This window comes from Telopea speciosissima, chromosome 10, assembly GCF_018873765.1.
Source record: "Telopea speciosissima isolate NSW1024214 ecotype Mountain lineage chromosome 10, Tspe_v1, whole genome shotgun sequence".
Lineage (NCBI taxonomy): Eukaryota > Viridiplantae > Streptophyta > Magnoliopsida > Proteales > Proteaceae > Telopea > Telopea speciosissima.
In genome coordinates this window covers 53,026,421-53,098,509 of record NC_057925.1, presented here as the reverse complement: position 1 = coordinate 53,098,509, position 72,089 = coordinate 53,026,421, and the positions used below count along the sequence as shown (strand labels likewise).

General features: G+C 40.1%; 3 protein-coding genes across 5 annotated transcripts; 2 read left to right on the top strand and 1 right to left on the bottom strand.

Annotated features, from left to right (window-relative positions):
• Positions 1-29,689: 29,689 nt before the first annotated feature.
• LOC122641318 (ubiquitin-like protein 5) lies at positions 29,690-46,130 on the top strand. Of its 3 annotated transcripts, none has more exons than XM_043834521.1 (2): positions 29,690-30,013; positions 46,115-46,130. In XM_043834521.1, the coding sequence occupies exon 1, from the start codon at positions 29,774-29,776 to the stop codon at positions 29,993-29,995; it is 222 nt and encodes a 73-aa protein (XP_043690456.1). In that variant the 5' UTR covers positions 29,690-29,773; the 3' UTR covers positions 29,996-30,013; positions 46,115-46,130. The 3 variants fall into 3 exon arrangements, with proteins under 3 accessions (XP_043690456.1, XP_043690453.1, XP_043690455.1); XM_043834518.1 differs by lacking the exon at positions 46,115-46,130 and adding an exon at positions 36,304-36,377; XM_043834520.1 differs by lacking the exon at positions 46,115-46,130 and adding an exon at positions 36,319-36,372.
• Positions 35,787-49,034, top strand: LOC122643730 (glu S.griseus protease inhibitor-like). Its single transcript, XM_043837318.1, has 5 exons — positions 35,787-35,842; positions 36,304-36,311; positions 36,426-36,484; positions 48,681-48,717; positions 48,813-49,034. The coding sequence occupies exons 1-5, from the start codon at positions 35,787-35,789 to the stop codon at positions 49,004-49,006; spliced, it is 354 nt and encodes a 117-aa protein (XP_043693253.1). The 3' UTR covers positions 49,007-49,034.
• Positions 49,035-55,566: 6,532 nt separating this feature from the next.
• Positions 55,567-56,001, bottom strand: LOC122643729. Its single transcript, XM_043837317.1, has one exon. The coding sequence runs from the start codon at positions 55,999-56,001 to the stop codon at positions 55,567-55,569; it is 435 nt and encodes a 144-aa protein (XP_043693252.1).
• Positions 56,002-72,089: the final 16,088 nt, after the last annotated feature.

Here is a 72,089-nt window from a genome sequence, read left to right as displayed (position 1 = left end):
TAGTGGATAAAATCCCTGAGTAGTAGGGCTTATCCCTTATAGGTTGTCCTCCGTGAGGGGTGGTGTCATGGTAGACCTGATAGTTGTCTTGCTAAGAGACATAGTGTCCTGCTGGACTTGGTGTCCTTGGTGGATAGACCTCATCTACCTGGTAGAGGGGATTTCTGGTGCATGAGTCCGCTTAGACTACATGACTCGATAGGCGGTGGCCTAGAGTCCTTAATGCTATTGTCTTGTTGATGGCAATCCGAGGGAGCTTCTGCTTGGAGATGACATGTTTGGAGGAGCCGTGTCCGGGGTCTTTGTTCAAGGGGTTGGCTCCCAAGGACATCCGCGCCCCCAAGGGGTTAGCGCCCAAGGAGGTCCGCGCTCCCCAGGGGTTGGCGCCCAAGGATGGCGATGGATGGTGCTTCCCTAACTCTGTGATGCCCACTCTTCTGGGTCATGCCACATGGCGATCTTCGATTAGTTGGTGTGAATTTGGGTTCATCATTTGCCCCCACTCTCTTGGAACGAAGTGCCCCAGAGAGTAGACTTCCATTGCCTTGTATCAACCAGGGAGCTCTCTGTGAATAATTTTTTCTTTGAGGATGTGCTTGTGAATAACTTGGTGAGGGAGAGGTCATAGGTTCAAACCCCTCCTTCCCCATCTTTTTGTCACTTTCTTCTTTTTTCCTTTCTTTTGTAGAAATATGTACTCTTGTCCTCTTTTTACTTTTCACTTTTTGCTTTCCACCTTCTCTTCACCTTTTGCTTTCCACCTTCTCTCTCTCTTTCTAACTTTTTTTCCTTCTCCTTTGTATTTGAGTTTTGGATCTTGTGTCTCTTTTGTGTGCCCCTCATGTGTTTGATATTATGCCATCATAGGTTGCATTTGGCTTTGGCTTGACTTCCTTTAGGCATCATCCTTGCCTATGGTGGCTTGCTTGAAGGGGTGCCCCTAGCCTTACTTATGCTTTGCATTGCTCGATTGCGCCCGAGTCATTCATGTACCTGGAGGGTGAGCTTAGCTATTATTCTCAAGGTTATCCGCGCCTTTAGTTGATCGACGCCTTGCTCGGTTTTGTGCCCCTCTCTTGGTCGACATCCTTGGCTCTCACCCCTTGGTCGACGCCTGCGGTCCGTGCCCACTCTTGGTCAACGTCCGTGGTCCGCGCCCCTTGGTTGACATCCACGATCGCACCCTTGGTCGGCGTCCCGGGTCTACGTCCCTTGGTCGATGTCCTTGGTCAGTGCCCTTTGGTTGACGTCCTCGGTTCGTGCCCCTTGGTCGACGTCTATGGTCCGTGCCCCTTAGTCGACGTCTATTGGTCCGCGTCCCTTGGTCAACGCTTGTGGTCCACGCCCCTTGGTTGACGTCCGCGGTCCGCACCCTTCTTTTCTTGCTCTTTCCATATAGCATCTATATTTATCATTTCTTCCTTCCCCTTTTTTTTTTTTTGACTGGCTTCGCATTGATGGTTGCAGGTTATCTCCTCTTCTTTCCTTGGTTGCTTGGCTTTGGGAGATCTTCATTTTGAGTAAGTGGTCGGTTCACTTCCTTGTCCTTTCATGTCTTCATCTGACAACTCTGATCCATCCTCCGTCGAGGTTGGATTTGTTGAGGAGTCTTCTACGGGGTCATCCTCCCCTGGTACTTCTTCTCCTCTGCCTTCCCCTGGTGATAGAGATGGGGAAGAGGTCTCTAGGGCTACTGCCCCTAGCAGAGGTCGCCGGGCCTCTCGAGCTTTCGATTCTACGGGTGTCCCTAGGAGTAAGCTAGCTGATATTGGTAGTGTCTGGTCTTCTTCAAACTTGGCATCACTTTGCCGGGAGTTCTATATCCTCCGTGAGATCGTACTTCGAGTCCCTGGACCGGGTGACCGTGCTTACTCCCCTTAAGGGGGTGAAATTTATTTTTACCACATCTTCTTTGTTCATGGTCTTCGCTTTCCTATCCCCCGCTTTATGGAGTTGGTACTGGAGCACTGGTGTCTTACCCCTGGGCAGGTGTTTCCCAACTCTTGGCGGATTATCTTGGGCTTCTACGTGTTCTTCGTCCGGTTGGGGCATGCTGCGACCATTCCATTGTTCTCTTACTTCTATGTGCTGAAGAAGGGGGAAGGGGGTGTTATCACTTCGCCCGTCGTCTTCCTAGAGGGTCTCTCGCCACCTTGGACCCTCTAGTGGGGATCACGGACTCGGTGAAGTGTTGGAAGGATCTCTTCTTTTTTGCCACGGTCCCTCGATGTGCCTTGCAGACCACTTGGGAGGTTGTTGATATCAGGAGGGTGAACCACCCTCTTGAGCTGGGCAATTTTGAGCACGACTCCCTTCGTCAGTGTCAGGGATGCGATTCATTCGACGTCCGCCAGTTGGATTCTGAGGCCTTCTTGTGCCTTTGGAAGTTGAGTCCTAGTAAGATATTTGATTTTTGGGTGTTCGTTCATATGTTGTCTTTTCATGCCCTCATGGCTTGACCTACTCTTTGTTGTTGGTTGTTGTGTAGTGGATGTCAGGCCGGATCTTAGTCTCTTCTGCTCCACCTTGCAGAAGAGGAGTGCTCCAGCTGCTTCTCCTAGGAGTAGTTCTTCTGGTGCCACACCCCGACTTCTTCCTCTCCTCCTACTGTTGCTGGGTCCAAGAGGAAGGGTGGTCCTGATCTCCCCAGCTCGACGAGGACGTGACCCCATGTTATCCTTCCCCAGACGTCCCCTCCTGTCTTCCCTCCTGGATCTGCTGTTCTACCCCTGCTAAGGGGAAGGGGGCGGCTTCTGCTCCTGTCAGCTTAGCCATCAATCTGCCGACCTCTTCCTCCCTGGTGCTGGCCTGGGACCTTATTGAGGGAGCTACTTTGGACTCCCCTGGTGTGAGCCGAGAGTGGTTAGACCAGGGTAGGCTCCCTATGGAGCGTTCAGCCCTTCGCCAGCTTAATGACGCCATGCTCGCTCAGGATCTCTATCATGACCTGGCTTCAGTGGGTTATTTTTCCCTTTCCTTTCATGTTGTTGTTTCCTTCATACCTGGGTACTTATGGCCCCTTTTGTGGATTGTAGGTCCAACACCATACTACTAAGGCGGTACTCCAATTGGAAAGCCATGCCCATCATGAGCATCAGATATGGCGTGCCTTACAAAATGTGGAGAAGGAGGTCCAGGGACTCAAGGCTGCACTCGAGGATGCAATGGCCCGTGAACGGAAGGTGTTGAAAGGGTTCGAGGTGGCCACTGCCGCTGCTGCTCAGAGCTCTTCAGGGTTCTGGAGTTAGAGGAGGAGCTTCATATGTTGAGGGAGAGGCATGAGGCAGAGCTGTCTACGACTGAGGAGCGAGCCATATCAACCTATCAGTGTTCTCCGGCGATCATTGGGTACTTCCACCAGTTCAACCAGGAGATATACGAGGGTGGTATGAGGGACTTGGCGGTTAGCGTCTTAGAGAGGACCCCGGACTATGATTTCTCAGGGTTCCCCGAGGTCACCACTTTTCTATCAGAGACTGCTACCGTCGCTCGTATCTCCCAGGAGGAGGATCCGGTGACGACAGAGGAGGGTGGCATCGCCCTAGAGGAGAGGGTTGCTCCTTCTATCGATGCTGATTTGATCTCTCCTTCGAGATCGGAGGTTGTTCCTCCCCTAGATGCTCCTTGATTTTGTGCTCTTGAATGATGGTGTTTATTTAGCTTTTTGGGCGTTTCTTTTTGGATTGTGATGCTTGCTCTTTATCTTTTGTATGTACTTGACTTTTTCTTCTGGTGATGTTGATATGACATGCATTTGATCCCTATTGCTTTGATGGTTCTCGTATCTATGCCACCCCATATAGTTGGTGGTCCCTAGGGATGTCTTATCATGGTGGTATATAGTCTCGGGTGTGGCATGGTGCCTTAGGCATATGGCCTCGCTGGTGGCGGACTGCCTTATGCATAAAGCCTCGATGGTGGTGAACTGCCTTAGGCTTAGAGCCTCGATGGTGGCAGACTACCTTAGGCATAAAGCCTCGATGGTGGCAGACTGTCTTAGGCGTAAAGCCTCGATGGTGGTATTCTACCTTAGGCTTAAAGCCTCGATGGTGGCGGACTGCCTTATGCTTAGAGCCTCAATGGTGGCGGACTACCTTAGGCGTAGAGCCTTGATGGTGGCGTTCTGCCTTAGGCATAAAGCCTCGGTAGGTAGTGGCTCAATTGCGCAGTAGAGGAAGACAGGTATTCTTGAAGCAACTCTTTATTTTGAATGAAAATTTGCAAATTGTCTTTGAAACAATGCCAACTACTACCACTACTACTGCTACTTTACTGCTACTATTGATGATGTTGTTACTTCTACTGCTTTTGTTGCTTCTACTGGTAATACTTCTTCAAGTGCTCTGAGTTCCAAGTACGGTCCACCTTCTTACACCCCGGAGTTTTCAAGCGGTATGTCCCTGGACATATCTGCTTGGAAACTATGTAAGGTCCCTCCCAATTTTTTGAGAGCTTACCTTCACTCCTTGGCTGGGATGCGCTTGCCCTTCGTAGGACTAGGTCTCCTTGATGGAATAGCCGTTCGCGCACCCTGGCATTGTAGTATTTTGCTATTCGTTGCTGGTAGGCTACATTCCTTAGGAGTGCCTTCTCATGTACCTCATCCAGGAAGTCTAGGTTTGCTCTGAGTCCATCTATGTAGGTCCTTTCGTTAAAGTGTAGCACCCTGTGTGACATGGCAAGGACTTCTACTGGTGCTAATGCTTCTGTACCATATGCCAGGCGGAATAGGCTTTCCCCTGTAGGTGTCCTGACTGTGGTGCGGTATGCCCACAAGATGCTCAGTAGTTCTTCAACCCACTTCCCTTTGGCTCCTTCCAATCTTTTCTTTATTCCGTCGAGTAGGGTTCTGTTCGTCACCTCCACTTGTCCATTGGCCTGTGGGTATGCTACCGAAACAGGTCGGTAGTCAATGTTGTATCTCTGATAGAAGTCTCTGAACTTGGGGTTGTTGAATTGTTTGCCATTGTCTGAGACTATGACTTTTGGTACGCTGAACCTGTAGATAATATCATCATGGATGAACTTCTCCATCTCGTTCTCTATGATTTTGGCTAGTGGCTTGGCTGCCACCCACTTAGTGAGGTAGTCTATGGCGACCACCAAGTACTTGAGGTTGCCTAATGCCACCGTGATGTCCCCTAAGATGTCCACCCCCCACATGGCCAAGGGAATGGGATTGAGTATTGACGTCAGCTTGGTGGCAGGTAGATGGGGTACTGGAGCGAACAATTGGCATTGCTCACATGCCTTGACATATTGGATGGCCTCCTCTTGCATTCTTGGCCAGTATAGTCCCTGACGAAAGATTTTATAGGCTAGGGCCCTTCCTCCCATATGGCTTCCACAGATCCCTTCGTGTACCTCTGCCAGGGCATATTGGGTTCCTTTAGGTCCTAAGCACCGAAGTAGTGGTGTTGTGGCTTCCCTCTTGTACAATACTCCGTCTAGGACAGTGTACTTTGCTGCTCTCATCCTTATCTTTCTTGCTTCAACCTTGCCTTCCGGTAAGGCGTCATTCTGAAGGTAATGGAGTATGGGATCCATCCAACTAGGCCCTTCCTCAATTTCATTGATTTGCTTCTCTTGGTATGTTGGTTCATGTAAGATCTCTATGTATACTGCACCGGTCAGATTTTTGAGTTCATCATTGGCTAGCATAGATAGTGCATCAGCAGTCTCGTTCTCGATCCTTAAAACCCGGACCATCTCGAACTTTGTGAACACCCCTATCAATTATCGAGCGCGCGCTAGGTATGATGCCATACGCTCATCCTTCACCTCATACTCTCCGTTCACCTGGTTCACTACCAGCTGTGAGTCACCCTGGATGGAGAGGTGTGTGACTTAAATGGCTTTGGCCACCCAAAGTCCGGCTAGTAGTGCTTCGTACTCTGCTTCATTGTTAGATGTTGGGAAGGTGAACCGAAGAGCATATTGTACTCGGAATCCTTTGGGGCTGGTAAGTATGAAACCAGCTCCACTTCTTGTGGCGTTGCTCGAACCATCCACGAACATCTCCCACGACCACCGATCCTGTTCCTCTGGTTCCTGTGCTTCTATCTCTGGTAGGGTGCACTCAGCAACAAAGTCTACTAGAGCTTGGCCTTTGATGGCTGTCCTGGGTTGGAATCTGATGTCATGCTCACTCAACTCAACTGCCCAGGCGATCAGTCTTCCAGAGACGTCCGACTTGTGCAGCACCTTCTTTAGTGGTAGGTCGGTGAGGACCGTGATGGTATGAGCCTAGAAATATGGCCTGAGCTTCCTTGCCGCAATTACCAGTGCGTATGCGACCTTCTCTATTCTGGTGTACCCGGTCTCTGCATCAATCCAGACATGGCTCACATAGTAGATGGGTCTCTGTACTTTACCCTTTTCCTTTAGTAGTACTGTGCTTACTACAACGGAGGTTGTTGCTAGGTAGACCTGTAATTCTTCATTGGGCTCTGGGTGCCCGAGCAATGGCGGGTTCTCCAGGTATAACTTCAACTCTTCAAATGCCTTCTGGCACTCCTCTGTCCAGGCAAAGTCTTTTGGACTTTGGAGGTTCTTCAGCGTCTTGAAGAATGGTAAACACTTGTCTCCGGATCGTGACACGAACCTTGATAGAGCGGCGATCCTTTCGTTCAACCTCTGTACTTCTCTGACCGTCCTTGGGGGTGCCATCCCTTGGATGGCTTTGATCTTTGATGGGTTGGCTTCTATTCCCAGTACTGAGACCATGAACCCTAGGAATTTTTTGGACGTCACGCCGAAAGCATAATTTACAGGATTGAGTTTCATCTGGTTCCTTCTCAGTACGACGAACACCTCTTCCAGGTCAGTCAGGTGTTGATGAGCTTGGACGCTTTTCACCAGCATGTCATCCACGTATACCTCCATGTTACGCCCGATCTACTTCTCGAACATCCTGTTGACCATTCTCTGGTAGGTGGCCCCAGCATTCTTTAGTCCGAATGGCATGACACGGTAACAGTAATTCTCCTTGTCTATTCATGAGGATTTGGTTATACCTAGAGTAGGCATCCATGAAACTCAGTATTTCATGTTCGACCGTGGCGTCGATCAGCAGATCAATCCTAGGGAGTGAGTACTCATCTTTTGGGCATGCCTTATTCAAGTCAGTGTAGTCGACGCACATCCTCTACTTCCCATTGGGCTTGGGCACCATGACCACGTTTGCGAGCCAGGTAGGAAACTTTTTCTCTCTGATGAATCCTGCTCGGCTCAACTTCTCGACTTCCTCTTTGATGGCTGCCTGTCGATCGAGGGCAAAACTCCTTCTCTTCTACTGGACGGGCTTCCTGGTCGGGTCAAGATGTAGCCTGTGCTCTGCTATAGATCTGGGTATGCCTGGCATGTCTGTAGTCGACCACGCGAAGACATCCATATTTGCCTGCAGGAGGTGTCCCAATTCTTCTTTCTGCTTGTTACTCAACAGTGAGCCAACCTGTACGACCTTGGAAGGGTCATCCTTGTTGAGTGGCCATGGAACTAGGTCCTCGACCGGTCTTCCTCTATTCTCTGTCAATTCATCTCTCTGGTCACTGACCAGATTCTCTATGCACATTGCCATCCCTCGTGTGTTGCCATTGTTCTTCTTTACGAAGGTAGCATAGCATTCTCTGGCTTTCTTCTGATCGCCTCATACTTCACCCACTCCATTGTCAGTGGGGAACTTCATCTTCAGGTAGATGGGAAATACGACGCCCCTAAGGGCTCTCAGGGATGGTCGTCCTAGGAGGCCATTGAATGACACCATGGACCTGACGACCATGAAGTTTACCATGATGGTCACCTGTCGAGGGTGTTCCCCAAAGGTGACGGGTAGCTCTATAATGCATCTGATGGAGGCCGTGGCGTCCAAGAATCCATGGAGGTAGGTGGGCTCTGGTTTGAGTTAATCGTCTCCAAATCCAAATTGGCAGTAGGCTTCTAGTGAGAGTACGTCCACGGACGCCCCTGTGTCAATCAACACCCTGTGCACTGGTCGATTGGCTATCTCCACCTGTACTACCAGGGTGTCCTCGTGCGGGAAGCTTACGCTTTCCAAGTCTGCATCCGAGAAGGAGATCACCATCTCGGTCTTTGCTATTTTGCTTGGCTTCTCCGTTACTCCCACGAACCTAGCATGGGCTTTGGCTTTTCTGGTTGAATCTTACCCCGGTCCTCCAAGTATGGTGAGGATAGGGACTCCCTTGGTGCCACTTGGCTCTGCTGCATCTCTTCTCTCGTCAGCGCGGTCTCTTTCTCTATCTTGGTTCGTTCTCCTTTCTTCCCTCCTTGGTTCTCTTTCTCGGTCAAGCCCTCGATCTCCTTGGCCCGAATGACCATCATGTCTCCCCTTCACGTATTTGTTCAGGCTCCCTGCTCTTACGAGATTTTTTATCTCTCTCTTTAGTTGATAGCATTCCTCTATGTTATGCCCATTATCCTTGTGGACGAGGCAGTACTTGTCAGGATTTCGCTTCTCAGGTCCTGCCAGCATGGGTCGTGGCCATTTGATTAGGTCACGGTCTTGGATCTGCATGAGGATCTGTGACCTGGTAGTGTTGAGGGGTGTGAACTCTGGGCTGCTTGCCCTCTCGCTTCTCTCTGATCGGCGATCACTTCTTCCAGACGATTGATCGCCTTTCTCCTATCGACGCTCAGTCCTCGACCTTTGATTATCTTTACGGTCATCTGGTGCTGACCTCTTGTTGTCTTAGGCCTTGCCTTCAATTGCCTTCTTCCGTGCTTGCACTATCTCGGCCATGTTGGCAAACTCATTACATCACTCCAGGAGCTCTTTCATGGTCTTGATCTCATGACGTGCCAAGTCCTTGATAAGTTCCATGTCTCTGATGCCCCCTGCTAGGGCTGCATGTTGGGTTTGGTCATCCAAGTCTCTAACTTCCAAGGATTCCTTGGTGAACCTGCTGACATACTCCCTGAGGGACTCCCCAGGGTTTTGGATCACGTTCAGTAGGTTGACTATGGTCTTCTTCTGCTTGACGCTGCTCTGGAAGCGGGTCACAAACTGTTCGCATAGCTCTACAAACGATCCAATCGACCGTGGTCGTAGTCGGGAGAACCATGAAGTTGTTGCACCCTTGAGGGATGCAGGGAATGCTCGACAGGATACCACGTTCGATCCACCATATAGAGTCATCATGCCATTAAAGTAGTTGATATGGTCATTACGGTCGGTGGTTCCACTGTAGAGTTCGAAGGTGGGTAACCTGAACCTGGATGGCAGTGCGGCGGTCATGATCTCTTCTGAGAAGGGGTGTTGTGTAGGTACCGAATGTGTCTCTCCCTTGGTCTGCTTCTTCAACCCTTCCAATTTCTCATCTAGCTCGCAGAGTCTCTGGTCTAGCTCTTCATCTCGCGTTTCCCGCTTGGCGGGTTGTTCGTCCCGACCTCGTTCGCTCCTTCTCCTGGAAGTCCCTTCCCATCTCGACTGTTGGTGAGATGGGAAGGAATCATGTCGTGATGACTCTTGTCGTGAAGGCGAGGGACTCTCTTCACAGTAAGTCCGGCTTCGTCCTGGTGCATGTCTTCCTTCTAGTCGACCATCAAACACCGACCTTCGAATGGACCCTTCAGGGTTAGGTACCACGGATCGGTGTGATGGTGTTTTCCCCCGGTCCAACCGTGCTGGGAGGTCTGCCATTCTCCTTGGATGTTGGGAGAGTTCTCCCTGTTGCCTAGTGTGCCTCTCGGACTTGTCACCCCTGGGAGGTGATCTCTTGGGGCTTTGCTCTCGTCTGCGACGGTGGGTCACCGCCTTCTGCTTGAGGTATTCGCAGAAGAGTCGTTGGTCGTAGAGGATCTGACGTTGTAGGTCATTAACTTGACCCACAGTGGCCGATGCATTGGGATCAAGTATTGGCTCCGCGCCTTCAGCGGTTGCTTCGAGGTTGAGGTTGGCTGCCTCAACCTGTTGGTTCTCTGGGATCTCCTCCTCATGAGAGACATGGTCATTGACTCTGCGACGTGAACTCTCTGGAGGAGGTGACCTATTCCCCTCCCTCGGGGCATTGTTGGTGGAGGGAGCGGTCTTCCTACGTGCCATGATTGATCAGTAATGGAAACAAGCTAGTAAAGGTGATGGCTAACGTCGTTCCCACGGACGGCGCCAATCTGGTAGAGGGGATTTTCGGTGCATGAGTCCGTTTAGAATACGTGACTCGATAGGCGGTGGCCTAGAGTCCTTGGCACTGTTGTCTTGTTGATGGCAATCCGAGGGAGCTTGTGCTTGGAGATGACGTGTTCGGAGGAGCCGTGTCCAGGGTCTTCGTCCAAGGGGTTGGCGCCTAAGGAGGTCCGCGCTCCCCAGGGGTTGGCGCCCAAGGATGGTGGTGGATGGTGCTTCCCTGACTTTGTGGTGCCCACTCTTCTAGGTCATGCCACATGGCGATCTTCGATTAGTTGGTGTGAATTTGGGTTCATCAGATTCTACATAAGAAAAATGGATAGTAATCCAAACAGAAAAGTTTTTCAAGGTAGGTGTATGTATAACATGGCTTGAGGAATCGATATCAAATTGATACTGACAAGGGTAAAATTATTACAACAATAAAAGAGTTTTTTCCAAAAAAATATGACTGATCCAGACCAATACAGAATGATCCGAATTGATATTTTTTTTGATAGGAGATCCAAATTGATATTGATAAAGACTGATACGGATATCGATATTGATTATTAAAACCATGGTCTGTAAGGGTACGTGGGTTTTGTGAAAAGGGACGAGGGAACGGAAGGAGTGTGAGTGGCAGTTTTGTAAATAAGGTGAAAAGGGAGTAGTGTCGTAGTGATAAGAGATGGCAATGTAAAATTGTAAATAGGGAAGAAATCAAAAAGTGGTGGCATTTTGGTAACTACGGGATGAAGAAAGTGGAGGCAGATGGAGAAATCGATGATTAATGGTGAAATGTCAAATTAAAGTGAAAAGATGATGTGGCAACCCAGATTGTCCGAAATTGAATCTTATGCTATAAACTTCCGACGATGATATCTTTCAAGAGAAATTTTTGGCGACACCCCCCATTCGATGGATGGTGAAATTAATGTCATCCAATTAGAGGTTAACTGAGTGGAAGTAAAATAACTAAACTACCCTTTATACTATAAACATAAAAAAAAAAAACCCAGCCTTCTCCGTTTCTCTTTCTTCGTGTCAGACTACAATGGCATCTGTCTCCCTCCAACTCTCTCTTTCTTCTCTGTTCAAACCTGTGAAGGACCTAGGGAATAAAGAAGATGAATGGGGTAGGGGGTATCTTACCTTCGGGCGTCGACTACCAGAGACTGAGAAGAAGAAGAAGAGGAACAGAGGAATACAGATCGCACAAATGCAAAAGGTAAGAGTTTTTTTTTTTTTTTAATTGAAAACTCTAGAAGAATGTACTCATCCAATTCAAAGTTGTTGCATTTACTTCAACAGAAAGAAAAATCAATCAGAAGAAGGAGGGGAAACCAAAAAAATCTAAATCCGACGGGAGGGAGTTTCATCAATTACAAGAGAGCAGTATAGCAGAAAATTTGGAACTCCATATGCTGAAAAATTATTTGTCTATTACAGAGTTGTTAATCAGATAATGATTCAAAGTTTTCTCCTCTATTCTTCTTCTACCTTGGACCAATCTCGATCCAACCATTGACTTTTTAACTTCCATCTCTTTATCTTGGTTTGCTGAGATCTAATTGAAGATAAAAAAAAAGGAGATTTAACTCCAGGATTTGCACGGCAAAGCATTCTGAGTACATAATAGGAAGGGGCAGGGGGTATCTTGCCGGCCACTGTGAACGAAGATGCTATAACGTAGTTTTGTGACTCTGAAATCTTCGAATAATTCGAAGATCTCTCTCTCTCTCGTTGGGTCTCCATGGAAACCCTAAGTTCCACAGTCCCTACCGTCTCTTTCCTGATGGATCTCCTTCACTTTCTCATCTTCTTCCCTAGCGATTTGCTTTTCATTGGCCATCATCTAGAGACCCTGTTCGTGTTCTTGACCTGCCGGTACATGGTTTTCCAAGGCGCCTTCGCCATTCTTGGAGAGGTGAGTGTGGCCAGTTGCAGAAGGTGATGCAAGATGAAGTGCGCGTGTGCAAGAGTGCTAAGGTTAAAGATGGGTAGCGGTGCAAGGCAGAGTTGCAGAGATGAGAAGGAAGTTCGACTAAGGAAGAAGAAGACAGGTTTAGTTCTTGTAATAGGAAGGGTAAAATTGTCTTTCAAAAATCACAGACATGCTAACGTCACTACTTAACTGTTACAAGTAGGGGTGTAAGTTTGGCCCTGTCGACCCGAACCCGCCCTTGCCCGCCCTGAGCCCGAATAGGGTCTGGGCTGAGATATTTGGCCCTGAGTTAGGATCGGGTCGGGTTAGGGTTGAGGCCTTGAACTAAGCTTGGCCCGACCCGACCCTGATTTCAGTTATACTATAAAATATATATTGATATAATTTATACATTATAAACTTTAAATTTCACCCACATTTTTTTATATAATATATTATATATGAAGACATCAAGTGTTATAATATAATTTATTATATTGTTATTTTATGTAAAATTAATAATGTTCTTCGCAACCCATTCTAGCCCATGCATTTCTTTCTCCCTCCCCATGATCAGAGCCAATCGGGGTAGGCCCGATCCGACCCTGAGGGCAGGTCAGGGTTGGATTTTTTTGGCCCCGAGTCAGGGTCGGGTCGGGCCTGAGCCCCGCTAAGGGGGCTTAGGGTTGGGCTAGAATTCTATAAAGTCCGGCCCAACCCGACCCTATTGCAGCCCTAGTTACAAGGCTATTTCCGTTAGGTTTTTTGTCCAAATTGATATTTTGGCCTTTAGTGAGATGGCATTAATTTCACGGTCCATCGGAGGGGGTGTCGTGGAATTTCCCATCTTTCTATGATACGGAGATGGACATAAATTTTTCAGGGAACATATATCAAAACTGCATTCAAAGTGGGGGACCCACAAAATAAATGTTTTGTTAAAATAATGGCCAGACGATGTTGTCTTCACACCATTTATTAGGTCTGTAATGATGAAATACAATGTAATGGAGACTGGGAAGGTTTGGAGGTTAAATCCATTAATGGGCATTTTTATCATTTTCCTACAGAACCCTACATATTTTTTGAGACTGAGATTTTGAACAAAATTTTAGGGGACTCTAATCATCACTATTGAAGATGATTCAAAAGTCTAATCTATTCATCATTGTAGATTATTTAAAGATTACAATGGACTTGGGTCCTTTGTAGCGCGACACACTATGTAGTGCACATCCAATGGGCTGCAATGCTTGAGTACCAACACCCCATCAGTGTGTTGGGCTGCATGCCCAAGTATTGCTGGCCATCGGATGATGCACTACACACTGTGTCGCACTACAGAAGAGCTCTACGTAGATTACAATGCGATCGAGATAACTCCAACTAATTAGCTAAATCTAATAACTAAACCCACTTCCTTATTATTCGATAATTTCTAATTAAAACTATTAATTTCTTATTTATTTTTACTGCAACATGCCTACAACAAATGATAAGTAATTCATAACCTCTACCAAGTTTACAATCACCCAATGAATACCTAAAAACTTAAGATGATCATTCGTAATACATCATAGTAAGAACCAACGGTCTGTGCATGTTCTTCATTAGCACCGATGTGTTCATGAACTGCATTTTTCCTATTCTTAAAACTGATTTTACTTCTTTCGTTGCTCTTGCCTGTAACGAGAGTGAATTATTAGAGTGAGAGACTAAGAGAAGGGAGGATCCAGATCTCCTACGGCCTAGCTGCCCGTAGCAGCCTGTGCAATGTGATAGGGGTGCACCCACAATGACCATCTTACCCCCATTCGGGCAAGGCGTTGGGCAGGGGGTAAGGTAGTCATTGAGCGCATGGCCCAGTCTGCACCGCACAGGCTGCTATTGGCAGCTGGGCCATAGACGATCTGCATTGGAGAAGGGGTCAGATGTCACGAACAGTCGAGTCGTTTTCCTGCAATTTGGATCCTCTACTGCCGAGGTGCCCGGTAGGACCTTACTGCCAAGGCACAGCAAGGTGGGGAATGACCGCCTTACCCCTGCCTGAGCACCTTGTCCGAGTGGGGGTAAGGCGGTCACTTACCACCTTGCTATGTCCTAGCAGTAGGGTCTTGCCGGACAGCTCGACAGTAGAGGATCTGAATCCGTTTTCTTGACCGTAAATCCGTGATCGTCCAGGCTAATATTGTCTGATTCTATTTTTATTAAGGGTAAAGTACACGTACCCCCCTATAATGCACCCAATATTCCTCGTACCCCCTTAAGCGGCTCAATATTTCACGTACCACCCCCTGCTTTACACCCCAAATGCCAGATAGGTCCAATCCGTTAAATACCACCGTTAGATGCCAAAATTTTGACCATTTTGCCCTTTGCTTCATTTTCTTAAATTTGAAAAGACTTAATTACCCTCACTTATTTATTGCCCTAAACTAATTGAAAATTACCATTTTACCCTTTATTTTATTTTTATAAATGAAAAGACCTAATTGCCTTCATTTATGTATTACCTTAACCTAATTTGAAAAGACTATTTTACCCCTAAATACTTGTTCCTAAAAACCCCAAAATGCCCTCATCTTCCTCAAATCATCATCTTCTTTTACATACCCACCACCACCACCGCCGCTGCCACCGCCACCCAACTCGACAATCGACAATCGACAATTGACAATCGACAATCGACAATCGACAATCAATAATAACCGCCGCCTACGCCGCCGTGAACTGAAGGGAACCCTTTTTGAGTTTTTTTTTTTCCATTCCAGTCTCCGTTGTCTTTGTCCTGTATATGTGTTTGTTTTGTTGTATGGGATGGGTTGGGTTTTTTATCTATGGAATGAAATGGGTTTCTGTCTTCCTTCCTTTTCCTTTTTCTTCTGGGTGACTACGATTATTTAGACGCTAAGGAACCCAGATTCGGTGGGATCGGACCCCTTAGAGAGTTAGAAGAAACGTCAAGCCTCTGTAACTTTGCATTTGACCCGAGCTTGTGTGGGAGTAAAGATTCGAGCTTTGGAAGCTCACCGATTCCGACAGGGATTTCGCCGGTTAAGTCGTTATCCATTAAGCCCAACCAAATCAGCTCCTTCAATGTAGAAAGCCCTTCTGGAATCGAGCCTGATAGGAGATTATCTGATAAATCAAGAACTTTCAGAACTCCCAAATCGGAAAAACTCACCGGAATTTCACCAATAAACCTGTTACCGAAGAGAAACAGAGACTCCAGCAGTGTTAAGTTCCCAAGCTCGGATGGTAGATAACCAGAGAGATTCGAAGTAGAAATGTCGAGGTATCTGAGATTAGATAAAAGCCCGAACTCCACTGGAACCCCACCAGAGAACACATTGTAACCGATCTCCAAGTGTTCGAGCTGAGTCAAAAAACACAACTCAGGTGGAATCGGTCCCTGCAAATTATTTCCTGATAAATGTAGAAACTTCAACCTCGATAAACCGCCATAACGTGCCGGAATGCTACCTTGGAAGAAGCTCCCACCAAGGTTGAGCACTTGGAGAAACCGAATCCTAACGATTTCCTGTGGCAACTGACCCGTGAAACTGTTGCTGAAAGCGTTTAGTAGAAAGGGCGTTGGTGTTCCAGTCATGGAGAGAAGAAAGAGGGTCTTTAACAGAAGCTTTGAGGTAAAGTAGAGAGACTAGTTGAAGAGGGAGAGTTGCAGAGAGAACCACAGTAACTTCCAAGGAGAAGAAGAGGAAGGTGAGAGAGAAAGGAGAATTGGGTTTCGTGGCTTTTTGGGTTTGAGTTGAATTAAGTTTAGAAAGGTGTGGATTTAAGGGAGGGGTGATTTCGATGGAGAGAAACACTTTTTGGGAGTGTTGGCTGCAGAGGGTGTTTCCATGATGATTGCTTCAGTGGGTGGTGGTGGTGGTGGGTGGCGGTGGTAGACGTTACAATCCAACGGAAGTGGCGGATCCCAGAATTTCTGCAATGGAGGTGGTGCTGGAGGTGGTTGGTGGTATTAATGGTGGTGGGTGGCGGTGGTGCCGGAGGTGGGGTTTCTCGGTGGTGGTGGTGGTGGTGGTGTGATGGTTGTGGGTGTGTAAAAGAAGATAATAATTTGGGGACGATGAGGGCATTTTGGGGTTTTTAGGAACAAGTATTTAGGGGTAAAATGGTTTTTTCAAATTAGATTAGGGTAATACATAAATGAGGGCAATTAGATTTTTTCATTTATAAAAATACAAAAAAATGTAAACTGGTTATTTTTAATTAGTTTAGGACAACAAATAAATGAGAGTAAGTAACTCTTCTCAGATTAAAGAAAATGGAACAAAAAGTAAAATGATCAAAATTTTGGCATCTAAGAGTGGTATTTAACATATTGGGTCTATCTGGCATTTGGGATATAAAGCAGGATGGCACGTGGAATATTGAACCGTTTAAGGATACGAAGAATATTAGGTGCATTATAGAGATACGTGTACTTCACCCTTTTATTAATGATTCTGTTTTACTCTGCAACGTTGAGCCTTTCCATGAAGCTTAATTGAAACTTGTGAGGATTGGAAAATCTCTACTGACCACCCCATTCTCCTAAAGTATCTGTGACAATTTAAACCAAGTACGCGAGCATTATCCCATTTTCATAAGTCTCTCTCTCCTCTGTATATGAAATGACAATTATACCTCTTTGTTTTGAAGACGACAGATATAGACACATCACACATGGAGTGCTAGCATAGGCCAATCTTAGGGTGTCAAAAATACCCAGCCAATCCGAACCTATCCTAACCTGCCTTGAGCCCGAAAAAAACAGGCCTCGACCTTGATAGGGTCAGCCTGACTTTGTATTATGTAATATATATTTAAACAACATATAAAGAGGATTTGATGCTACAGTCAAGGTTCCTTCATTGTAATCAAGTGGTCACGGGTCAAAGTTTGGAAATAATTTCTCTGTGAAAAATGCCATTTTTTACTAGTCTGGGCTTTGTTAGTTCTACAACTCAATGAGCCAATATATTTAGAGTCAATCAAGGTCGGATTGGGTTGAGGGTATGCTTGGCCCTGGTAGGGTTGGCCTGAGCCTGGGTTTAGGTTAAGGCTCCTAGGATTGAGTTAGGGTTGTATGCTTGGCCCTAGTAGGGCTGGGTTGGGCATGGGATAGGTTAAGGCTCCTAGGGTTGAGCTAGGGTTTAGGGAAAGCTGGGCCTAGCCCGGCACATTGACACACCTATAGGCCACGGATTTTCATCCTCTCAAGTGTAGTGACTACTAGTGCACCTTTAAAGTGCATCGGATGATGGCCACTACACTTGGGAGTATTAAAAAACCAAGTGTCAAGTGCGGTGCACCTTTTTCGATGCACTTTAAAGGTGCACTGCGCACTTGAGAGGATAAAAATTCATAGGCCACACTCCCAGACAAAACACTGCTTCCCAAAAAAAAATATATAATAAGGCTCCATTTCCCTGAAAGGAACCTTACATAGGTAATCTCATGCATGTATGATATCTGTAACATGATTGAGTTTTCCTTAAGCCAGGGTGAATGAGAATCCTTTGACCGCAACTTTCGGATGGATAAGAGAGAGTATCATGCAATAGAGGTGGGTATGTTTGACTATTCCTAAATAAGGGGGGATGTTTTAAGGTCTTAGGATGGTGGCTGAACCCTTCGCACGTGGTGTAGGAAAACTTTCTCCTATGTTATATACATATCTTTGGCCCATCATTCTAAAACCCATAAGCATAACCCTTTGGCTTCAGACTCATTAAATAGATGGATAAAAAAAAAGCCCAATTGCTAATGGCCCATAGCCATTTTGTTTCATTTTACAAAGAGGAAAATGTCATCCTTAAAGCATCTAAATATAACATATTGGTGCTAAAGGCCCGTTTACCCCCCCCCCCCCCAAAAAGGGGGGGGGGGGTACTAAAGTCCCAAAGTGTAATTACATGTAAAATTTTAGGAAATATGAAAAACTAAAAAAAAAACCCTAATCATATGTCTAAAAATAATGAAAACAGTGAGGAAAATATTTTTATAAGAAGCAAAGTATTTATGTGAAATAAAATAACCTATATGCTTCTAATGCAAGAAATACAATCCTAAGTGCCTAAAAATATGTAAAGGATTATCTCAGTGTAAACTAACCTTAAGATAATACTAGTATGATTCTAAAACATAAAATAAATAATAACTAATTTTAAACAAATTAAATCATGAAAACACTAATATAAAAATCTATCCTATTACACAATAAAACTAGGAAAAAATGTTAATATATGTAGAAAGAACATGAAATTCATATTAGCCAAAAACATTACCTAGTGAAATATAGGCAGCGTTTGGTATGCATTCTAGGTTGATTTCACATTCTCAAATGATAAAAATAGTTGTTTTTTTTATTCAACAATGCGAAATCAACTTAGAATGCAATCCAAGAATGCTTACCAAACATAGCCCTAATGTATGCATAGAAACTTAAAAATCTAACAGCTATAATTTAAAGTAACGAGGACAATATTATGTCCACTATGACATCATAAGATTTGAAATTAAAAATAACATACCAGAAAAATGACAAAGTTTTCTTCCACCCATAGAGGACGGTTCACCCATCATTCTAGGGTTCACAAACCCCTCCTAGAGCTTTAGTATGTTTCAAAATACCCTCCTGATACCCATTCCCGTCCTCTCCCACTCCTTGGTGAATGAAATCACATTCACCGTGCTAAAGGGAAACTCGGTCCAAAAAAAAAATTGAAGATTACAAAACAGTTACTGAATATCAACATGGATAACAATAACAATCAGTCAAAATTTTGGATCAAAACTACATATGGATCATGCCCCGAATCAGATTTGGCAAACAGTTGCTGCTTCGTTAAGGGCTGCACTAATAAGAAATTTAATTCAACAATATTAAATCTAAAATTTTAATTGAGTAAACTAGACTCAAAGATGATTAAGTATAAAAATTTAGGGACTTGAAGGAGACAAAGAGTTCATAGCTCAACGAGAGGAGTCACAAGCCACAACAGTAGAATTCTCTTCTCAGTTAGGATTCATCCACTCAAAATGAGGAAAGACAAACCATTGCCATTCGGTCCATTCATTGTTTTTAAGCACTGGAGGTCGAACTGATGAGGCCCTATATTCAGTTTTTCTTGGTTTTTTAGCGATCCTGAGAAAGGGTATCAATTTTGGATAAGAACCAAAACCATCTTGCTAAATCTGGTACCGGATCATTTCATTAATAAACAGGATGATATTGGGATCTGATTTTGGTATCGAATAACAAATGGGACAGGAGGGTTCTAGGATGAGATTCCCAATGGTATTAGTGTTGGATAACCTAGAGGGGGGTGAATAGGTTACCCCTAGTGGATTTTGCCTCTTTTTCGATTGGTTGCACACTTATATTAAATATAAAAAGCAGAAGTAAATGAGGCACAAGATTTATAGTGGTTCGGCTAACTTAGCCTACATCCACTCCTCTCAACCTTGAGAGAATTCCACTAGTATTTCCCTTTCAATACAATAGGTGGGGAAATGACACCTTTACAACTCTTTTTAACAGGATAAGAGGATCCTTACAATCTTAGTTCCAGGACAAGAGTATCCTTTCAATCTCTTAAGGATGAGAGGGTCCTTGTACTAATCTAAGTACAGTCTAGATTAATACAACAATGCTTTATCAAATCAAAAGCATAAACAAGTAAATACAATAGAAGTTTGGTATAAATACCTATGAAAGAGTAGTGACACTTTTACCCTTTGAGTGATGGTGCTCAATGATATGAATGAGAGTGATGCACCTTGAGTCTCCTAGATGACTCTCCTTGATGGCATGAGTTGGAGAGAGTGGAGAGTTAAGAGCTTGGTAATATCTCTTTGAAGAGCTTGAATTGAATAATTTAGCTCAATGACAAATTCTCACTTTTGTACTTTCTCAAATGTACTATGCACTTTTTCTATCAAAAAGATGTATTTTGTTCCTTGTTTGGATGTGTTTTATAAAGCCAAAAGTTGGAGTTTGTTTGTTCTCCAACGGATATAAAACTGTCATATTTTTAGATTCTCGACCTATAAAGTTGTCGTGCGACCATCAAAAAATAGCCGTTGAAAACTAACCGTTAAGCCCAAGTTTGGGGCTGTAGGTCGATTGTCGGTCGACCTATGGATCGACCTACAAGTGTCGGTCGACCTATGGATCGACCTACAAGTGTCGTCGATCGATAGATCTGTCGGTTGCAACCGACGAGCTCTGGAAACAGTGTCGTATTTTTTATATTACGTAGGTCGACCGACGAGTCCAGAGGTCGACCGACGATAGTTATCCTATTTTTTGATTGTCTGTCAAGGGGATTTTTGGTCCAGCTTGCTTGGGGACTTCATAGGTTTTTGTCTAACACTTTAATGGCCATGTTTCTTGAGTCTAGGGCATGGGAATGAGTTCCTCCTAGGGTCTCTTACATGTGAATGCAATGTGTGTGCAATGTGATATGCACATGTAGTGAAATGTGTTCTATTGCACTTGAATCTTCTTGGAGAGTCTTTGTCTTGTTAATTCTTGGCTTCCTTTAAAAGATGTTCCTCAATCTTCAAATTTCTTCTTTTCCTTAACTCTTCTGTTGTGAGCTCCGTTGATCAAGTCTTTCCTGGATGCTTGATGCTTCCAACGTCTGACTATGAAGCTTGCTTAAAGATTGAAATATTAGTATTAATCTTAATGTTTGTTATCATCAAAATTAGTTTATGGAGGAATGTGTTTTCCAACAATCTCCCCCTTTTTGATGATAACAAACATGTGATTCAAAATATGCATTACTCATGTATGTATGTAATTCAAGATAAATATATGCATTATTCATGTGGGCATGTAACTCAAGTGAATATGCATTATCATACATCATATGATTATTTGAATCATAATTCAAGGTAAAGATAAATATGCATTATCACATAATATGTAGATAAATATGCATTATCACATAATATGAATATTTGAATCATAATAACTTCTCCCCCTTTTGTCAACACAAAAAGGAGGTGTAGAGCATGAACAAGCAAAAACAATCTTAGGGTGGCTCCCCTAAGCGTCGTAACCATGAACAAGCAAAAACAATCTTAGGTGGCTCCCCTAAGAAAATGACTTCTGCATGGTTAGAAGAACAGAGAGCAAATAATATGAAGCCCAATAAAGTGTTAATTTTAAAAGCATTACATGCTTCAAAATAGAAGTTCCATGTTTTAAAAGTATGCCATAACAAGATGGACCAAGAGTGCTAATATGATGTCAACTATCTCTACGTGGAGGAGGAGGAAAGAAATGCGATTGAGACGCCGTAAGATCACTTGGTTCTCCTGTTGGATGCGAAGAATCTCTTCTTGATCTTTGTGGAGAGAGGTGAAGTGATCATCAAAGCCCTTCAGGCGGGTGTCAAGTTGTTGGCGAAAACTTGAAAATTCTTCTCTGGTGACATAGTCCCCGAGGGTTCACCAACATAGTCTTCATCCTCACTGCCGTCCTCTTCTTGTGACTCGCTTCGTCACCGTGACATGTTGGGTAGCTCGCTTCCTTCGGGCTTGGTGTGAGGGAGGAGCCGCAACAAATCCCAGCTTCATCTTCTTGATGGTGGATGAGTCGATGTCAATCATCTTGGGGTCAATGGATTCCCCAGAGAGATCCACTTCATGGAACTTAAGGATGGCGATTATGAGTCCGCCATATGGAAGGTTTCCCCTATAATGAGGTATCGCACGGTATTCCATGGTCTTCATAATCACATATGGAAGATTGATAGGATTGGCAGTGACAAGACACCAAGTAATGTAGGCTTGAAAGGGATTGACTTGGTCTCTATGGGCTTCCTTTGGGCAAGATGTTGTAGCCGACAATGAAGTCGATCATCCTGGGTAGTTCATGAAGTTTCATAGCTTTAACAGTTGGTTCAAACCCAACATAGTCTTTCATGATGGCACCATAAATTTCATCAACATTCATAAAGGTTTTGGCATCCCCTTTGGGAGGAAGATAGCTCATATCTCCTAATGTGGGAATTCCCATGATCTCTCCTAGATCTTCATAAGTGAACATGATGGGAACACCCTTTACTAGGGATGTGATGGCAAGCCTATCATCCACTATTTGGGTTCTCAGATTACAGTAAAAGTGTCTAGCAAGGTCAGGATAGCAGGGATCAACATAAACTAAGGTATTTTCCCAACCCAAATATTTGAAATATTCTTCAATGTCATAGTCAAGAAATTGAGAAACTCTTATAGTTCTTTCCTTGTCAACCTTTCTCTTCTCAAATCTTCCCCAGAGAATGGAGGCTTCTTCTGAGATGAAGAGAGACTTGTCATATGCTGCAGCTCTCTCCAACTTTGGCTTTCTTCTTTGGTTGCTTGCCCTTGCTTTGCTTTGGAGCCATTTGAAACCTAGGGCTTTAGAGAATAGAGAGAAATAGAGATTTTTGGGTTGGAAGTGGGTAGATTGTGTAGGAAGAGTGATTTGGGGCTTGGATTTGGTGAAATCTCAAGGGATTTTGCAGGGTTTTGCCTTGGAGTTCAGAGAAAAAGGGTTTTGGAGAGGAGGGGTCTCGAACAAAAGAGGAGGAAAATGAAAAAAATCCTCTCGGTTCTTGTTTAAAACGAAATTTTTCGGTGTCGGTCGACCGACCAGTCGTCAACGTCAAAACAGGATTAATGGGATTTTAGCCGAATTCTCTAACAACCTGATTTTTGGGCTTTTTGAGGATTTCACTTTACTCAAAAGGGTTGCAAATCCCGAGTTCTCTCCTCAAATAGCAGAATCTCTCTTCACTTAATGGCTTGGTGAGTATGTCTGCAAGTTGTTTTTCAGTTTCAATGTATTTTAGAACAATTTCCCCTTTTTGAACTGTGTCTCTAAGAAAGTGATGCCTAATATCAATATGTTTGGCTCTTGAATGGAGAATGGGATTTTTGCTTAAATTGATTGCACTTGTATTGTCGCAATTAATTGGAGATGAACTAAAATGTATCCCATAGTCCATGAGAGTTTGCCTCATCCAAAGGACTTGGGCAAAACACCTACCGGCCGTAATGTACTCGGCTTCAGTAGTGGAAAGAGCAACAGAGTTTTGTTTCTTGCTAAACCATGAAACCAAGCAAGATCCTAAGAAGTGACATGTGCCACTTGTACTCTTGCGATCAAGATGGTACCCTGCAAAGTCGGCATCCGAAAAGCTTATTAAATCAAAATTTTGGTTCATTGGGTACCATAATCCTACATTTGTAGTACCTTTAAGATATTTAAAGATCCTTTTAACGGCACTAAAGTGGGATTGCTGAGTTGGCTTGGAATCTAGCACAAGCACACACGCTAAACATGATGTCTGGCCTACTAGCGGTGAGATATAGAAGGCTGCCAATCATGCCTCTATAGCGTGTAGGGTCTATGGGAGTACCTTCCTCATCTTTAGATAGCTTTAGAGAGGTGCTCATGGGGGTGCTAGATGACTTTTGTCCATCAAAATCAAATTTCTTGAGAAGTTCTTTAGTGTATTTAGTTTGACATATAAAGATTCCATTTTTGGTTTGCTTAATTTGAAGTCCTAAGAAAAAATTAAGTTCACCCATCAAACTCATTTCAAATTCATCACTCATGCATTTGCTAAATTCAACACAAAGATTTTCATTGGTGGATCCAAATATAATATCATCAACATATATTTGCACAATAATAGAGTCTTTTCCTTTATGTTTCACAAACAAGGTTGTATCAACCTTACTCATTTGAAATCCACTTTGGATTAGGAATTCACTCAATCTCTCATACCAAGCTCTAGGAGCTTGTTTGAGTTCATAGAGAGCTTTGTTAAGTTTGAAGACGTGATTCGGATATTGTGTATTCTCAAATCCGGGAGGTTGTGCAACATATACTTCCTCCATGATAAAGCCATTTAAAAAAGCACTTTTGACATCCATTTGACATAGCTTAAAATTTTTATGACATGCAAAAGCAAGTAGCATTCTAATAGATTCCAGTCTTGCTACCGGTGCATAGGTTTCATCAAAATCTATCCCTTCTTGTTGATTATATCCTTTGGCAACTAATCTAGCCTTGTTTCTAATGATTGATCCATCTTCATCAAGTTTGTTTCTAAACACCCATTTGGCTCCTATAATAGAATGATTCTTGGGTTTTGGGACAAGCTCCCAAACATTGTTTCTTTCAAATTGATGGAGCTCTTCTTGCATAGCTACTATCCAATCACTATCTTCCAATGCTTCTTTTATGTTTTTAGGTTCAATTTTGGATATGAAAGCAACATTGTTGCAAATGTCTTGAGTTTTAGATCTAGTTTGGATTCCTTTGTCTAAGTCTCCAATGACATGATCCAAGGGATGGTCTTTCCAAGGTCTAACCTCTTTGGGTAGATCCTTTCGTTGGTCTTCAGGTTCTCTTAGAGAGAAATTTTCTATGTTCTCCCTAATCTCAACAAGTGTATCATCATCATCAACCAATGGCTTGTTTCTATCTTTAGGAAGAGATTCATCAAATTTTATATTCATTGATTCTTCAATAATCAAGCTTTTCTTATTGAAGACTCTATAGGCTCGACTATTTGAAGAGTATCCAAGGAAAATGCCATCATCGGCTTTAGCATCAAATTTTTTTAAGTTATCCTTAGTATTCAATATATAGCATATACACCCAAACACTTTAAAGTAATCAACTTTAGGTAGTTTATTATGATAGAGTTCATAGGGTGTTTTGAGTAATATAGGTCTAATTAATACACGATTTAACACATAGCAAGCCGTATTGACCGCTTCGGCCCAAAAATATTTTGGAAGAGAGTATTCATTTATCATTGTTCTAGCGGTCTCTTGGAGTGATCTATTCTTTCTTTCAACCATCCCATTGGATTGAGGTGTTCTAGGAGCGGAGAAGTTATGGGTTATGCCTTGTTTACTGCAATAACTCCCAAATTGATTGAGATTGTCAAATTCTCCTCCATGATCACTTCTAATGGTTGTTATGAGATATCCCTTTTGGTTTTGTATTCTCTTACATAGAGATGCAAATTCATCAAAGGCTTCATCTTTATATTTTAAAAATAGAGTCCATGTGAAGCGAGAGAAATCATCAACTATTACAAAGGTGTATCTTGAACCGCCTAGGCTAGGTGTAGTAATAGGTCCAAACAAGTCCAAGTGTAGTAGTTCTAAGGGTCTAGTGGTAGATACTTCATTTTTTGATTTATGAGATACCTTGGTTTGTTTTCCTCTTTGACAAGCATCACATACATGGTCTTTTCCAAATTTGAGTTTGGGTAAGTTTCTAACTAAATTCTTAGATGCAATGGTCTTAATCACTTTTACATTAACATGTCCTAGTTGTCCTAGTTTTCTATGCCATAGGTAGGGATCAACATCATTTGTCACAAGACATATATTACTAGAATTTGCTTCATCCAATAAGCAGATATAGATATTATTTTTCCTAATTTCCTTCAAGATAGTCTTATCATTTGAATTTTTTACTAAGCAATGAGAGGTTTTGAAAATGACACTATATCCTATATTACATAGTTGACTCACACTAAGCAAATTATACTTTAAATTGTCAACTAGGCATACATTGGATATGATTGTACCTCCAATGGTGATTTCATCGATGCCAATGATTTTTCCTTTGCTATTGTCCCTAAATGTCACCATTCCTCCATTGTACTTGTTTAGCTTGGTGAATAGATTGGGGTTGGCCGTCATATGCTTGGAGCATCCACTATCAATATACCATTCAATTGCTTCATTGCTCTTCAAGCATACCTCGTCATCATCATTGTTGTGAACCATTAGTGCCAAGTTGACGGTCTCTTCATCGGATTCATTATTTTCTTCTTCACTATCACTTGAATCCCATGATATCTCGGCGGTGCAAGCCTTTTTCTTTCTGCTTTCCTTTCCTTTTAGCTTGGGGCACTCGATTTTGAAGTGTCCGGGCTTTCTACATTCATAACACACAATGTCCTTGTTAGTATTGAAAGGTTTTTCCTTTGTGTATGTTTTACCTTTGTTTTCTTTTGATGGTTGTCCTTTGTAGAATCTTCCTCCTCTCTTTCTTAGGAATTTTTGGAACTTCCTTGTGATTAGAGAGATTTCTTTCTCTATATCCTCTTTATCGCTTTCTTCTTCTTCGGATTCGCAAGAGGTCTTGAGTGCGATGGACTTTCTCCTTGGTTCTTTTACTTCTATGACTTTATCATCTTCAAGGAGTTCAACTTCATGGGTTTGTAGAGTACCCATCAATTCATCCATGTGTAGAACCTCTAGATCTTTTGCTTGTTTGATGGCGGTCACCATTGGTCTCCACTTGGAGGGTAGTGATCTCAAGATCTTCCTTACATTCTCCGCTTTGGTGTATTCCTTTCCTAAGCTTTTCAACTTGTTAACAATGTTAGTAAACCTAGTAAACACGTTAGAAATACTTTCATCATCAAGCATTTTAAACAATTCATATTCATGAACAAGTTTGTCAATCTTGAGTTGTTTAACTTGTGATGTTCCTTCATAGGTAACCACAAGAGTATCAAACATCTCCTTAGCTGTGTTACACATACTAGTTCTATTGAATTCTTTTTCACTAAGAGCACATTGTAGGAATGCAATAGCTTTGTAGTTTTGTTGTATGTGTGTTTTATCCGATGGTGTCCATTCGGATTTCTCCTTAGGTACAATTCTTCCTCCAACTTCTTTTGTGATTTGGAAGGGACCTTCCTCAATCACACCATACATCAATATCATGAGCACACACATAATTTTTGAACCTACACTTCCAAAGGCAAATCCTTCACCATCAAAGTATGGTGGCCTAGAAGTGTTGAGCCCTCAATTTGGTGTGTAGATGATGATGATGCCATGGATCATTTTTAGCACAATATAAAGACAATATGGTCTTAGTTTTGAGCTCCCGCTCTGATACCAATTGTTGGATAACCTAGAGGGGGGTGAATAGGTTACCACTAGTGGATTTTGCCTCTTTTTCGATTGGTTGCACACTTATATTAAATATAAAAAGCAAGTAAATGAGGCACAAGATTTATAGTGGTTCGGCTAACTTAGCCTACATCCACTCCTCTCAACCTTGAGAGAATTCCACTAGTATTTCCCTTTCAATACAATAGGTGGGAAATGACACCTTTACAACTCTTTTTACAGGATAAGAGGATCCTTACAATCTTAGTTCCAGGACAAGAGTATCCTTTCAATCTCTTAAGGATGAGAGGGTCCTTGTACTAATCTAAGTACAGTCTAGATTAATACAATAATGCTTTATCAAATCAAAAGCATAAACAAGTAAATACAATAGAAGTTCGGTATAAATACCTATCAAAGAGTAGTGACACTTTTACCCTTTGAGTGATGGTGCTCAATGATATGAATGAGAGTGATGCACCTTGAGTCTCCTAGATGACTCTCCTTGATGGCATGAGTTGGAGAGAGTGGAGAGTTAACAGCTTGGTAATATCTCTTTGAAGAGTTTGAATTGAATAATTTAGCTCAATGACAAATTCTCACTTTTGTACTTTCTCAAATGTACTATGCACTTTTTCTATCAAAAAGATGTATTTTGTTCCTTGTTTGGATGTGTTTTATAAAGCCAAAAGTTGGAGTTTGTTTGTTCTCCAACGGATATAAAACTGTCATATTTTTAGACTGCCGGTCGACCTATAAAGTTGTCGGTCGACCATCAAAAAACTAGCCGTTAAGCCCAAGTTTGGGGCTGTAGGTCGATTGTCGGTCGACCTATGGATCGACCTACAAGTGTCGGTCGACCGATAGATCTGTCGGTTGCAACCGACAGACTACTGGAAACAGGTCTGTATTTTTTTATATTCTGTAGGTCGACCGACAGAGTTTGTAGGTCGACCGACAGACAGTTATCCTATTTTTTTGATTGTCTGTCAAGGGGATTTTTGGTCCAGCTTGCTTGGGGACTTCATAGGTTTTTTTCTAACACTTTAATGGCCATGTTTCTTGAGTCTAAGGCATGGGAATGAGTTCCTCCTAGGGTCTCTTACATGTGAATGCAATGTGTGTGCAATGTGATATGCACATGTAGTGAAATGTGTTCTATTGCACTTGAATCTTCTTGGAGAGTCTTTGTCTTGTTAATTCTTGGCTTCCTTTAGAAGATGTTCCTCAATTTTCAAATTTCTTCTTTTCCTTAACTCTTCTGTTGTGAGCTCCGTTGATCAAGTCTTTCCTGGATGCTTGATGCTTCCAACGTCTGACTATGAAGCTTGCTTAAAGATTGGAATATTAGTATTAATCTTAATGTTTGTTATCATCAAAATTAGTTTATGGAGGAATGTGTTTTCCAACAATTAGTACGATAATACCGAAATACTGGTTAGGTACCCGATAGAACCAATACCGCCAGTACCTTTCAAGGGGTATATTTCATGTTCTTGTGTTCAAGTTTTTTTTTTTTTTTTTTATGTTCTTGACTATAGTTTATGTTTTTGGGTGGTATTTTCTCTTGTAGAGGTTTTAGCTTATGGATCTTTAGTCTTTTTCTATAAACTTGTTTAGTGATGGTATTAAAACCATATATGGAGTTGTTTATTTAGTAATTATTAATTCTTAATTGTCATTTTGAGAAACTTACATGTTATCTTAGGGAATTTGAAGACGTTAAACCATAAAATTCATCATGTTTATATATTCTAAGTTAGGGCTACAATAGCTAACATGGTCAAGTTGGGCCAGGCCTTTTAAAACCCCTGCTCAACCCTGAGTCCCCTTAGCTAGGTCCTGACTCAAGGCCAAAAAAATCCAACCCTGAGCCGCCAGTTGGGTCGGGCTAACCTTGATTGGCCATGAATATGGGGAGAGGGATGAAGGGAGATGCATGGGCTGGCTAGGTTGGGAAGAAGAAGAAGAAGAAGTACAAAGATAGAAAGAAAAGAAACAAGAAGAAATTTCAGTTGGTGTTCTGAAATCTCGAATTGGGGTGGTTCTAGAGAAAGAAGAAAGAAGAGGAAGAGCAAGAAGAAGAAAGAAGAATAAGAAGAAAGAACAGAAAGAACACGACATGGTCGGGTTGGGCTCAATCGAAGACCTCAATCCTGGCCTGTCCGACCTTGACTCAGGGCCAAAAATTCCCAACTCTGACCCGCCCTTAGGGCGAGGGTATTTCAACCCAGGTCCTATTCAGGCTCAGGATGGATTAGGCCGTCAAGCCCAAACTTGCACCCCTATTCTATATTGTCTAAAATAAATAGCATCTTAGATCTCAAGAAATTTTTTTTGTTTTTTAGTTAGATAACACATCTTAGACCTCATGATGGTAAAAACGATAAAAATATAGAGAAGTGGTTCTCTCTTTCTTTAGAGTGTGGCTTACGGAATTTGTCTATCTCTCTCCTTGAAAAAAAGAGAAAAGGGGTAAAAGATTAGGTGATCTTTTTTTTTTTTCTTTTATATAGTAGGGGTAAATTCTAACCACAAGATGCGTCAGCTACCGACTTAAAGATAATCAAAGCGTTTATATCACGCCACGTGTCTTGTTTCAAAGATCAGGACACATTAGATTCCTTCTCAAACACGCGGGTTTTGGTTGACCAACTCCTATAAGAACCAAAGAAGTCCTTAGACGAGCAACCAGTCTTTTGGTCTGACTGAGTAATTCTCGATTGCTTGCTTCCCAAGGTGAATTGCAGGGGAAGAGAGAGGCGAAGGAAGAGCAGGGAAAGATGATTGAAGTGGTGTTGAACGATCGTCTGGGAAAGAAAGTTAGAGTGAAGTGCAACGACGATGACACCATCGGAGACTTGAAGAAGCTCGTTGCTGCTCAGACGGGAACGAGAGCTGAGAAGATCAGGATTCAGAAGTGGTACAACATCTATAAGGATCACATCACCCTAAAAGACTATGAGATTCATGACGGCATGGGCCTTGAACTCTACTACAACTAAATTGTCTGTCCAATCAAGGTTTACTCTATTTTTTTCTCCGGATTATCGCCTGTCCTATTGTGTTTGGTTCCTGTTTCTTCTTCGTAACTTGTAATTTGGGATTTTGTTAAGAAGTTACTTGATATTGGGTTATATATTTTCTTGTAATTTCGTTTTTGTCAAGTTCGATTGATTGCAAAATTTGGACTTTGGGAGAAAGGATTTTGGGTTTCGCTTATTGTGTCTATGATGTCCTCGATGTTCTACTAATTGTCCCCTTCTTTGAGGGTTGTAGCTTTTGTTGATTGAAGAACCGTGAAATTCTGTTGATTGACGTTCGTTTTCTAAGTCTGGGTTTAGGGTTTTTTTTTTGGGTTCAAATTTTGAACGATGGAATCACCATTACTTCAACCATAATATCATGGAGTTACTCTTTATAATATCCTCTGAACTTCTGATTGAGAAATCAATCACATCATTCAATTATCAGAAAACTCAGAAATGAAAAAGCATCTAAAACATGTAATTCAACAAACACAACTTGACTTGACTTAGTCTTATCTCAACTAATTAGGGTTGGCTAGTCCTGTTCTCCCATTCTGCCCTATTTGAAGCCGTAGCAGTTTTTCCCCCCTTATAAGCAGTGTTGTCCTTCCCCATTACTTCAACCTAGGTCGTTTTCAGCCCTTTTGTTGTCCTTTTACTGTTACCAATTTGCAAATACTTTTAGTTACACATTCGTTTGTTTGTCTTTTCGGCTCGTTGACAAATAATCTGAATCAATTTTGCCTCATCTGGTCACTTTTACGTAGGTTTAGGTCCAATAGTGTTTTCATCTCTAATTCTAGTCTTTCTAACCTTTGCCACCCTTCCACATGAGAACTTGTATGGACTATGATTTAGAGTGAATCAATTAGTCAACAAAATTGATCAAGGGCACAAGAGAAAAACATTGGTACATGAGAGCTTGGCAGTGGGTCGAGAAAATTGGTTTTGTGTTACATAAGCAAGATTTGAATTATAAATTGTCTCATGAATTGCTTTGATTTGATTTCATATGATAAAGTCCAAGAATAATAAAGATGTACCTACCTTTTTACTAATATGAATCTTTCTTCAACATAAATGTGGAGGTGGTTAGATCTGATTGGTTCTCTTGTTCAAATCAGGATAAATCAACTCGAGGCTTGGGTTTTGTTGGCCCTTGCCTTGTTAGAAACAAACATTTAATGTAAGACTCTCATGCAACATGGTCTCTTGCCTGTCCATTTCTTATTGGTTGCATTTGATACTTTTAATTTCGATAATAAATCATAACCCCTTACCTCTTTATAGACTTGTTTGAAACAACATTGAAAAAGGAGATGTGATGCATCAAAATTTTATCGATGATCAGTCCTTGTCCAGGACAAAAAAGATGATCACTAGCAGAGATAGCAATTCGATCCTTGAAAATGCTTTCTCTGATGGTACACTATTCTGCATCGTAATATGTTGCTGGACCAATACAAATGGAGAACTGTGCGGGAACCTTTTTGTAATGAACTTGAGCCTTGTACTTTCAACAACAACAACATAGCCTTATCCCAACTAAATGGGGTCAGCTACGTGGATCCTTGCTCTCCAATCAGCTCTATTTGAAGTTATACATGATATGAGGCCTAAATTATGCATGTCGTTCCTCACCACTTCTCCTAAGGTTATTTTAAGCCTGTCCCTGGCTCTTTTAGTTCCTTCAATCTGAATCAAATCACTCCTCTATACTTGAGCATCCCAATGCCTCCGTTTAACGCGACCATGCCACCTCAAACTACTCTCTTGTAGCTTATAATGGATTGGAGCTACTCCCAACTCTGCTCGAATATGGTCATTCCTTACTTTATCCTTCCTAGTTTTGACATACATCCATCTCAGCATCCTCACTTTTACTACACTTAGTTTATCTATATGATGCTTCTTTACTGCCCAACATTCTACACCATACATAATAGCCAGTCATACGACAGTCCTATAAATTTCTAAACCCTGAAAATCATGACAAAGAGGAAATAGGCATCTCTGTGTATAATTGTGTTTTATCCATGTTTCAGTGAATTGATAGATTGAAAGTTTCTATTGCTGTCATGGTGTAGTGACTTCCATCTACTGCAAGCAGTAGTGAGGCTAGCAAGAAGCAACTTGTGATGTAACTTGGTGTCTTTTGAGAGTTCATTTGAGTGGGTTCAACATATTGTTAAAATAGTTCTTAAAATATTATTAAAATATTCTAGTGTTGTTCCCTTAGAAGTTTGCCTGTTCTCTGAATTAGAAGGATCTTTTGAAGCTCTTCTTGATGCAGAACTGAAGACATAGTCGAGGAGAAGGGCTAAGAAGAACCAGTAGGCTTAATGTGGCCCTTGCTGGATTGATTCCTAGGCTTATTTTGGCCTGGTTTGTTTTGGGTTGATAATTCTTTTATTTCTTTTAATTCCGGTTCAATTGTTTTAGTTATTGAACCAGTTTTGGTGATCCATTGAGTTAACCATAGGATTGGCCAATTAGGTTTATTTTACCTTATCCTTTGGCTAACCAATCAGATTAAGTTTTATCCTTTTTTTTAAAAAAAAAAAAATTCTCTTTAGCTTTAGAGATTTGGATTGTGATCAGGAATACCCCTCCATATATGGGCTATTTTCTGGTCCAATATGGTTTCTTTTTTGGTCTATGATTTGTATTTCTCCATCTTTAAAAAGCTCAAGGGCAGTACTACTGCCAACAATTTTTGCAGTCAACCTTGTTGTCTTGCTGTTGCAGTGAATCAGCCTTCTTCCTTGTGACGAATCAAGAAAACCAGATTGGTGGTGAATCCAATCAAGCCTTAAGGCAATAAGGTGTCTAGTTATCATTATCCTCCTATTTTTTCTGCTATACTTCCCTGTATATCAGATCAAATTCTCCTTTCTCTGAGCATGCTATATTACTATTTTCTTTTACAATCTTTTAGATCTAGAAAAGCTTGAGTGCTGGACATCCATATTTTAAAATCTGAAGGTGATACCTTCCTCAAATTCCTAATCTTGATTGGTTTCTTGTAATCCTATTCAGTCAAAGAGTCTTTTATTACTGCTATGATCCAACCATCAAATTTTTGATCAGACTACATCAATACAAAACAGTTGGAAGGGAGGTCATTCCATTGGAGTCGAACTCTGGTTTTGACTTTTCCCAATTTGACTCAAACTTGTGATTCTCTAGTTTATGCTGATCATTGTTTTCTTACATCAATTGTTCCTATTTTCAGAATCTGTCTGGTTTGCTGAAATATTAAGTTTGCTACTTACACAAGGAATTTTCAGTTCTTCACAATCCAGCCATTGGATTGACTTCCAACTTTTAGGTCTGCCCCTGGATCTTTTAGTTCCTTCAATCTGAATCAAATTACTCCTCCGTATTGGAGTATCCATCTCAAACGGCTTTCTCGTAGCTTATCATGTATCTGAGCTACTCCTAAATCAGCTCTACTTTGATCATTCCTTACTTTATCCTTCCTAGTTTTGTCACTCATCCAACAAATGTAGAAGAGGCAAAAAAATGTAGAAGAAGAAGACCAACTACGTGCCCTTGAGTCTAAAAATTAGACCAACCACAAACTGAACATTTTACTTGAACGTAACTTACTCAAAATTTGGTTAAAGTGATTCAAATAAAATACACAAGACCCAATTGTACGACTGGACCAGACAAAGACCATAGCAGACTAACAACGTGTCCTTGAGTCTAAAAATTAGAGAACATGAAATAACAGAAAACAGCAACTGGGAGCTCCACTTTTCTCAGCTGCACATTATAAATCACCCAACTCTTCACACAACTGCGGGCCTTGTGGATACAAGAGTTTCTGTTTGACTTTCTGCCCCACACCAAATCTTCGTTCTTTGTTTTGTAGAGTTTGCCAAGGTGTTTGTCATTTCCAATTAGTTCTCCATTGACCATCACTCTTTCTTCACCCCAACTAAATAGGTAGGTGGTGGATTTGACATTGAACTTGTAAAATTTGGCCCAAGTTTTAGTAATAGTTTGGGTTGGATCTTAGTTCTTGGGTTTTGTTGTTGTAATGGGTGGAAATATAAATCCTAAAAAGTGGGGTCTTATGGGTGTACATAAAAATTATTATTTTATTAGTGGGTCCCCTGTTGGTGATAAATGAAGGATATATTTTATATTTTATTCTCAAGTTTTTATTGTTTGAGTTGGTTTACAACACTCCTTAGCTGTCTGGGAGTCCTGGTTAGGAAAGCATAGATGTTAGTTATATTAGTGGTTGATTTAATCTAGGAGATTTTTTTTCTTTTCCGTTTTTTATTAATAAGCAATGTAACCAACCCTCCCCCATGATCTATGGTATTTGATTGGTTTAGTTTTTGTTGATGATTGCCTTGTGTGGCTTAATTTGTGTCTTTCTCTTGTTTTCCATTCTTTCATTACCCAACTCTTTTTCTCTCCCTCTCTCATACCCACGGTTAGAGATCTCCCTCTCTTTCATATATTTTATCTCCTCTCCTACGGTGGTTGTTATTCTTTTTCTATTTTCTCACTTTTTCAGATCCTAATTTGGAGAGAGATTGTCTTTCTCTCGCATCACACTAAATTTCTCTGCTGTTTCCTCACTTTGCAAGTTGTCTTTACTTGCTCCCTTATTTCTTATTCGATTTGTTTTGTTTGAATTATCTGATTCCTTAAATTTCTGGAAATCTGGTGCTTTTCCTTTTAAATCTGAACTATCAGATCATTCCATTAGTGGGTCCATTACGTGCAGGCCTATCAGATCTGTCAGATCAGATTCATATGCATCAACTTGCCTAATGGACGCAAAGGAACATTCCATTTCAAAAACTTATTAATAAGAAAGGGGTGAGAAGCATTAGCATCAACGTTATTACTATTCAGCTGGAAGGATAGAATACAGCAATAGTTGTCATTCCTTTACTAGTACTTTGTCGTCTCTTTTCTCTACCCTTTCAGCACTTAATAAGGTTACTGACATTTGTTAGTAGCAGTTAGCAAGAGATGTAAATGCTTACGGGGAAAAGTTTCTCCCGAAGGCCCAACTAGAAAAATCTCTTGATGGCATACCTCCTTTGTGCCACGTGCAAGGGTATTTTGGAAATTTCAACTGTTTTATATCTGGGGATTGACCATGTAGCAAATTTCATATTCAAATCCAATCATACACACACTCTTGTTTTTCCATGCACCCCTTGGTTGTCTGTTTACTCTCTCCATTGTCCTGGATTTTCTAGTGCTTTGTCACTCGGCCATATCCATTTATTCTGAAACTTGACATGTGAACTCGGGACCTTGGGGTTTACCAGTCCACAATACTTTGGCTCAATCCGAGCTGCCATGTCGCAGATATTTGTGATGTCTGGAAAAGCTTTTCTTGGCAGGCCACCCTGAAAAGCTCTTCCCATGCTTACAGTGAACGCATGGAACACGGATCTTTGCCTCTGTGCTTCTCATTGTTGTCTTCTATTTCCTTATTATTGAGCTTTATAATTTAGTTATCAGGAGAATATAGATTTTGAATTTGTTGTGGTTTCGATTGGATGACCAGATATGAAAGTATCCAGCATTCCACATTGGTTATGTAGAACATGCTGTGGCCAGTTCTGCACAGATACATGTGGACAAATGAGTCAGATTGCTACAAGTTTACAACATGAAGAGTGAGTTTTAGTTATCAAGAAAAAAAGGTTTTGAATGGTTTGAATTGGTTGTTATATGACCGACTCTTGCTTAGAAAACATTTGGCACAGCATGGGTTATGCAGTACATGCAGGCCAGTTCAGAACAGTTAAATGTAGATGATGAATTGTTATGTGTTCCGAGGTTTCTCTCCACCTTCAGAGGGATAAAATGTATTCAAATGAACCGGATGTTGTAATGATTCCTAAATTACCTCTATCGAAATGATATATCCTGACTCAGGTTTTGCATGCCTTTAAATTTTCATCTGTGGTTCCATATAAATTTGCAAAAATTGCAGATGGAACCTATTTCTCTAAACAACCCCCCCCTAGGAACATAGCAAAGTGCTGTGTCCATTATGTCGATTGCTGATGTTATTGTCTTTGCATGTGAAATTGGATAAGTACCAGAGTGCGATGCTTGAACTCATGGATGCAGGTGAAACTTGATTGCTGCCATGCGATGTTTTGATATTTTTTCAATGATCATGTTCCTCAGTTTATTCCTTGTAACCAATTTGTGAAATCTGTTTATTAAAGAAAAAGTGATATTACAGCTTCATGATTTCAATTCTCTCTTTTAATTTTGTATTTGAAAAACAGGTATGATGGTTAGGTGTGGGTGTTGGAAATTGTCTCTCGGTCCAGAGGAGAGGCAATACATGATCAGAACTCAAAAGCAGTGTTTACTTCTTTGAGTCTATGAGATATGTAATGTAATGCAGACATTGACACTCCTTACTTCCGAGGAGGAAATGGAAAACTTAAAATGATTGCTAGATTGGTGAGACTTGTATTGTAATTTAGAATTGTTTAAGACTCTATCTGGAGTAATCTTCTTTCTTATGTTGGTAGGCAGTGAGGCCTTCACCATCTGATTGTTGTTTAAAACTTCAATTATATATATATGATGGATATATCATAGTTTAATTACTTGGTCTAGCTGCTGCAGTTGCTAGTTAAATTAGCCTTATTGAATTATTCTCTCAATCCACTCTTCTACTTCTGTGTAATTCTGTGTACTTGCTTGGCATAAACCCTGCAATATAACTTTTGGCCTTTGATACCAACAGTGACCCTTAAATACCAGAATTGAAAGAGAATGGAATTTTGAATTATAAAAAAAAGGAAAAATTTCACGGACACCCCCTCTATGTATTCAATATGTCACGGATTTACCAAACTTGGTCAAAATGTCACAAACACCTCCTATTTTATGATTTTATTTCAACTTAGTCCACTCCATTAGTCTACAGTTAAGTGGCTGTTAATTCTTTTTAAATGGTGAAATTACCCTTACTTGTGAACTCCCTATAATACTCTTAAGGGTAAAATCCCAAATACAAACCATTCTCTTCATAGGACCCACCATTTCTTCTTCTTCTTCTTTGTTTCTTTGTGCTTCACCGCTCCAGCCTCCGATCACCACCAATATCAATGACTTTCATGGCAGCACTTAGACGGACCATTGTAATTGATGCCCAGGCTCGCATGTCTATCAACCTATAAATACACTTTACATATCTCCATCTTCTTCTACTCATTGATTCTTCTTTTATTTTCATTCAATTTCTCTGTTTTTGTTTTGAGTTTTAGTTTCTCAAATCTCAATTCGATTGTTCCAAGCTCAAGGAAGAAGAAGAAGAAGATATTGGCGATCTTAACAAGACAATAGCTCGTTCACCAAAGGAGCTGCACCCCTGATTCTTCGAGGAGTGCTGAAAAGGCTAATCTAATTTCAGAGGAGATTCTCAAGGATTTCATCTCTTCCCATCCCGGTAATGCCTTTTCCATGGTGTTCAACAATGCGCTTGCTAATGTTCGTCCTGACCAAATCTACTCCCTCCACAACCAAAGCTACCCATATTGTGCGATTTTATTTGTTGCTTTTGAATTTCTTCAAGTTTAGATCAAAAATCAAACAGATTATTAGAGATAAGAATGAAGCAATATTGAAGACCATTTTGTTTTTTTGTTTACCTGGTCATAGCCGCTGTCCAACCACCCTCTCTTTCCCCTTCTTCTTCTTCTTATTCTTATTATTCTCCATACACCATAATTGAACCCATCTCTCCATTGAATTTCAAAATTCATCTCTATTTCTCTTCCATTAACCAAATATCCATCATCATCGTTACCCACTCCCTTTCCAAAGCCCCCAAAACGAAACCCATCTTCCGCACTTCATTCTTTAGCCCAACTCAAAACCCCTGCCAGCACTTCTTTCCTTGGTTTTTGCAGGTTAAATGATGTTAACGACCTCATTTTGTTTTTCTTAACGTTATCTGATCGGATCAATTTGCAAATTGTATGAAATCCAAACTCTAGGTCTTCCAACAGTTTCCAGCGGGAAAAATCAGGGGAAATTTGGGGATCGAAGGTTATTTCTTACAATGGACTATGATGATTTTAGATTGATTTTGAGGAATTCAAGGGGTGGATGTCTAGAATTTCATGGACACGGCAATCTCTGTTGACTCTTTGGATTACGAAAACGAATTGAAGGATTGAAGGGATGGAATTGTAGAGCGGCTTTACGGAAACGAATAAACAAATCATGGACACGGCAATTTTGGTTGGGCGAGCGTCACGAGTAGTCAAGGGGGCGGGCCGTTGCAGCAGGTGGTGGGGTGGTGGTGGTCGTGCGGGAAGACGAGGGTGTGGTGGTGGCGGCGGCGGCAATGGTGAATGGTGATGGTTTAGTACCTTAAACGTAATTTGTCAAACATTGGATACCCAACTTATCATTTTATCAAACGTTAGGTACCTTAAGTGTCATTTATCTATTTTTTATTTAAATAACTAAGAGGGTAAAGTCGACATTTTAACTTTGGGTGGTAACCCTGCTTAACGTGAGGGGGAAGGTTGCCATTTTGACCAAGTTTGGTAAATCCGTGACATATTGAATACTTAGAGGGGGTGTCCGTGAAATTTTCCCTAAAAAAAAAAAAAAAATTAGAGACCCGATCAACTAGTAAAAGAATCAGAATTTAAATAGCACACTGCATACATAAGAATAACCCTAGACCTCCTACCTTTCTAGGTAGACTTAAGACCTTCCAAGACATAGGAGACTAAACCCGTATGATCTACAGAAGCACTTCTCCAAAATCTAGCACTAATAACATCTAATTGAAAACACAAGAGCAATGGAAAGTTAAAGACAAACATCCAACAAGTAGGAATAGAATTAAGAACTGATTTAATCAGGATAGATCTACCTGCTTGAGATATCAAATAGGCTTTTTACATCCTAAGTTTAACTTGGACTCGATTTAAGACACTATTCCATATAGCTTTTTTACCATATTAGACAACTAGGGGGAACCCTCCTCCGTCAGAGAAACCCTAAGAATATTAAAGACTTTATCCCTAATTACAGAAGAAGTACCCTTGCTAAAAAATACACTACTTTTGGAAAAATTAAATTGTTGGCCCAACTATCTCAATGGGCGATTCCATCTATTATAGTTAAAAAAAAAGAGTAACAAGAGGTTTTTCAAATCAGAAATTGTCTGTATCTTCATCTTCTTTAAGTATTTCTAACTTCAAAATAATCCTAAAACATATTTATAATAATCAGCATCGGTAAGGCATCCTTTTCAGTAGCTTGACCAAAAATAAAAAATAAAAAAAAATCAATGTACCATCAACAAACAAAAGGTTGGTTTTCTCAGGACCACCCCTTCCCATTTTAATCCCTTAAATATATTAAGTTTACGATGGACATGTTATGACCTAGATTAGCCTTCCATTGCTAAAATGAAGAGTATGGGTTAAGAGGACAACCTTGATAGATATCGCTATACGGTTAAAAAAAAACCAAAACTATTACCTTGAAAGCTTGATAGAATAGGAGCACATAGAGACTAAAATGATAAATCATATCACACCAATGTTGGTCAAACCCTGAGTACTAAAAAATGACTCTAAAATATATCCCCACTCTAATTTATCATTAGCTTTTGACATGTCCAACTTGAAAGTCATCCAACCTTTTTTTACGTTTCCAAGGGAAATCAAGGACCTCGACCTCATGAGCAATTATGACAATATTATCATTGATCTGTCTACTCTTGATAAAAGCTATTTGAAACGGAAAAATTATTCTCCCAAATACATGCTCGAGCCTAACGACCAAAATTTTAGTTATGAACCTTGAAATAACTATACATAAACTTTTTGGTCTAAAATCTTCAACACTTAATCAACATTATCCTTTTTTGAAATTAATTTAAGCCCTCAAAAAGCTTAAATTAATTGCCATGAGATTCCTTGCATTCATGGAGACTTGGTTTGATATCGTTTGCACCAACCTTTCTATGTTTCCAATGGCAAACCTTTGTAGCCCTAAGTAAAATCTTCAAGAAAAAGGAGGAACTGAATGCAAATTTTCGTGAGTTGGATGCATGATGCCATGATTCAATTTTTATAGCATTTTATTTATTGAATCTATTTTGAAGTCCATGGGGTTTCCTTTCCTTTCATAATGGATAATCTTATTATTATAGCATTTTTAAGTAGAATCTACATTTGAAGTCCTAACCAATTTCAGGGACCTCTGTCACAGTGCCATTTTTGTTGACCCAAACACGAACCCTAGTGCAGACATAGTCATGAGTGATAAGCATTCCTTCCAACAAAATGACAGCAGTAACTAAAGGATTCTCTCTTTCGACTGTTGCAGCCGCAACTTTGCCTTCTACCCCGACGAGCTCTGGCCATGACCTCTTCCCTACAGAGAATTATAAAGCATATATAAGATAAGACAATATAGAAATGCTTCAAAGGTTGGTTGCCCTTAAGGTTTTGTATATTCTTACCAATGCAATATGATGGCATTGTTTCTCTTTCTTCTCTTCCCTATCTTTCTCCTTCTCCTTGTGACTTGATAGCTCTTATTTAATTAGAAGGAGTTTGAGTATTTATGGAGTGAAATAAAGGTTTGTGGTTGGGTTGTGATGATGCGGATGTAAACTGGTGTAGCCCAATATTTCCACATCAGCACATTTTCATAAGCTACCCGTTGAGATTTGAACATTGGGTGTTGACGGTTGAGAATGTAACCGACGAACGTTGGGTGTTAAGAATTGTAACCGCCAGACATTGTGGTGGAGATTTGTAACTGTCTCCATGCATATTTCATAATGGAGGAAATGAAGATAAATATCAGAAGGGGCCTGGTCTCGCAGTAAGTCAAACATTTGAATTGTTATTCATTGTTAATGTGTGTGTGTGTGTGTGTGTTGCCTAAGAATATAAGAGACCAGAACACCTATTGTGCTGAAGCATTCCAAAGTTTGGAGTTGCAGATCAAAGCGTGTAGGTCCCTTAAAATGAGTTTGGATCAGGTCCCCACATAGGGATGTGTGGAGTCAAATCTGGACCCTCCATGGGGTGTGGGTCCTACACAGCAGAGGTAGGTGGAGGATTTGACCATGAACTATGTGGATGTAAACTGGTGTGGCCCAATATTTCCACATCAGCACATTTCCATAAGCTACCCATTGGGATTGGAACATTGGGTGTTGACGATTGAGAATGTAACCGACGAACGTTGGGTGTTAAGAATTGTAACCGCCAGACGTTGTAGTGCAGATTTATAACTATCTCCATGCATATTTCATAATGGAGGAAATGGGGATAAATATCAGAAGGGGCCTGGTCTCGCGGTAAGTCAAACATTTGAATTGTTTTTCATTGTTAATGTGTGCGTGTGTGTTGCCTAAGAATATAAGAGACCAGAACACCTATTGTGCTGAAGTATTCCAAAGTTTGGAGTTGCAGATCAAAGTGTGTAGGTCCCTTAAAATGAGTTTGGATCAGGTCCCCACATAGGGATGTGTGGAGTCAAATCTGGACCCTCCATGGGATGTGGGTCCTACACAGCAGAGGTAGATGGTGGATTTGACCTTGAACTATGTGGATGTAAACTGGTGTGGCCCAATATTTCCACATCAGCACATTTCCATAAGCTACCCGTTGGGATTTGAACATTGGGTGTTGATGGTTGAGAATGTAACCGACGAACGTTGGGTGTTAAGAATTGTAACTGCCAGACGTTGTAGTGGAGATTTGTAACTATCTCCATGCATATTTCATAATGGAGGAAATGGGGATAAATATCAGAAGGGGCCTGGTCTCGCGGTAAGTCAAACTTTTGAATTGTTATTCATTGTTAATGTGTGTGTGTGTTGCCTAAGAATATAAGAGACCAGAACACCTATTGTGCTGAAGTATTCCAAAGTTCGGAGTTGCAGATCAGAGCGTGTAGGTCCCTTAAAATGAGTTTGATTAGGTCCCCACATAGGGATGTGTGGAGTCAAATCTGGACCCTCCATGGGGTGTGGGTCCTACACAGCAGAGGTAGGTGGTGGATTTGACCTTGAACTAAGCGGATATAAACTGGTGTGGCCCAATATTTCCACATCAGCACATTTCCATAAGCTACCCGTTGGGATTTGAACATTGGGTGTTGACGATTGAGAATGTAACTGACGAACGTTGGATGTTAAGAATTGTAACCGCCAGACGTTGTAGTGGAGATTTGTAACTGTCTCCATGCATATTTCATAATGGAGGAAATGGGGATAAATATCAGAAGGGGCCTGGTCTCGCGGTAAGTCAAACATTTGAATTGTTATTCATTGTTAATGTGTGTGTGTGTGTTGCCTAAGAATATAAGAGACCGAACACCTATTGTGCTGAAGTATTCCAAAGTTCGGAGTTGCGGATCGGAGCGTGTAGGTCCCTTAAAATGAGTTTGATTAGGTCCCCACATAGGGATGTGTGGAGTCAAATCTGGACCCTCCATGGGGTGTGGGTCCTACACAAGAGGTAGGTGGTGGATTTGACCTTGAACTAAGCGGATATAAACGGTGTGGCCCAATATTTCCACATCAGCACATTTCCATAAGCTACCCGTTGGGATTTGAACATTGGGTGTTGACGATTGAGAATGTAACTGACGAACGTTGGATGTTAAGAATTGTAACCGCTAGACGTTGTAGTGGAGATTTGTAACTGTCTCCATGCATATTTCATAATGGAGGAAATGGGGATAAATATCAGAAGGGGCCTGGTCTCGCGGTAAGTCAAACATTTGAATTGTTATTCATTGTTAATGTGTGTGTGTGTGTGTTGCCTAAGAATATAAGAGACCGGAACACCTATTATGCTGAAGTATTCCAAAGTTTGGAGTTGCAGATCAAAGTGTGTAGGTCCCTTAAAATGAGTTTGGATCAGGTCCCCACATAGGGATGTGTGGAGTCAAATCTGGACCCTCCATGGGGTGTGGGTCCTACACAGTAGAGGTAGGTGGTGGGTTTGACCTTAAACTATGTGGATGTAAACTGGTGTGGCCCAATATTTCCACATCAGCACATTTCCATAAGCTACCCGTTTGGATTTGAACATTGGGTGTTGATGGTTGAGAATGTAATCGACGAACGTTGGGTGTTAAGAATTGTAACCGCCAGACATTGTGGTGGAGATTTGTAACTGTCTCCATGCATATTTCATAATGGAGGAAATGAGGATAAATATCAGAAGGGGCCTGGTCTCGCAGTAAGTCAAACATTTGAATTGTTATTCATTGTTAATGTGTGTGTGTGTGTGTTGCCTAAGAATATAAGAGACCAGAACACCTATTGTGCTGAAGTATTCCAAAGTTTGGAGTTGCAGATCAAAGCGTGTAGGTCCCTTAAAATGAGTTTGGATCAGGTCCCCACATAGGGATGTGTGGAGTCAAATCTGGACCCTCCATGGGGTGTGGGTCCTACATAGTAGAGGTAGGTGGTGGATTTGACCTTGAACTATGCGGATGTAAATTGGTGTGGCCCAATATTTCCACATCAGCACATTTCCATAAGCTACCTGTTTGGATTTGAACATTGGGTGTTGATGGTTGAGAATGTAACCGACGAACGTTGGGTGTTAAGAATTGTAACCGCCAGACATTGTGGTGGAGATTTGTAACTGTCTCCATGCATATTTCATAATGGAGGAAATGAGGATAAATATCAAAAGGGGCCTGGTCTCGCAGTAAGTCAAACATTTGAATTGTTATTCATTGTTAATGTGTGTGTGTGTGTGTTGCCTAAGAATATAAGAGACCAGAACACCTATTATGCTGAAGTATTCCAAAGTTTGGAGTTGCAGATCAAAGCGTGTAGGTCCCTTAAAATGAGTTTGGATCAAGTCCCCACATAGGGATGTGTGGAGTCAAATCTGGACCCTCCATGGGGTGTGGGTCCTACACAGTAGAGGTAGGTGGTGGGTTTGACCTTAAACTATGTGGATGTAAACTGGTGTGGCCCAATATTTCCACATCAACACATTTCCATAAGCTACCCGTTTGGATTTGAACATTGGGTGTTGATGGTTGAGAATGTAACCGATGAACGTTGGGTGTTAAGAATTGTAACCGCCAGACGTTGTAGTGGAGATTTGTAACTGTCTCCATGCATATGTCATAATGGAGGAAATGGGGATAAATATCAGAAGGGGCCTGGTCTCGCGGTAAGTCAAACATTTGAATTGTTATTCATTGTTAATGTGTGTGTGTGTGTGTTGCCTAAGAATATAAGAGACCAGAACACCTATTGTGCTGAAGTATTCCAAAGTTCGGAGTTGCAGATCAGAGCGTGTAGGTCCCTTAAAATGAGTTTGATCAGGTCCCCATATAGGGATGTGTGGAGTCAAATCTGGACCCTCCATGGGGTGTGGGTCCTACACAGCAGAGGTAGGTGGTGGATTTGACCTTGAACTATGCGGATATAAACTGGTGTGGCCCAATATTTCCACATCAGCACATTTCCATAAGCTACCCGTTGGGATTTGAACATTGGGTGTTGGCGGTTGAGAATGTAACTGACGAACGTTGGGTGTTAAGAATTGTAACTGCCAAACGTTGTGGTGGAGATTTGTAACTTTCTCCATGCATATTTCATAATGGAGGAAATGGGGATATATATCAAAAGGGGTCTGGTCTCGCGGTAAGTCAAACATTTGAATTGTTATTCATTGTTAATGTGTGTGTGTGTTGTGCCTAAGAATATAAAAGACCAGAACACCTATTGTGCTGAAGTATTCCAAAGTTCGGAGTTGCAGATCAGAGCGTGTAGGTCCCTTAAAATGAGTTTGATCAGGTCCCCACATAGGGATGTGTGGAGTCAAATCTGGACCCTCCATGGGATGTGGGCCCTACACACTAGAGGTAGGTGGTGGATTTGACCTTGAACTTGTAACACAGGCTTGGTTTAAATTTGGGCCAGGTTTTAGTAACAGTTTGGGTTGGATCTACTTCTTAGGTTTTATTGTTGTAATGGGCCGAAATGTAAAACCCAAAAGTGGTGTTTAAAGGATATACATGAAAATTATTATTTTTATCCTGTTGGTGATAAATGAAGTATATATCTTATATCCATAAGGGTGGAGCTTTCTGCAACGGTAAGGTTGCTTCATTTCTCTTACCCCCCAAAAAAAAAAAGTTGCTTCATTTCCTTACCCCAAAAAAAAAAAAACAGGTTGCTTCATATTTGTAAATAAATCATCACTCGTTAGGGTATTACCTGAACGGAGATGGAAACTCAGCGGAAGAGGATCTCGTACCAATTTGATTACAAGCTTCACGAACTCGAACAATCTCCTTCACGATCTTTGAATATCTTGAAAGGTTTCTCCATAGAAAACTTTACACCACAAATCCCTAGGAAGAGATGGAATTCCAAAGAGAACACAAAACACTTGGGAGAAGGAGAATTTGGTTTCTCAGATGATTTAGTCTTAGGGTTATAGTCTTTCAATTTAAAACCAAAACCTTAAGACCCCTGCCCCTATTTAGACTCCCACTGGGAATCGATCTAAGAGGGGGGAAGAGACCCAGCCACTTCAGTGGCTGGTTCTCTCCACGTGTTGCGGGTCGGGTTGGGTCCAGCCTGCCCCTTGTGGGCGGCTTGGACTCGGCCTGGCCTGTGTCCTATTTACAATTTTAACGAAATGATCATGGGTTCAAGTCTCTGGAAACAGTCTCTTTGGGAACCAGGGGTATTTTTTTTTTTTTTTTTTGTACTCTCATGAATGTAGAGAACACACCACTGGATACCAACTAAGAATTTAACACAGAATTAGAAGACCAACTAAAAGATACTATGCAAAGATTAAGGAGGATCAACAATAAATAGACAAGATAATATTGGATATCAGGAAACAGAAACAAATATAGATGAACAATATTAGGAAAAACAAAATTCTAGATCAGAAAATAGTAGAAGACCAAAAACAAACAAGAAAACAGAAAACCAACATAAAATCACTAATGAAAACCTTGATATATAATCAAAAATTATAATGAGATGCAAGGAAAGAGCTAAAAAGCACTGTAACAAGCACAAGGTTAAAAACCCAAACAAAGGTATGATAATGGAAAGGTATTATTATACTATTAGTATGGGAATGTGTAATTAACACCTCTATAGGTGTATTTAGAACTGGACACATCCTTTTATAATTGTTCAAAATTTTAAAATTCTATGTTTAAGTTAAAGGTATAAAAGGGTTTTCAAAAGTAATTTAAAAGCGACATATCACTATGTCATTATCAAAATGTGTCATTGTCATATACATATTTCTCGATAGGATTCCTCTCTAGTGAGGAGATCGCCCAATGAGGCATCCAATGGTTGGGTTGCTTGGCACACATCCCAGCACGTGTCTAGGCAATCCAGCCGTTTGATGCTCATTGGGCGATGCCCTCATTGGAGAGGATTCGGATCCCATTTTTCAAGTATAGGTGAAATTACAATATAGGGACAAATAATGCTACCTGGTCGTGTGCGGTGCGTGGCTCCTACGCCTAGACACAGGGCTGCGTAAAATGACCGTCGTGCCCTCATAGATTTTCACCTTTCCATGAGGACATGACAGTCAATTCACACAGCCTTGTGCATAGGCATAGGCACCCGACGAGGTAGCAATCTTTTCCCTTTAGAATGTAACCCACCTCATTGCAAAAATTAAACTAAACGACATTACTTAAGTCCTTAACTCCCCTTCCTAGCCATCACCTTCACATACATTATTTTCAGCCGAATCCAAAGACTTAGAGAGAGAGAGAGAGAGAGAGAGAGAGAGAGAGAGTACAAGTTTAAAAGAACAAACCGAATATGAACATGAACAATATATATTTGACTTCATGAAAGATTTATAATATTAATTTAAATGACTTGATACAATTTAAAAGAACAAACAATATGAACATGAAAATATACTATTTGACTTCAAAGATCTTATATATTAATTTAAATGACTGATACAAGTTTAAAGAACAAACCAATATGAACTTCAATTGACTTCAATGAAAGATCTTATGCGAGTATTAATTTAAATGACTTGAGTACAAATTTAAAAGAACAAACCGAATATGAACATGAACAATATACTATTTGACTTCAATGAAAGATCTTATACCGAGTATTAATTTTAAATGACTTGAGTACAAATTTAAAAGAACAAACCGAATATGAACATGAACAATATACTATTTGACTTCAATGAAAGATCTTATACCAGTATTAATTTAAATGACTATACAAATTTAAAAGAAAAAGAATGAACATGAACAATATATTTAATTAAGCACAAATTTAAAAGAACAAACAATATGAACATGAACAATGCAACTTCAATGAAAGATCTTATACCAGTTTTAAAAGAACAAACCGAATCATGAACATTTTTTGACAATTTCCATAATAAAGATTGGACTTTTGACATTTCCATATGTACTAGGTCCACAAATATCTACCATGTGACAATAATCCTATATTGATTTTCAAAATTTTTGACATTTTATCCATATCATCATCTTTAATTATCTTTGAAAAGTTTTAACTCAATCTACTTCTTCCCAATTGAGATATGAAGTTATGAAAATTGGTAGACAGTCCCACATTGGTGGCATTAGGATAACTTCTTCTAATTTAAAGAAATAAGGATAAAAGTCATAACATGATAGGTTCGATAAGGACTTAATTGAAATCACAAAATTTGATATGTGACTAATCTGGGAGGAAGAATTTCCTATGAAATGATTGATACAGTCAAAGATAACCTCCACAGTCCACACGACTCTATAAAGTCAAATCTTGTTTATAAGGAAAAAGTTCTTGAAGAAGATAACCAACTTATAAAGTATATGAATATTTTTGTGTTCGTTAACAAATATGACTTATTAATCCTATTTATGCTCACAATTTCTTGTACGCATGGATATGATAATGAGTTGTAATCATTCTACGCAGTATAAAAAAGGACAAAAATAATATTGTATATAGGACAAATATCATTATGAGGTTAAATTTTTTCATTACCAAAAAATACCTCGATACTTTAACCTATGAATTTGAGGACAACCAATTTATATTTGGGGTTAAGATCGTCACGATGATACACTTCATGTAACCGACAATAGTTATATCGAGCAAAACCCTTCTTTAATTGCTCTACAAATATCGGAAAAATATATAACTTTGGGGTAAAGACTGGGCATATTGGTGTTCTACTCAACCTGAGTCTGTTTCATCCCATCCTCTCCATTGGGCACAACTGCTAGCTATAACGCCGTACCCAACCCTCTCTCATAACTTTATTTTTTATTTGTATGGTGAAGAAAAGAAGACATGAGAAAAATCTTTATTCTTATCATCCCGATGATTGTTGAGCAGTGATTATGGTTGTATACCTTGAAATGTTGTAAGAATATTGAAAAGTCAAAAAGTCAAATTTAAGATTTCGTGTATTTCAAGCTTCTAAAGTTCAATATAAAGCACCCAAAACCCCAAAACAAATCAAACTTTACGTATAAACGGTTTGTTAGTCAAAAGAACCCAATTACCTATAAATACTAAACTCTTTGGACGTAAGAGCTATCAAGTTCACAAGGAGAAGGAGAAAGAAATTAAAGGCAAAAGAAGATCTAGAGAGACAATCAATCATGTCAACCGAATGCACTGGTAAGTATTAGAGAAGGATTCTTATATATATTTGTTTTATAATTCTCTGATATGATATATATGCATATGTTTATGTTAATTGGTTTTCTATATAAATAGGGAAGAGTTCATGGCCAGAGCTGGTTGGGGAACAAGGGGAAGTTGCAGTAGAAACAATTGAGAGGGAGAATCCCACAGTTACTGCTGTGATTGTGCCGGAAGGATCGTTTGTTACCACAGACTATGTCTGCACTAGGGTTCGTGTTTGGGTCGACGAAAATGGCACTGTGACAAGAAAACCTACAATTGGTTAGGACTACTTCGAGTAGATTATATATACCTAAGATGCTATCAAATGTATTAATTATGTAATGGTATTATGAAAAGGAAGCCCTTTGGAACACTTGTATGAATCAAACTTAAATAATAGAGTGCCTTAATAAATAAGGGTGGTTCCTATTCCTTAATGGTAAACTATTTGTTCCTTTAAATTTTCTCTCTCTCTCTCTTTGTGTGTGTGTGTGGTAAGATGGCCGTCTGATATATTTGTTGGAAGAATAGTCCCACATCGGTTAGCCTTGTGTGTGTGTGTGTGTGTGTGTGTGTGTGTGGTGGAGGGGGGGGGGGGGTTAAGATGTCCTTCTGGTGTATTTGTTGGGAGAATAGTCTCACATCAATTAGCCCTGAGATCTTCCCTCAACTCAATAGTTCGAGATTTTGAATTAGATATTTACATGACATCATAGCCGGTCGGTTTTCTCCAAATGTCTTCGGATCCTACCTCTGGGAACGTTGGAGCTTTTGGGTTATCCACCATGTATTGGACGGATCCAGATCCTCTACGGCACATTGCCCGTAGCGGTCTGTGTGGCGCAAACTGACCTGTACGTATGCGCAAAGATCGTCTTACTCCTGTCCAAACGTCTTGCCCGAGCGGGGGTAAAGTGATCATTGCACCCGCGGTCCAGTCTACGGCGCACAGGCCGCTACGGGCAGCTGCGTCGTACACAATCTGAATTGGTATTGGACAACTACATATGAAACACTTTCTCAAAGTGATTTTTGGATATTTACGATATTATCCATCATATATTGGACTAATAAATATGAAACACTTTCTCGGAGCTGAGTGACATTTTAATAGATACTCTCTCACGCTAGAGGCTCCACGGGAGAACAAACTCTTCAAAATATTGACTTTACAGCCATTTCCATCGTTTTGTTATGGCTCGATCTCACTGCTGAGAAGGCTTTGAAATTTCAGCTGCAAATCAATGTTTGTGAAGGAGATGGATGGGAGAGGAGGAGGTTAACGTCTTCCGAAATGTTATTATGGGTAAAGAGAATAAACCCACCATTAGAATGCCATAATGACCTGCTGTTTAACGAATGTTCGAACTACCCTTTCCAATATTCCAAGAGTTCCATCCGAACAATAGAATGTATGAGTGAAGAGATCTTCTCTTAATTGTTTGACTAAAATTCAGTCAAAAAACTTGAGCTTCTTCTAGTCTGACTTAAAATGAGCTTGTGTATATTTTCACCATCCTTCAATTAAAAGAATTAAGTATGTTTGAACCTCAAGAATTTACTCCCCCCAACCCCCACGCACCCAAAATCAACAAATAAAAATGTCAAAAACTTATCCGTCCATCAGATGATTTTCAACTAGGGGTGTAGATGGATTGGATTCAGTTCGGATATGGATTGGATGTGATCGGATTCGGATATCTTTGGCCGAAATCGAATACGTACCTTTAACCTTTAAACGGATTCGGATGCAAATCGAATTTGGATTTTCGACCATCCATTTACATCTCTGCCTTTTGTAACCCAGAACCTTCCTCCCCCTAGCGGATACATTTCACTCTCAATCCATATCTCTTAGATCGTGATTCTCTTTTCCACATATTCTAGAACTTATTGAATCTTCAAAAACCATCAAGATCATTATTTACTTAACTTTTTACAAGCATTTGGATTTTTTTCCAAACGGATTTTATCGAAGTATTCGGATTTTTTTTTTTGGATATCTCTGAACGAATACGGATGTCCCTAAATGGATACACACGTTGATCGGATTCGAATTTTCGATTATCCATTTACATCCCTACTTTCAACCATTGAATCATATTCCACTCCCTTGTCCAGTAACAGAATTTTACCAGGTTTCTGTCCTGGATTAAGGTCAAGTTGAGCCTGTGCTTAAATTGCACATTTGAGATCCCTATCATGCGCGTGCTTCTAGCACCATAGTTTTAAATCTTAAGATGTTTTCTGGCGTATGGACTGATATTGTACCACATGAGCAAAGCCCCTACACCCCAAAACGAGATTGGTGACGGGCTCTGGCCCTCCTCTACTATCACAGAATTCACAAAATTTCTCATTCGGATTAGCACAAAAAAATTGTCAAAGCTGTTCAAACTTTAAAATAGGTATACGAATTCAAGACCCACATAGCAACATGTGGCTAACTTGGGATGAGAAATTTCGTACAAAATGGTGGGTTCAGTCAAAGATAGCCTCCACACGGCTCTACAAGGCCAGATCTTGTTTAGAGGGAAAAGCTCTCGACGCATATAGCCAACTTATAAAGTATATGAATAGGCAAAATGTTCTTTGTCGGGGTGGGGGTGCAAGCCACGCCCAAACATAGTGGGGACAAAATGACCGCCCTACACTCCCCCACAGAGAACTGCTCCCCATATTATGTTTTCTTTAATAAGGATATTAGTATATATGATTTTTTAATTCTATCTATGGCTCTATGTGCATCATGGTTTGAGGTATCAGATCGGATCGGCAGATTTTGGTCAGATTGGATTGGTATCGGCTGAGACTGTTCCCGATACCAATCCAATCCAACTATACGGACAGGGGTAAAAATGTTTTAAAAAAAAGTTTTTCTTATAGGAAAACAAGGACCAAAGTGTCATATTTACCCGAGTTTGGGCGATCTCGATCCGTATCAGTCGATTCGATCGATCCAGTCGATACTGAGATCATGAACCATGATGCTCACACTATACTACGCATAGAATATTGTCATCATACGTTAATACAAGAAGATTATCACATTAAAGAAAAAAAAGACAAATAAATATTGTATAGGCAAAAGTTTTCATGCACGGTCGTGTACATACACGACTTGCGTTAAATGTAGTCAGATTGGCATAAATGCCAATTTGAAATGTCATAAAAACTCTTAGACCCCTTATTTGATGGACTTGATGGGAGAACCTACTTGGTCGTGTGCGGTGCGTGGCTCCTATGCCTAGACACAGGGCTGCACAAAATGACCGTTGTGCCCTCATAAATTTTTATCTTTTCATGGGGGCACGATAGTCATTTCACACAGCCCTGTGTCTAGGCATATTCACCCGACCAGATAGCGATCTTTTCCCTTTCGAATGTAAACTGCCTCATTATTGCAAAAATTAAACTAAACGATATTAGTCAAGTCCTTAACTCCCCAAAGACTGAGAGAGAGAGAGAGTACAAATTTGAAAGAACAAACCAAATCTGTTTTAGACTTGTGATGTCCATTCCATTATCTCAACCAATTTGATCGAACTTTATGATCTGGTCCAATATATATGCTGGAATAGCTAGCATTCACATACTAAATCTAACATGTTTCATCTCTGCTTCCACTCTCCTCTCTAAAACAAATCGAATATGAACATGAACAATATACTATTTGACTTCAATGAAAGATCTAATAAAGCCCATTGGATCCATTTTTGACATTTCCATATAAACTACTAGGTCCACAAATATCTACCATGTGACAATAATCCTATATTGACTTTCAAATTTTTTGACATTTTATCCATATCATCATCTTTAATTATCTTTTAAAAGTTTTAACTCAATCTACTTCTTCCCAAAGGTGTTAAAATTGGTAGGCATTCCCACATTGGTGGTTTTAGGATAACTTCTTATAATTTGAAGAAACAATGATAAAAGTCCTAACATGATAGGTTCGATAATGATTTAATTAAAATCATAAAATTTGATATGTGACTAATCTAGGAGGAGGAATTTCCTATGAAATGGTTGGTCCAGTCAAAGATAACCTCCACAGTCCACTCGACTCTATAAGGTCTGATCTTGTTTATAAGGAAAAAGTTCTTGAAGAATGGCCAACCTATAAAATATATAAATATTTTGTATTTGTTAACAAATATGACTTATTAATCCTATTTATGCTCACAATTTCTTTAATGAGATAATTTCCAATAATCATAGATATGATAATGAGTTGTAATCATTCTACATCATATAAAAATGACAAAAATAATATTGTATATAAGACAAAAGATCATTATAAGGTTAAAATTTTCATTATTAAAAATACCTCAATACTCTAACCTATGAATATGAGGACCACCAGTTTGTATTTATGGTTAAGATCATCAATTCACGGTGATACACTTGATGTGACCGACAATGGTTATATCAGCCAAAACCCTTCTTTAATTACTCTGCAAATATTGAAAAAATATATAATTTTGGGGTAAAGTCTAGGCATATTGGTATTCTACCCAACCCAAGTCTCTCTCATCCCATCCTCTACATTGGACACAACTGCTAGCTGTAACGCCGTACCCAATCCTCTCTCATAACTTTATTTTTATTTGTGTGGTGGTGAAGAAAAGAAGACATGAGAAAACTCTTTATTCTTATCATCCCGGTGATTGTTGAGTAGTGATTATGGTTGTATACCTTGAAATGTTGTAAGAATATTGAAAAGTCAAAAAGTCAACTTTCAGGTTTCGTGTAATTCAAGCTTCTAAAATTCAATATAAGGCACACACCTGCCTTTATTTCACTACTCTATAAATACTAAACTCTTTGTACGTAAGAGCTATCAAATTCACAAGGAGTAGGAGATAAAAATTAAGGCAAAAGAAGATCTAGAGAGACAATCAATCATGTCAACCGAATGCACTGGTAAGTATTGGAGAAGGATTCTTATATTTGCTTTATAATTTTCTTATATGATAGATGCATGTTTATGTTATTTGGTTTCCTATAAATATAGGGAAGAGTTCATGGCCAGAGCTAGTTGGGGAACAAGGGAAGTTGCAGTAGAAACAATTGAGAGGAGAATCCCACAGTTACTGCTGTGATTGTGCTGGAAGGATCGTCTGTTACCACAGACTACGTCTGCACTAGGGTTCGTGTTTGGGTCGATGAAAATGGCATCGTGACAAGAGAACCTACTATTGGTTAGGACTACTTCAAGTAAATTATATATACCTAAGATGCTATCAGATGTATTAATCATGCAATGGTATTATGAAAAGGAAGCCCTTCGGGACACTTGTATGAATCAAACCTAAATAATTGAGTGGCTAAATAAATAAGGGTGGTTCCTATTCCTTAATAGTAAACTATTTGTTCCTTTAAATTTGCTCTCTCTTTTTGTGTGTGTGTGTGGTAAGATGGCCGTCTGATATATTTGTTAGTCCCATATCAATTAGCCTCGAGAACTTTCCTTTATTTAATAGTTGGAGATTTTGAATTAGATATTTACATGATATCATAGCTAGTGGGTTTTCTCCCAATGTCTTTGGAACCTACCTCAGGAACGTTGGAGCTTTCGGGTTATCCATCATGTATTGGACAGATCCAGATCCTCTATGGTGTGCTGCCCATAGCAGTCTGTGCAGCGCAGATTGAGCTGCTCATGCAAAGATCGTCTTACCCCTGCCCAAACGTCTTGCCGAATGGGGGGTAAAACGGCCATTGAATGTGCAGCCCAGTCTGCACCGCACAGGCCGCTACGGACACCTGCGCCGTAGATGATCTGAATTGGTATTGGACTACTACATATGAAACACTTTCTCAAAGTGATTTTTGGATATTTATGATATTATCTATCATATATTTGACTACTAAATATGAAACTTTGTCAGAGTGATATTTTAGTGGATACCCTCTCACGCTAAGGGGTTCCACGGGAGAACACTCTTCAAAATATTGACTTTCCAGCCATTTCGATCGTTTTGTTATGATTCGATCTCGATCACTGCTGAGAAGGCTTTGGAATTTCAGCTGAAAATCAATGTTTTTGAAGCAGATGGATTGAGAATTTGAGAGGGGAGGTTAACGACTTCGGAAATGTCATTTCATACTTTAATTTAACTAAATAAATAACACCATTGGAATGCCATAATGACCTGCTCTTTAACGAATGTTCGAACTACCCTTACCCTTTCCAATATTTCAAGAGTTCCATCCGAATATATGAGTGAAGAGATCCGCTCTTAATTGTTTGACTAAAATTCAGTCAAAAAACTTGAGCTTCTTCTAGTTTGACTTAAAATGAGCTTATGTATATTTTCACCATCCTTCAATTAGAAGAATTAAGTATGTTTGAAACTCAAGAATTTACTCCCCCCAACCCCAACACCCCCAAAATCAACAAAGAAAAAAAAGGTCAAAAACTTATCCGATCATCAGATGATTTTCAACTAGGGATGTAGATGGATTGGATTCAGTTCGGATATGGATCGGATTTGATTGGATTCGGATATCTTTGGCCGAAAACAAATACCTTTAAACGGATTCGGATGCAGATCGAATTTGGATTTTCGACCATCCATTTACATCTCTGTCTTGTGTAACCTAGAACCTCCTCCCCCTAGCGGATACATTCCACTCTCAATCCATATCTCTTAGATAGTGATTCTCTTTTCCACATATTATAGAACCTGTTGAATCATCAAAAACCCTCAAGATCATTATTTACTTAATTTTTTATAAGCATTCGAATTTGTTTCCAAATGGATTTTATCGAAGTATTCAGATTTTTTTTTTTTTTTGGTTAAAAGGAGCTTATATTAGTATATATATAATGAACTTACAACCTGTAATAAGTCATACTAGAAGCGTCATTCCTAATAAGAGAGGAAAGTGCTTCAGGTAGACAAGTAATACAAAAATCAACTTCTTCTACATGATGTACAAAACCTGCTAGGAAATCTGCACAACCATTAATCTCTCTAACATGGTGATTGAAGCTACAATTGCGAAACCCATCACGTAAACTCCGAATCTCCTCAAGCAACCCTAGAAATTCCCAATGTGGTTGGAACGTTCCCACAATCATTTGCACTGCCACCATAGAGTCCGAACGCACTTGCACTTGCTGTATTTGCATGGTCCTTGCCTTCAACAAACCAGCCCTTATAGCAAAAAGCTCCATGTATATAACATCACCATTTTGCAACCCTCCAGCCAATGCGAAAACAGGCCTACCTCTCGAATCCCTCCCAATAGCACCATAGCCTCCCATCCCATTCTTGACAGAGACATCACAATTAATTGCAATCCATCCACGCGAGGGGGGGGGGGGGAAGGCCAAACATAAGTAAGCGGAGTGGGGTTAGAGAAGGAGACAACCATACCCCATCGGCCAAAAAAACCTTTGTTACTGCTGCTGTCCATCACACCACCATCAACCTCAAAGAACCGCGGCCTTGTGTCTGTGACAATTTGGTGCAAAACCGAATCTGAGGTGGAAGACACTTGTTGATGAACTCTAGTATTCCGCTCCTGCCAAATACGATAAACCGACGCCACAAAGCTAAACTTTCTAACACTCAAAACAAGAGTATTTCCCCCAAAATGCATCGTCAACCACTCGATCTCCTCCTTCCAGAAGTATTCGGATTTTTTTTTTTGGATATCTCTAAACGAATACTGGTGTCCCTAAACGGATACAGACGTTGATCGGATTCGGATTTTCGATTATCCATTTACATCCCTACTTTCAACCATTGAATCACATTCCACTCCCTTGGCCAGTAACAGAATTTTACCAGGTTTCTGGCCTGGATTAAGGTCAAGTTGAACCTGTGCTTAATTTGCACATTTGAGATCCCCATCGTGCGCGTGTGTATAGCACTGTAGTTTTAAATCTTAGGATGTTTTCTGGCATATAGACTGGTCCATCTTGTGGGAGGGTATTTAATCGAAGGGAAAAAGGATGTTGCTAGGCTGCATGGTGTTTGTGCCAGATAAAAGAAGGGAGAAATGACCATCTCACCCCTCCCGGGCCCGTACACGTTCTCCTTGACTGTCACGTAGGTGTAGGGGCCACCTACTTTGGTAACGATCCCCTTCCCTTAATTGAATTAGGTTTTGAAATTTGACATATGGTCAATTGATATACCGCTATATATCTAGATATCCAACAATGAAAATTATCATATCACTCATCCACAGGGCCGGCTTGGAGGTAAAAAGTAATTGTGTAAACGTGTGTAAAATGAAGTCATATATAATCAATAAGGCTATAAATCTAACAGTAAAATCCAAAGATTGAGAAGATTTTTGAATGACTAGTATAATTATTAGTGAAATCAATCAATTATTAGAATTCTTATATAAACTAAATAAATAATTGAAGGGAAAAAGAGCAGAATTTTCTGGGGTGCGGCAATCATTTTGCTGGCCCGTGTTTGGGTGTAAGGCAGCGTACCACACACGCTTAGGTAATATTCTTTTTCCCATAATTAAATTAGTACCAATTACATGAGTAAAACAATTAAGAATAAAGTCATAATATGAGAGAGAAGATGCAGTATTTTATGCATTGGTTGAAGTTTTGTGAACCAATTGAGCTGATGAAGATGAAGAAAACACCGAAGAGATTTATTTTGTGAAGAAGCCATATGCTTTTGTTAATTTACAGGCCTGCTTTGTTTTGTTGTTAATTTTGTTTGAGAAGAGAGTAGGATTCAAGATGAGATTGAGAAACTCTTGCAAGTGGCCATATTCGCCTTCAAGAAAGAAGTAAGCCAATAGCAACTGGAACCACATTAATTGATGCCCAAGAAATAGTGTAAAGACCCCAAAAGTCCAAAATAGCAAAAGTGGACGCAATTTTGTTGATGAACGCAGTAATAACTGGGGCACTACTTCCGATGATGATAATGTCATCCACATAGATCAAAATGTATTTAATGATGACATTGTAATAATAGATAAAAAGGGATGTATCGGTCTTGAAGCTGTCAAAGCCATTCTTAAGGAGAAAAGAGCTTCGTTTCCCAAACCAAGCATGGGGGGCTGTTTCAACCCATATAGAGATTTATGAAGCTTGAATACATGGCCAGGATGAAGGGAATCAATAAACTCAGGTAGTTGGGACATAAAGACCTCTTCTGGGAGCACCCAATGGAGAAATGTGTTTTGAACGTCAAGTTGACAAATAAGCCAACAGCAAGACAATGTCAGGGAGAGAACAAGTCGTATGATTGTTGGTTTAATAACAAGGCTGAATGTTTCATTGTAGTCTATACCGTCTTGTTGATTGTAACCCTTTGCCACTAGGCAGGCTTTGTACCGATCAAGGGTACCATCGGCCTTACGCTTAAAACAAATGTAAGAGAGAGAGGTTAACTGACAGACAGTGTTGTGAGAGAGAGAGAGCGAGAGAGAGAGAGAGAGAGAGAGAGAGAGAGAGGGTTTGAACACTATGACATTACTATTCAAATGTAAGCGTTAGCTTATCTGTTTCCACAGACAGGAAAAAGTTCGAAGATGCATGTTTAGTCCTTTGTCGGTACCCCTTCTTATTCAACCCATTATTGGGATGATGTCCATTCCATTATTTCAACCCATTTGACTGAATATGAACATGAACAATATACTATTGAATTCGATTAAGATCTTCTTACCAACTATTAATTTATTTGTAGAAACCAAAAAAAAAAACACAAAACAAAACATTAAACTTGCATATCTAAAATGTAAATATGACTTTCAAAAATAATAAGCCCATTGGATCCATCCACCTTGGGAAGGGGTTTTTTTTTTTTTTCTTTTTGACATTTTTATAAAAACTAGATCCACAAATATTATCTACCATGTGACAATAACTCTATTGACATTTTATCTACATCATCATCTTTATCTTCAGAAAATTTTAACCCAATCTACTTCTTCCACTTTGAGTAGGGGTGTAAATGAATAGTCAAAATCTGTTTCTGTATTCATGTCTGTATCCGTTTAGCACTATCTGAATCCGTCCGAAAGCTAAACAGATGCGGATACGGATAAGCTATAACTATCCGAAAAGCTATATTTACATGTAAACGAATAAAATATCCGATCCGTATTCGTGTCTGTATCCATTTAGCACTATCCGAATCCGTCTGATAGCTAATCGGATGCGGATGCGGATATAGCACTATCCGAACTAAATCCGATCCGTTCACAGCCCTAACTTTGAGAGATGAAGCTATGAAAATTGGTAGACATTTCCACATTGGTAGTTTTGGCCTTTTGGTATAGCTTCATTCTACTTTGAAGAAAGAAGGATCAAAGTTCCATCATGGTCCTGTTAGTTAGGGAGTTTGAACCACAAAATTTGACATGGGTTGACGCAAACACTAAGAAATACGAATAATTAAATTAGAGTAAAGATGACACAGAGATTTAACGTGGTTCATACATCAATATGATGTGTTATATCTACAAACGAAGCTGAAGATGATTCACTATATGATGGCGGAAAATATATTGGAGATTTCTCAAGAACACCAAAAGTCGTAACATGAACTTTTTCCAGAAAATCCTAGCTCGAAAAATCCCTAAATCTCACTTTTTTTACTTGCTTATACAACACAACAATAAAACAAAGAAATACTCCAAAAAATTTGGGTCGATCCATCTGGTCGGGTCATGATATTTTACCACAGGGGCAAAGCCTCTACACCCCAAAACGAGATCGATGACGGGCTCTGGCCCTCCACTACCATCACAGAATTCACAAAATTTCTCATTCGGATTGGCACAAAAAAAAAATGTCAAAGCTGTTCAAACTTTAAAATAGGTACAAGAATTCAAGACCCACATAACAACATGTTGCTAATTTGGGAGGAGAAATTTCATATAAAATGGTCGGTTCAGTCAAAGATAGCCTCCACACGGCTCTACAAGACCAGATCTTGTTTAGAGGGAAAAAGCTCTCGAAGCATATAGCCAACTTGTAAAGTATATGAATAGGAAAAATATTCTGTAGGGGTGGGGGAACATGCCACACCTAGACACAATGGGGGCAAAGCGATCTCCCCGCCCACCATGAAAAATCAGAAATCTCGCCCCCAGATACCAGCGCAAACACATGGCCCCTGCTCTCCCCCACAGAGAACTGCTCCTGATATTATGTTTTCTTTAACAAGTATATATGACATTTTAATCCTATTTATGCTCATAATATACTAAGCATAGACATATGCTAAGCATAGACTGATGACAACTCATTGTCAATCATACGTTATTACAAGAAGATTATCACATTAAAGGAAAAAAAGATAATAAAATATTGTATATAAGACAAAAGACCATTATAAGGAAGATTTTTTCTTAAAAAAAACAAAGGTTGAATTTTTTTATTACCAAAAATACCGCAATACCATAATGTATGAATATGAGGACCACCAATTTGTATTTATGGTTAACATCATCACGACGATACGTTTGATGTAACCGGCCGTGGTTAGACCTTTGTAAGTAAAAATGTGTTTAACCGTGTTCTCGTTTTTTATCGTTTCAAATATGTTTTGTCATATGTTTCTCAAACATAAGGAAGAAAAATGGCAAACGACAAACATTCCCGTTTTAAACGCGTTTAAAATACATTTTCATTTTTTTGGCATTTTTTAAGACCTTGGACTTGTTAAACAATGGGTTACTTAATTGACCATATCTCTCCCTCCCGAACTCTAATCGACCAGATTCTTTCACCGACGTAAAGATGACTCGAAGGGCTACATTTTTCATGATATCACCTTCAATTCAAGGTCAATGCATGTATTTCAAATAAAATTCCTCAATTTATGAGAATAGTGCCGTTTGTTTTGAAATATAAACAGTTTAAACCCCTTACAATCCATTTTCTGTTTTTTTTTTTATCGTTCTCTATTTTTTTTGTACCGTTTTACCAATTGTTTGTAATTTTTTATCATTCAAAACTCATACCATAAGCCTATTTTTTTGCCATTCCCGTTTTTGCTAACTATGGGTTAGACCGAGCAAAAACCCTTCTTTAATTGCTCTGCACGTACGGGAAAAATATATAACTTTGGGGGTAAAGGTAAAGGCTGGGTGCACTGGTGTCCCCCATGGAAATGACCCCTCTGCCCTCCCCTGCCCACCATTTCAATTGGGTACAGATATAGTTCTATAGGAAAGCCAGCCGCATGCCCAACCCTCTCTCATAACTTTATTTTCATTTGTATGGTGAAGAAAAGAAGACATGAGAAAACTCTTTATTCTTATCATCCCGATGGTTGTTGTGCAGTGATTATGATCGTATACCTTGAAATGTTGTAAGATTGAAAAGTCAAGAAGTCAAATTAAAGGTTTCGTGTAATTCAAGCTTCTAAAATTCAATATAAGGCACCTAAAAGCCCAAACAAAAACCCAATTACCACAAGCCTTTATTTCACTACTCTATATAAATACTAAACACTTAGTACGTAAGAGCTATCAAGTTCACAAGGAGTTGGAGAAAGAAACTAAGGCAACAACAACACCAAAAAAAAAGAGATAGACAAAATCATGTCAACCGAATGCACTGGTAAGAATATAGCACAGCCTCAATGTATTCTAGCTGTATTGATTGTCTTATATATATATTTGGTTTATAATTCTCTAATGGGGCGCTGTTCTCTGTGCCGCAACGCAGCCTGCGCCCAGGCATATGGGGGCGGGTGCAATGACCACCCTGTCCCCTGCATAGATTGCCCATGTGCTTGGACGCAGGCTGCGCTACGGCATAGAGAACATTCTCCCTTCTCTAATATATGCATGTTTATGTTAATTGCTTAACTATATATAGGGAAGGGTTCATGGCCAGAGCTTGTTGGGGTAGACGGGGAAGTTGCAGTGGATACAATTGAGAAAGAGAATCCCACAGTTTCTGCTTCGACTGTGTTGGAAGGATCGTTTGTCATTCTAAACATCGACTGCAATAGGGTTCGTGTTTGGGTCGACGAAAATGGCACCGTCACGAGGGTCCCTACTACTGGTTAGGACTACATCCAAGCAGCAAGATTATATATATATACTTAAGATGCTAAATATCAGTTGTATTAATGTAATGGTATTATGAAAAGGAAGCCCTTTGGAATACTTGTATGAATCAAACCTAAATAATAAAGTGGCTAGCTTAATAAATAAGGGTGGTTCCTTTTCCTTAATAGTAAACTTTCTGTTCGTTTAAATTTGTTCTGGGCTTAATAAATAGGGGTGCTTCCCATTCCTTAATAGTAAACTATCTGTTCGTTTAAACTCTCTCTCTCTGTGTTAAGATGGTGATCTGATATATTAGTTGGGAGAATAGTCCCACATTGGATATTTGTTAGGAGAATAGTCCCACCTCGATTATCCTTATGTGTGTGTGGGTTGGGGGGAGGAGGGGTAAGGTGTCTGAAGAATATTTCTAATGAAACTCAAGAATTTACTCTCACCCACCCCCCCTACCCCTCCCAAAAAAAACATCAACAAAAAAAGATCAAATATTTATAAGATTGGAATAGGTCAAATCTACCGGTCCTTTTCGGGATTAATGGTGTATAATCCGTTCTCTTCTTGATATTTAAAACTTTGGATAGCGAGAAAAAGATGCATTCATTTGTATCAAACTAGCAATCACATGTAGATTATCAACCAAAAAAGATATCATCGAGCTTGTTTGAGTTAACATATAGTTGAAATACATCATCAAATTTAACATATATGGTTTATAAGGGAATTCCCAAGTCTTTGGAACCGTCAAACTGTAAAATCACCAAATCATGTATTATTATTGGGTATAGAAAGTGACGGAAATGACGAAAAAGGGTAAAATGGATTTCAAGGAAACAATTCCATAAATATTTGGGTGTACCGAATTTTCTTTGAGGGTTGGGGTTGGGGGTTTCTAAGCGAGCAGCTTGGTAAGTAATCTCCAAGCAGGCAGATGAATATGTACCAGGTAGTATTTCCAGTGGGGCCCAACATTTGTACATAGGCAGACCCTGAGATCCCATACACACATGCAAAGTGTGCATGGGAAATATGGGGTTACATGCATGCCATGTGACCTGTGGGAGGGTATTTAATTGAAGGGAAGGGAAAAAGAAGGCTGTGTGGCTGTGTGGCGTCTTTGCCCAGACAAAGGCAGGAAGAAATGATCACCCCACCCCTGTTGGATGTCCTCGTGTGTGCTCTCCTTGCCCTTGCCCTTGCCCTTGCCCTTGCCTCCCACATTGATGTAGAGAGGGGCTACCCACTTGGCCAGCTTGGAAGCGATCCCCTTCCTTTAATTGAATTAGATTTTGAAATTTGGCATATGGCATTAATATACCAATATAATATCTAGATATCCAACAATCAAAATTATGATATCATTCATTCACATGGCAGATATTTAAGAGTCCACTTAAAGATCGATTCCTTTCTAAGCTGCCTGCTTGGAGGTAAAAGTTATTGTGTAAACGTGTGTAAAAAAATGTCATATATTAAATCCAACAGTTAAAATCCAAAGATTGAGAAGATTTTTGAATGACTAGTGTTATTATTATTATTAGTGAAATCAATCAATTATTAGAATTCTTACATAAATTAAATAAAAAATTAAAAGGAGATAGAACACTACCTGAGTACGTGTGATATGCTGTCCATGTGCCCAGATACAGGGGTGGGTGAAATGATCGCTGTGTCCTCATGGAAAGATGGAATTTTCCAGGGACATAGGAGATCATTTCACCCACCCATGTATGTCTGGGTGCAGGGCCGGGCAGCATACCACACGTGCCCAGGTAGCATATGTGAAACTAACTAGCCAGTCTTTATGAGCTTCTCTACTTGTCTTCTACGTCAAAAATAAAGTCATAATATGATGAGGGAGAAGATGCAATATTATGCATTGGTTGAGGCTTTGCGAAAGCTGACGATGGGGGCTTCCACACGGACACGGCCGGCAACTTGAAGGTCCAGAATATGGATAATTCCCTTCTGGGCAACTAACTTTCTCTCTCTCTCTCTCTCTCTCTCTTCTCTCTTGTTAGTTTTGCTTGAGAAGAGAGTAGCTAGGAGTGAGGGATGAGATTGAGAAACCCTTGCACGAAGAGGGTTATATATAGGAAAACATTGCGTGTAGAGAGCTCTCTTTGATTTGCTGTATTGGTCCGAGTCTAGAGTTATTGACTCCCAAACCAAGGGGCACAAGACCCGGCCTGACCTTTAATTTAAAGAGAAGAACTTTGATCTCTTCCTCGTTTTGAATCTCATTTTCCTTGAAGAAGAATACTCAGTGAAGATGAAGTCATGAAATTGAATAAGATCGATCAAGATGGAGTACTTGGAAACACTGAATTAATATCATGTTATCTCAGATGAGAACGATGACTTTGGAGGTTAATCCATCTCTTCCACATACTCCTAGGGCTGGAGTTTTTTTGGTACGTGTAATGTCGAGAATACTGAAGGAAATACCCCAACTAGTATCGGATTCAAATCTTCTACGGCACGCTGCCCTGTCTTGCCTGTGCTGCGCAGACACAGGGCCGTGCGCAATGATCGCCTTACCCTTGCCTGAGCGCCTTGTCCTAATAGAGGTAAGGCGGTCATTGTGCGCGACCTTGTGTTTGTACAGCACAGACAAGACAAGGCAGCACGCCGTAAAGGATCTGTTTCCACTAGTACCCACCAATTTGATAGGACTCCTACAGCCATTTGGAAGAGGGGTAGAACCACATAACTCGTAAGGGGCTATAAGGAACATGTATGAGGTATGGAGCCATACTTGAGAAGTCCACCTCCTCCTCATCTCCATCTCATCGATCTGGTCCTCCTATGGACTAGATATATAGTGTGAATCAATGTATACTTTGTTGTTTATACAACGTGCGTGAAATGAATTGAATTACTAGTTTTAGTGTCTTCAAAGCATTGTAATGATTCAATTTAAATTATCAAAACTAACAGTTGCAATGGTACGCTTGAAATTTTATATTGGCATTTTTGCAAGTTGTCTCAATTGTTAAATACTTGAAAATGGTATTTGCACATGTAAAATGATATTTTTTATAATTATTAGTGTAGAAATTGAAGCAAATCATTCAATTGCATATCAAGTGCTAACTCTGCTCATGTACGTGAAGATTCCCAGCTCATCACCTATTTGGGAACCAATTCCAGAAATGTTTTACCAAGCAACAATCTTACTCTCAAAAATCATTAATCATGAAATTTACAAAAAAAAAAAAAATTACAATTCCATCTCCAATCAAGGAACTAAATTGAGAGCAGAATTGTTACCAATCAAGACTTTATAATTCCATGATGACGTAATCATTGCCCTTATTGTTGGGTTTTGCTAGTCAGGTGGACCATTTCGATTGAACTGATGTGATGGGTACAAAGGAAATAAAAAAGTATATAGTATCTTTTGCAAAGGGATCCAGCTTCTCTATAGAGAGCTCAACGCCAGGGGGGCATCTAAGGGTTCGACTGTGCTGCACACATCTCGATGCACACCGTACCTAGGGTTGTATGTGACCCAGCCCAACGGCTGAATGCCCCCTGGGCGAACTGGGCTCCCTGGAGAGGAGCTCAATCCTTTGTGAACCCTCAATTAGATTATAAATCCAACAGTTAAAAATCAAATTTTGGGAAAATTTAATTTTGAATAACAGGTATTATTATTAATGAAATCAATCAATTATTAGAATTCATACATACACTTAATAAATAATAATTGAATGAGTAACAATTGCATGAGTATAACAATTAACCACTGTGGCATTATTCTTGAGGCCATTGGGTTTGTTACCATGCACGCAAGAAAAAAATTAAGAAATATGTGAAACTAGCTAGGACCCCCACCTTATTAGAGGGACTAGTGATGAATTGGATCGAGAAGGGAACTGGAGGAGATAATTTTCGTCTTTATGAACTTTTCTACTTGTCTTCAACTTCGAAAATAAAGTCATAATTTGATGAGGGAGAAGATGCAATATTAAGCATTGGTTGAGGCTTTGCGATAGCTAACGATGGGAGCTTCAACATGAACACGGCCACCACCGCCACGGCGACGGCCGGCGAAATTCTTGGAGTTTACTGATGGGCAACTACCACCACTGTTGCTTGGGACGTTTGTGCACTTTGAAGGTCCAGAAGGTGGATTATTCCCTTGTGGGAGGGATTGAAGCACAACGTCGTGCTTCCTTAACCATTCATCTCCGTCGAGAGCTCTTGTCGCCGCAAGAGGCAGCAAGGCCGAAATCGAGATGATGAGGATGAAGAAAACTCCAAATAGATTTATTGGACGTGAAGAAGCCATTACGTCAGACCTGCTTTGTTAATTTTGTTTGAGAAGAGAATTAGGACTCAAGGATGAGATTGAGAAACTCTTGCATGAAGAAGGGTTATTTATATAGGAAAGGAGCTCTCTTTGATTTGTAGGTATTTTTCAACTTAATTAATTGGTCTTGAGTTCAGAGTTTTGACTCCCTAAATGAGGGGCACAAAGACCCTCTGACCTTTGATTTAAAGAGAAGAACTATTTAACTTTGATCTCTTCCTTGTTTTGAATCTTGTTTTCCTGGAAGATTACTCAGTGAATGAAGATCAAGTCATTAAAACTGAATATTAAGATCAAGAAAATCCGATTCACGCTGTTACGTTTATGTGAATTGTGTGATTATCAAGTTACCCTTGTTGATGTCAAAGAAAGAACTTTTTTTATTTTTTGGGCCAGGTAAGGGTGTCTTCAGTCTTGGTTTGCATGCATAGACCAAGAAACCAGTCCGGATCCTCTACTTCCGCTGCCCCTATTTCTGTGTGCGTCCTACACACAACGAGGAACGCAAATACCGCTTTATCCCCGCTCAGGCAAGGCACTCATGCAGGGATAAAGCAGTCTTTGCATGTCCCGTTGTGTGTAGGACACACACAGAAATTAGGGGCAGGCGGAAGTAGAGGATGTCGATTCCCAAAAAACTTACCCAATCTGCACATTTTTGTTGCCACATGGCTAGTTACTCGAGACTGAAATTTAGGGATAAGTAGACCCAAAGAACCTTAATTATCATATGTCAAGTTTTGGTCCAAACAAAATCTACCAAATGGCAAAATAAATTAAGAGGAAATTACTGAGGTACCCCTTGTACTATGGCCTAATTACTTAATCTCCTCAATGTTTGAAACAATTACTTGAACACCCTTACAGTTTACCATATATGCATTGGATTGTGTTAGATACTTCATTGATGGATCCGACTCCTCTACTTCCGTAAATGGTACTTCCATCTTACTTCCGTAAAACCTAAGAATGCCACGCGTATAAGAAGCCATCCAATGGCTGAAATGAAAATATTCAAAAATTTTCAAAATTTTGTTCAAACCCAATCGGCTCAATAATTACTCAAACCATTCATTCTAAATAACCCAACCCAGCCGGCTCAAACCCCAACCCCAAAACCCATCTTCTCTCAAATCCTTAACCTATACGAGACCCAAACCCATCTGTTTCTTATCTTCTTCCTCTTCCTCCCAAAAACGATTTGCAGCCGCTACTCTCTTCTTCTCTTTTTTTCGAAAATTTCAGAGATCCTCTTGGTACATCTGCTGGAAACGACCCATCTGTTTCTTATCTTCTTCTTCTTCCTCCCAAAAAGCGATTGGCAGCCGCTACTCTCTTCTAATTTTTTTTTTTTGAAAATTTCAGAGAAGCATTGCGAGATCAAGGTTTGTATTTCGTCTTCATCTAAAACAACAGGTGACTTGCAAATTACTATGAAATTGGTGGGGTGAATCTTCAGGTGTAGTTGCAAATTTGCAAGCAAGGTTTCAACTGTGGGGAGTTGCACACTTGTTTAGTTAGCAACACAATCTAACCTAATTTATTCTTAGCTCTCAATTTCTTATTAAACTAAGCATCACATCTGTCTCTTCCACAACTATTTTGCTTCCATCAGAAGAAAGATGAACACCATCTCTGGAAAAAAAAAGAAAGGAAAGAGACCAAGGCAAATGGAAAATATTTTTCAGACCACAAAGAAAAGTTTATCTGAATTAAGGTAGTGTTTGTGACATCTTTACGATGAATAAACTTTAGCAATGAAGGTTCCGAAACATACGACTAGAGAATGCACTAGTAACCTGACAAATCATCCAAAACCTAGAAACTAAAAAGAGATATTTTTAATTTGAATGGAATCATCACAACAAAATTGATCAATTTCCCGAAGAGCTGATTCCAATAACATATTTGTATGGAAAAATAAGCATATGAAGAACAATTGCAGCAGGAAGAGCTCGTTGAATGCATTAGAGAACCCAACCCTAAACGATTGCAGGATGCTCTGAAATTTCAGGAAGAGAAGAAGGAGAGACTAGAGGAGCGGCTGCCAAGCTCGTTGCAAGCCGTTGGATGGAAGATGTCTCTGCAACTTCATTTTCAGCAGATAAATTGAGAGGAGCTCTGAAGGCTTCTTTGAAATTTCCAAAAAAAAACCAAGAATAGAGTAGCAGAGCTGCTTATAATCTCTGCAACTTCGTTTCCAGCAGATGTAGCGAGAGGATCGCTCAATGCTTCTCTAAAATCTTCGAAAACAATATCAGAAGAGAGTAGCGGCTGCCAATTGTTTTTGGGAAGAAGAAGAAGATAAGAAACAAATGGGTCGTAGTAGCGGCTGCAAATCGTTTTTGGAAGGAAGAAGACGAAGATAAGAAACAGAGGGTTTGGGTCTCATATAGGTTAGGGATTTGAGAGAAGCTGGGTTTTGGGGTTGGGGTTTGGTTTGAGTAATTATTGAGCCGGCTGGGTTGGATTGTTTAGAATGATTAGTTTGAATAATTATTGAGCCGGTTGGGTTTGAATGAAATTTTGAACATTTTTGAATATTTTCATTTTTCAGCCATTGGATAGTTTCTTGTACACATGGCATGCTCAGGTTTTACGGAAGTAAGATGGAAGTACCATTTACGATAGTAGAGGAGTCGGATCATCCCTTCATTGATATACTAAAAGTGCATTCCAAAGTTGATGGAACACATTAAATCAAGGTCTTTAACCTATCCCATACTAAGCCAACTCAATCTAACGCCCATACACTAGAATGAGCCCCATTAGGCACATAATAGACCATCATGCTTTCGCAGTCGTCGTCTTCGATGGCTCTCACTCTAGGCAGCTTTCATTAGCGGTAAATAGTTCTTTCTTAACGGCTTTCACTCTACTCCTGATAACCCTCTCCTAGATAACCTTTTCTTAGACTAGAACTTGTGACGTAGTGATCCACTCTAGCGCCCATACACTAGAGTGAGCTCCATTAGACACATAACAGATTGGGAGGATATATTGTTAAATTTGAGACTGAAATTTGAAAAGTGACTGAACCAAAGTATTTATATCCAACTATTCATTTCCTAGTTAGATATTCAATGGTTGAAAATTACCAATTCAGCTCTGCTCCAGTTGTGGCCGAAGCTGGAGGATCCAACCCAACCAAAAGAGGGGCATTTGGATCATTTCACAAATGACCACATCATCTTTCCATGTGGCACGAATTTTATAAAGTGCGCAAAACATGCAAGTTAATTACAAAATTACAAAAAGCTCATTCTTGATCACTTCCCTATTTTACAAGCTTATCAAAGCAGTTCGTCCTCGTTGTATCATGTGGAATGATGGGTGATTCTGATAATTGGACAAACTGTACATGGTTTGAAGTAGAAACGTGTCAAATTTTGAAGCCAATTTAATCAAATATCTTCCCATTTATTGGCATAGTGACCATAGTCCATGCATGCCTATAGTACTCACCTACCACTGGTTACACTCTTATAGACCTAAATTTTGAAGCTCTAATTTGCCACTTGCCAGACTCTATTTGGACTGAAATCCCACAACTGAGCAAACGACTTTGAAGTTTCCTGTCCACAAATTTTTTCCCACTTTACATGGCAGATTTTTGGGATTATCAAAGCAGCTTATTTGACGAAAAGAAAAATTCCTTATTAATGGGAAAGTAGTCGTCCTTCTAATGGTGACTCATTAGATCATAGTCATTAATGTATAATATATCCAAAATCCGTAATCCATTTCTAAAAATTATTTGTATCCTTTCAAAAGCTAATCGGATGTAGATATGGATATTACAATTTCAAAGATGGTATTTCAATCCGTTTAAGTCCAATTTTAGATATAACACTTCAAAATCAACCCTAGTTGGGTAGTGGATGAAGTCCTTCACCTTCTCTTTTGGTCTTCTCAATTTTTTTTCTTCTCCGATTTTTGATTCGTATTTATATCCTTGAATCCGTATTCAAAATATTGGTTTCCGCAAACTATCCAAATCCAATAAAAAAACTAATCGAATCTGAATACGGATAATGCTATATTCGATTTGAATTTTGAGCTCTAAGATGTGTAAAACAAAGCCGTATAATATAATCAAAGACTATAAATCAAATAGTTACAATTGAATATATAATTGGAAAGAATATTGAATGACATGTATTAATTTTTCAAGAACAGTTAATCACCAGTTGGAATTCCTTACCGGTACGTACATATACAAAAAAATTAAATAAATTAGATACAATTTTGTGGGTTAACATCAATGGCAAAAAAGAATAAGAAATGTGTACATGAAACTGGGTATACATTTAGTGTTTTGTGATCAGCTTCTACTTCTCTGCTTCCACCTGGGGAATATTGAAGTCATCGGCAAAAACTGAGTATTTATTGAGATGCAGCTTTTTGAAAGTTGACGACGACGGCGGCTGGAGGTTCAACACGAGGACGGCGGCCGGCGAAATTCCTGGAGTTATTTAGTCGGCAACTACCAGTACTACCTTTCTTTGGTATGTTTGTGCAAGCTGAAGGTCCAGTAGATGGATTATTCCCTTTTGGAAGGGATTGAATCACCACATCATGCTTTCTTAACCATTGATCTTCATCCAGAGGTCTTGTTGCTCCAAGAGGTTGGAAAGCTGAAACCAAGATGATAAAGAGGAAGAAGATGACTCTGAAGAGATGACTTATTCTTCGATTAGAAGCCATCACTAGTTTTTAGTAAAATTGGGAATGTAATTAACTCTCTTTGCTTCTTGCTTGCTTCTCTGGTGTGAGTTTTTCTTCAAAAGGCATTAAGATTTGAGGTGAGATCGATGAAGAACACTAGCATGAAGAAGGCTTATTTATATAGATAGAAAGAAAGAGAGAGAGAGAGAGAGAGAGACGTCGGAATGTGGGCTTTACTCGGTCGCGGTCGGATAGGAGTTTTGACTCCTACAACGCGCGCACAAGACAGAGACCATTAAATTAAAGTAAGAACTTTGACCTGTTCTTAATTTTGAAGGATTCAGATCCTCTACTGCCGAGTTGCCCGGCAAGATCGACATGGTGAGACCGCTCAATGACCACCTTCATCCCACTCGGGTAAGGCTCTTGGGCAGGGGTAGGTTGTTCATTGTGCCCCCCTTGTTAGAGGCACAGGGGTCTGGGGAACTGGGTCGGACAAGGTTGTGGAAAATTATCTCCTCCAAGTCACTGCCCGGCCTAGTTCCCTAGTCCCTCTAATACAATTTGGATCCTCTACTGCCGAGCTGCCCAACAGGACAGTGCTGCTTAGACATGGTGACGCGTGCAATGATCGCCTTACCCCTGCCTAACCACCTTGCTCGAATGGGTGTAAGGCGGTCATTGCGCGTCTCACCATGTCTGGGCAGCTCAGCAATAGAGGATCTGAATCCCCCTCTAATAAGGGGGAGTGGACCCCACCTGGGCAGAGTGTTTGGGTAGGGGTAGGATGGTCATTATGCCTCTTGTTAGAGGCATTGGGGAACTAGACCAAGCAGGAGTGTAGTGAGTAAGTTCGGGTACGATAGTAATATAGGATTGGATACATACGCCAATTAATCGGTGAACACGACAATAGTTCGTTTTAAAAAATCCAGTGCAATAAAACGCATATGGCAATTAATTGATACGTGTTTAATACGTTTTTTAATACGGTTGCTCTGAAATAGTATGGGAGCAAAAATATAGGTTTATCCTAATAAAAATCAAGGAAAAAAATGATTTTTTTGCAACTAAATTCTAATCTTTTCATGCATTCGTGAACTCTAAAAACCAATATGGCTTTCCAATTTGAAATCATTTTCCATTCTTTTGGATTTCTATATCTAATATTAATTAAGTTTAACCATGTCTATCAAAACAAATGTTGATAGGTAATCCATCAACCACAATCTATCATAGCAAATAATAGCATGTATCAATAAAAAAATAATAATAATAAGTAGACAACCAATTAATAGGACATTTAATATGGTGATTAATACATAAATACACTAATTAGTACGGCATTTAGGTTT

Excerpts from the sequence above, each read along its gene's own strand:
- LOC122641318 (XM_043834521.1), top strand. The coding sequence starts at position 29,774 with ATGATTGAAGTGGTGTTGAACGATCGTCTGGGAAAGAAAGTTAGAGTG.
- LOC122643730 (XM_043837318.1), top strand. The coding sequence starts at position 35,787 with ATGCAGGCCAGTTCAGAACAGTTAAATGTAGATGATGAATTGTTATGT. Across the intron at positions 36,485-48,680 it reads TTAAAATGATTGCTAGATTG|AGAGACAATCAATCATGTCA; the intron begins GTGAGACTTGTA and ends AAGAAGATCTAG. Across the intron at positions 48,718-48,812 it reads TCAACCGAATGCACTGGTAA|GGAAGAGTTCATGGCCAGAG; the intron begins GTATTAGAGAAG and ends CTATATAAATAG.
- LOC122643729 (XM_043837317.1), bottom strand. The coding sequence starts at position 56,001 with ATGGGAGGCTATGGTGCTATTGGGAGGGATTCGAGAGGTAGGCCTGTT.